The sequence below is a fragment of the Pituophis catenifer genome, unplaced genomic scaffold (genome assembly GCF_029215685.1).
Source record: "Pituophis catenifer annectens isolate HBS135680 unplaced genomic scaffold, rPitCat1.0.hap2 SCAF_9, whole genome shotgun sequence".
In the NCBI taxonomy this organism is placed as follows: domain Eukaryota; kingdom Metazoa; phylum Chordata; class Lepidosauria; order Squamata; family Colubridae; genus Pituophis; species Pituophis catenifer.
The window spans coordinates 19,270,896-19,342,984 of NW_027256889.1; the positions used below are offsets into that span (position 1 = coordinate 19,270,896).

General features: G+C 43.2%; 1 protein-coding gene and 1 pseudogene across 1 annotated transcript; both read right to left on the minus strand.

The window, feature by feature from the left end:
* Positions 1-3,192: 3,192 nt before the first annotated feature.
* On the minus strand, positions 3,193-42,502 carry GRHL3 (grainyhead like transcription factor 3). The gene is made up of 15 exons (XM_070949528.1): positions 42,422-42,502; positions 41,157-41,218; positions 38,237-38,573; positions 35,517-35,590; positions 34,346-34,499; positions 33,439-33,550; positions 32,428-32,522; positions 31,008-31,166; positions 28,891-28,969; positions 23,387-23,520; positions 21,287-21,324; positions 20,470-20,558; positions 19,429-19,514; positions 16,327-16,391; positions 3,193-3,307 (listed from the first exon to the last, which is right to left on the minus strand). The coding sequence occupies exons 1-15, from the start codon at positions 42,485-42,487 to the stop codon at positions 3,193-3,195; spliced, it is 1,665 nt and encodes a 554-aa protein (XP_070805629.1). The 5' UTR covers positions 42,488-42,502.
* LOC139321510 (U1 spliceosomal RNA) lies at positions 31,287-31,436 on the minus strand (annotated as a pseudogene).
* Positions 42,503-72,089: the final 29,587 nt, after the last annotated feature.

Here is a 72,089-nt window from a genome sequence, read left to right on the forward strand (position 1 = left end):
TTTAGGTGTCAATGAAAGCATGTCATATTTAGTTTTTCTTCTGGGCAAGCAGCTCCCGGGAGAACGGTTGAAGGAACGACGGCCATCCTCCTGGGCAAAGTTGCACAACTGTGCGGGAAATCATAACTTCCCTGGTAATAGCAGTCACCACGTTCCTTGAACATGCTAAACCAGAATCAATAAGACTGAAGTGCTGCTTCCCTGTTAGGTGACAGGCAGGTCCACCCAGATCCGTTTCCAGCTTTTGCAAATGCGTGCTTAGATGTTCACTGGTGAACCAACAGGAAAAGGCAAGGGCACTCATAGGTGGCGATTAAAAAAACCAATATCCGACACATAAAATGGGCCAGAGCTTTGATGACACCATTCTGACTGCCATTTTCTTTTGGTTTTTAACCTCAACCTGGAGACCCCTTTGGGAAAAGGGCAAAACGGTCATTTGGGAATGTCTGTGGAGATTCTCAATCCTCCAGGTCAGGAGTCTCCAACCTTGGCAACTTTAAGACTTGTGGACTTCAACTCCCAGAGTTCCTCAGCCAGCAGTCCACAAGTCTTAAAGTTGCCAAGGTTGGAGACCCCTGCTCCAGATCATAGTTGTATCAAAAGTGCTTTTCCAAAAGGCAACTGAGCTTTCTCATTTTTTTATTCCTATGATTCGCCTCTCACCCAAGAAGCTTCTTCACTTCTGAAGGCTTTTTTTTTTCCTTGTCAAACCTGTTCCACTGAATTCTTCCTGACATTTTCCACCCAGAATTCCGAGCTTTTTATTCTTCCCTCTGTTGCTGCTCCTCTTTGCCATCCTTTCCTTTGGCCCTCAAGTTCAGTTGTCAGGGACCATTTTTTATTTGTTTGTTTACCAATCAAATTTACGTAGCTGCCCATCGCCCCCTCTTCGCAAAGAAGACTCTTTATTCATAGCCTCATTAACTGAAGGACAAGGTTGGGATAAAGGTAGTCCTTGGGTTACGACTGTAACGGAACCCACATGTTCAAGAGTTGTGATGGCTGTTAAAGCAGGTTTTTTGCATCAATTAAATCAACCCATGATTTGCTATAAATCAGTTTTGCCACAAAAAAGCAGAAGTCCATGGGCAAAAAAATGTGGTCATGTGACCATTGGTTGCTGCAAATGGCCATAAATACACCTGGTTGCCAAGCAGCCAAAGTTCAGTCACCTGACCACAACGGGGGCCCAACCGTTGGAAATTCGAATCCAGGTTGTAAATAGCCCAGATAGGTCCGCTGGAATGTTAAACGGTCGCCAAGCAACAAGTCAAGGATTACCTGTATTGTGCAGAGGTAAATGTGCTGTTTAACTTCTCTTTTTATTCCAGCCCAGCCGTACCAGTTATGGCCATGAATGGATGAATTAAGATCTGCTCACAGCCCATATTTCTCAAAGTTTTCTTGGAGTCAATTTAGCTTCCTGCAGCAATGTAGCAAATCTGATTTGTGAAGTTCTTGGTGTTCGCTGAGCTTGGTGGTTTGCTTGCAGATGTTTCCTTACCCAACTAGGGGACATTGTCTAGGTAAGATGGTGATGTCACCTGGAACTGATGATATACGACTCAGTTGGGTCATGAAATGTCTGCAAACAACCCAACCCTTGAGCTCTGAGGGCACCAGGAACTCCACAGTTCCATCCCGAGCTACAGATATTCTCTTCTATTGGATTCCTGAATTGTCCCGGAACAAAGAGAGATGGCTTAGGTCCATGATGGTGAATATGCAGAGCCCTCTCTATGGGCACACGGGGCATCGCCAGCTACTCTTATGGTGCACGCATGTGCACCGGCCAGCTGATCTTTGCGTGTGCCGGAGCCCTGGAAACCCGAAGAGCAGCTGGCCAGCTGGTTTTTGAGTTTCTGGTCCTCTGGCCTGTGCATACACTGGTTTGGGCGCTTGGTGCCGAAAAGGTTTGACATTACTGGCTTAGGTCATGTAGGAATGGATTTTAATTGCCTCCAAGCTTCTCCCCCAAGAACAAGAGATGGCGTACCCACAAACACACACACAGGAGAGTGATAAAGGTTGCGATCCATTGCTACACCAGGGGTTCCACGGGAAGAAAAAAAAAAAGTCAAAATGGCTACCACAACCATGCGTTCAAAACTCTACCCCTTTTTACCTCCATGCAAAAAGGATGCGATCGCCTACCATGTTTCCCCGAAAATAAAACCCTGTATTATATATATTTTTTTGGAACCCTGAAATAAGCGCTTGGCCTTATTGCCATTAGCTCAAAAGTCCGACTGGGCTTATTATCAGGGGAATGTCTTATTTTGGGGGAAACAGGGTAGTTGTGGCCGCCATCTTGATTTTTAGGCCTTTTTAATCAGTGTATTTTAATGAATCGTGAAAACTTGCTTCTCTCCTCAGAGCTACATTATGCCAGGCTTCATTTCTTGTCACTGAATCTTTATTACAATAGAATATACAAAAAAAAAAAAAAAAGTTAGAAAAATGAACGAAGAAGGGTGGAAGGGGAAAGACAGCCCGGGGAGTGGGGGAGGGAACTGTGAGGCAGCTGGTTTTGAAATGCTGTACTTTCCTCCATGTCAATATATAAAACAAGATATATTTATACACGTGCACATGTTTGGATATTTATAAAATAACAAAAAGGCATCGGAAATGTATAAAACAGTCACGGTTGCTCTGGATGGGGACATCCAGGCCTCTGAGGCAAGAAGGGACGTAGGATGAGAGGAGCTGCAGGGCTGCGTCTTCGAAGCTAGTTTGAAAATTCACCATGTCTAGAACTTGGTTTTTCCTCCTGGCCCCAAGAGTTGACACTAAACCATTTCCAAAAAAGCAAAACAAAGGAGATTTAGGCACTGCTACCTGACAAGAGCTTTTTTCCCCCTAAGTTTGGAACAGGGAAAAAAGGTTAGAATTCTCGGTCTGGCAGACAACCGGCATCATAATATAGTATAAAATAATAACAATAATAATAACAATAGCAACAGTAGTAACAATAATGGAGAGAAGTTCCACATTCACATTGAGAATGGATCTTCTACACCCTCTTCACATGTAGAGCTCGGCCACCATCTCTGGTTACTTCTCCCCCTTCAAAGGGGGTCGCGGACCAGTCAAATACTCCAAACTGATGGGTTGGGCTTGCGCAGAAGGAGAGTGAAACTCCGCCCCGCTGTCAATCATCCCACAGAAGTGCAGGTTTTGAAGTCTTCAGAGCTCCTTGAGGGTCACCTGGAACTTCTCCTCAGCTTCCACCACATCGAGGAGGAAAGCCATATGGTTGCTGTAATGTTGGATTATGTTGTTGTCCATGTTTACCAAGATGCTGGGAGAGAAGAAAACAACGGAAGGGTTAGTCAGCTGAATGCTATCGTTGGATATCAACAACAATACAAGGTCCAAAGTTAAGGCTGGGCAGAATAGGAGAAGAGAAAACTGCCGGATATCGCTTGATAGTCTTCCATAGAGGGGAGAATCCAGCCATTTCCAGAGGAAGATGGAGATTTGTTCTAAGAGCTCTTCCCACCCAACCTGATGTTCTTGGGATACGTGGGATTTTTGTGAGTGAGCCAGGAGGAACTTTCAGACAGAAAAGCAAGCACTGAGAACATTTTGTACTACTATTCTGTCTTTGACTCCTTCATTAACAGTGTAGTGATTACAATAAAACAAAACAAAGCATGGATATAGTTATGGGATATGGTAGAATAAAATGAGATTTTTTTGGAATTATGTTTCTTGTCATCTGCAGCCAATATACTTGAAGGTAATTCCTGTCACTTGAAGGGAAAAGGCAGACTCTGAAAACAGCCATCTTATGTTTCATGATATAACTCGGCTGCTTGAATGTCATTCATTCATTCCTTCATCCATCCATCCTTTGCTCCATTTGCTCCCAGTGTCATATTTAATATTTGTACAAATTGTCTACTGCAATTAATTAATACCACGTCTTCCAACAATGAATATAAAGGTAAAAGTAAAGGTTCCCCTCGCACATATGTGCTAGTTGTTCCCAACTCTAGGGGGCGGTGCTCATCTCCGTTTCAAAGCCGAAGAGCCAGCGCTGTCCGAAGACATCTCTGTGGTCATGTGGCCGGCATGACTCAACGCCAAAGGTGCACGGAATGCTGTTACCTTCCCACCAAAGGTGGTCCCTATTTTTCTACTTGCATTTTTTACGTGCTTTTGAACTGCTAGGTTGGCAGATTACCCACTGAGCCATCACGTATATATATTTATACATATACGTATATATACATACAGTATATATATATATATATATATATATATATATATATATATATATATATATATCGATAGATATACATATAGATATACATATATAGACATAGATATATGCCATATATCAGCAGCCTGATGTATCAATCGCTAAATGGCAAAAGAATGAAAGCCATCCATAATCATCTTACATGTGAGACAATCATGCAACCCCAAAGCAAACCATCAGAACGAGCTTGGTAGTCTCTTTTTCAACAAATGCATTTTATTAACAAGCAAAATCCTTGGTGAGCTGCACTTTATTAACCCTCTTGCCTCCAGTCTCTTTGCTCCAAACATCCCAACACCTCTACATTTCAGACAGCTTCACACCTCCACATATTGTGCCCAGGAAACTGGTGCCGAGGCTTCAGACCCAGCCGGCAATGGAGTCTGTTCATCTCAACTTGTGGGTTTTTGGAACACAATCCCAGCCAGCCAGTCAACTGGCTTCCAAGTTAGGAGGGAAAATCCCAAAGCCACAAAGCCAGGAACTGGTTGAATTACTATCATATTTTGTATTTCTCAACTGCAGCACTGATTGATAAATTGAATTGTCATCCGAGGTGCAAAGCAGGACATTCATGCAGACAAGTAACCATGACTTGGCAGTATGTAGCTTTTCCTGGTTTTTGCAGAATGGAGCAACTTTTTTTTCCCCTTTTCCTCAAATAGAAATTTGGCACATATACTTTATATCTACACTGCCGTCTCCAGGAGGGGGGGGAAAAAAAGAGAGGTTGCTTTAGGATCAGAGGATCAGAGCTGCATCCATCTAAGGAAGGAACTTCCAGAAGGGACCCAGATGCACAACTGGTGACGTCAACAGCCAGGGGTGGGCTTCAAAAATTTTAGCAAGGGGTTCTCTGCCTGGTTGCTGGGTGGGCGTGGCCATGGTGGGTGTGGCCTAGTCAGCCTCCTGCACCACGACAGCGGGTGTGTGTGTGTGTTTGCCCTCCCCAGGCTTTGGAGGCTTTCCTCACACCTCCAGGAGGGCGGAAACAGCCTCCCCAGGTTCTGGAGGCCCTTTGGAGACCGGAAACAGGCCCGTTTCTGGTCTTCCCGAACTTCCGGTAGGCCTGTTTTTCACCCTCCCTGAGCCTACACACCCTGCACTTGCTTTCATCCAAAACGGGCCATGTGGGGACTCCTGGGAGGGGCAGGATGGGGTGGAGGGGGCCGGTTAGGAGTGGGATATGGGGGTCCTCCGAACTGCACAGAATCTTAGCTAGAGGTTCTCCCGAACCCCCAGCAGCCCACCCCTGTAAACAGCTCTCCTGCCTGCAGAGTTTGGCCAAGGAAGATGGGCATCCTGTCCCTTAGCCCCATACTGGAAAGGATATTTTCTTTGAGGGCTTCCCTGGATTGTTGTTTCACTGGGTCCCTCTTAGGCTAGGAAGATCTTGAGAATGGTTTGAGGCTCCCACTAGGCTGGGCTTAGCTAGGTAGTGCCATGCAACTACCCACCAGCTTGGATAATGTGGTTCCACAAGGGATTCTCCAAGTGGGTGGCATGCTATGAGAAGGTCTACTACTCCAGCCTGCCCAAAATCAATGCCTTCTAAATACAGTGGGACTACAGGTAGTCCTTGACTTGTGTCCATTTTGTTTAGTGACCAACTTACGAAGGCACTGAAAAAAAAAACGACTTACAACCACTTCCACTTACAACTGTTGCAGCGTCTCCCCGCGTTCACATAATCAAAATTCAGGTCCCTTGCAACTAGCATATATTTACAATAGTTGCAGTATCCTAGGATCATTGGTTGGTTATCACCTTTAAAGCGCTCCATGGCATAGGGCCTAGCTATCTTCGAGACCGCCTGCTGCTACCGACAACCTCCCATCGACCTGTGCGCTCCCACAGAGAGGGCCTCCTCGGGGTGCCATCAGCCAAACAATGCAGGCTGGTGACCCCCCAGGGGGAGGGCCTTCTCTGTGGGGGCACCCACCCTCTGGAATCAGTTGCCCCCAGAGATAAGGAGAATCCATGACCTCAGTGCCTTCCGCCGCGCCCTTAAAACCTTCTTTTTCCAACAAGCCGGGCTGGCCTAATTTTTTTTTTAAGTGTTTTTAATTGTTTTGTTTATCGTTTTTAATTAATGGGGCCAAATTTATATATATTTTTTAACTGTATTTTAATATTTGTATTTGATGTTTTTACTTGGCTGTTCACCGCCCTGAGTCCTCAGGGAGAAGGGCGGTATACAAATTCAAAATAAAATAAAATAAAATAAATCACACGCAACCACCGTTTGCGACTTTCCCAGCCACCTTCCAACAAGCAAACTTGAGTGGAAAAAGCCAGATTTGCTTAATTTAACCCCAGCGGTTTGCTTAACGACTGCAGCAACAAATCAGGCACGGCTCCCTTAACGATTCCCTCCCTTAGCAGCAGAAGTTGTGAGCCAAGGACTACCTGCAGAGAAGTCCCAAACCACCCAGCCAGTGGATGGCCATTCTGAGAGCTGTTGTTCTGATGTTTCTGGAAGGTGTCATTCAGTGGTGAGTTCCAATTATTTTTACTACCGGTTCTATGGGGGTGGCTTGGTGGGGGTGGCAGGGGAAGATTACTGCAAAATCCCCATTTCCTCCCGATCAGCTGGGACTCGGGAGGCAGAGAATAGATGGGGGCGGGGCCAACCAGAAGTGGTATTTGCCGGTTCTCCGAACTACTCAAAATTTCCGCTACCGGTTCTCCAGAACTGGTCAGAACCTGCTGAAACCCATCTCTGGTGTCATTCTTGGAGGAGGCTAGGCTATCCTCTTTAAAAAGGGCGTCCATTCCCCCACAGCCAGCCCTCCTTCTCAGCTCTTTTCAAAGCCCCTGCCCCAGGCACACCTTCTCACCATCCTGAACTTGGCTGCCTCTCAGTCTTTTAAGCCCAGGCCTTGGACGTGGGCCAAGGCAAACATGAGCTCATCTGCCAAGCATCGATGGGGAAGGAGCCGGAGAAAAACCTGGGCTGCTTGGCTGCATCTCCTTCCCTGCAAGGACTCCAGGAGAACCGGGGGGGGGGGAGAGAGAGTGCTTGGCGCTTGCAAAGAGACAGGCTGGGGGAGACGAGCTGCGGTTTGCTGGGAGTACCCGAGGCGATTCAGAGGCACAGCGCTTTTCTTTTTTTTTTTCCCTGACGCCACTCTGGAAACCCTTTGCAAGCTGGTTCCCATGGAATGAAACTCGCCCCCCCCTACACCCACCCACCCGCCCCCAAAGCTGGAGGGCTCACAATCAAGGCAATCAAGATGCTTTGCCAGCCTGTCCTCCATGGAGGAGAACCAAAGGATTCCCACCAGGATTGTGCAAGGGTTCGTTTTTCAGCAAACAGGGCAGAGTAGCCGCTTCCTTTCTAGTAGTAAGGCTATCCTTCATGCACCCCTTTGCCAATGGCAGAAATGGGGGTGCAGCAGGGATGAAAAGCTTCTGGTTCAGACCGGTTCGCCCGATCCGGTAGCGATGGTGGTGGGTGGTTCGGAGAACCGGTAGCAAAAATCCCTGCACCACCCCCCATGCCCAGCTGAGCCGCGCGATCATCAGAGGCTTTTTTAAAAAAACTTTTAAAAGCATTTTTTCTACAACCTCGAGGTTGTAGAAAAAGTGCTTTTAAAAGTTAAAAAAAGAGTTGGCCATGCCCACCCAGTTACATTACCCCCCCCACCAAGCCACGCCCACAGAACCGGTAGTAACAAATTTTACATACTGGGGTGCAGATGTGAATAAGGCGAGAGCCAAAAACTGCCTTCCCAGGCAACAGCAAGGCAGAATTCTGGGGAAGCTTCCTGAATTCAAAAGGTTCATTTTAAAAATACTTAGCCAAAAAAAACCCCCACATAGGTTGATATCGGAGGAATACATCAATTTGTGTTGCTGTTACTTATATCACCAGGTTGAAAGATAGAAACCCCACAAAGATCTCTTCAATAATTCACCAATCTTCATTGAAACATATGAAAGCGAGTATTTGATGATGTCACGTGAAGCGCGTACAAAATGTGTTCTTGCAGTGAGGGCGTCGAAGGAATAGGAAGTTAAAAGCAACACCTGTTTTGAATTGGCGGGCTGAGATGCTGCTTATAGCTGGCTCGTTTTGCTTGAATCTGTCACTATCTTCCTCTTTTAAATTTTTTCCCACCTATCTTTTCACTCGCTAAAACCCGCCTCTCTTCTCAATGACGCCTCAGTAGCAGGTTTTCTGGAAAGCACAATTTTTTTAAAAAAAAAAAGAGAGTAAATGTAAGAGCCACATAGGCACGGCTTCTCAGCGACTTCCAGGTACCACCTACGAAATACTTTGCAAGTTAGAGCAAGATCTTTCCAGCTCAGTTTTAGCTACATATGTTTTTTGTGCCACGTTAGCACCTGTTTTACTGGGATTATTAGTGGAGTCTTGTTTAATTAAACCATGAAATCTCCAGTTGTTAAAATAATGCATAAAGTTCTGCAATGACTCTCAGCAAGGGACGTTCAGGCTACCAGAAACTCACTTTCAGATGACATGTTGAAGCGTCATCCGCTTGGTCTCGAGCTGGCAGTTAATTATATAAATTGTGCTGCTCAGTGCCAAGCTATATTCTGCCACAGCAACAAGACTGACAACAGCCCAAGGAACTTCTCCTTGCTTATTTATGGCGGACCAGGTTAAGGAACAGGATTGGCTTTGCTTCCCCTCCCATTGAATGTCACCTCCTGGACATCAATTACTGTCTTTAAGGTGGGGTGAGGCAGGGTGGGGTGAATTTAGACAGATGCTTAGAAAGTCAGGTTCGGCCTTCCTTCAGTCACACAGACACACACTGGGTGGTACTAAAGGGGACATGGGGTGAAGGAGAAAGGAGGTGTCTTCAGGTTTCTTGTCACCTGCCAGGGGTCTAGCATGCTCCTGAAAAAAGCCCTATATTCAGAAATAGCTTGGAGGCATTAAAAGACCCAGAAAGGTGGGTTGAAGTGGGAGGAAGCAATGAAGGGAATGTCCCAAAGGTGTTTTTTCAAAGGTGCTTCTTCAGTTCTCTTCTCGGATAAGAAGCAAAACATGTTCAAAGAAAACAGCAAGAAAGTTCACTTGCCTTTTGGAAAAACACCTTTGGGACAACCATGACCTAAATCAGGGGTCTCCAACTTTGGCAAGACCCAAAGTGACTTGGAAACCCAGCCGGTCTTATTCATCCCAAATGTTCATTTTTCAAATCTCCAAAGATGTGCAATGGTAAGGCTCCTCTGTTGGCCCCACAGTTTACCGCTAAGAACCTCCAGAGTTCTGTTAAGAAAACATGGACTTCGGAATGGATCCATGCTTTGACATGGTTGGGTTGGAAAAAAATCCACCAAGAGTGATCTTCAATGAGGGAGAGGATTGACATCTAGATGTAGTCAAGAGTTTTCCAGAACAGGGGTCTCCAACCTTGGCAACTTTAAGCCTGGAGGACTTCAACTCCCAGAATTCCCCAGCCAGCTTTGACAGTCTTCCACTAACTTTCCAGCCAGGGGTCTTTTAGTGCAGGGGTCTCCAACCTTGGCAACCTTAAGCCTGGAGGACTTCAGCTTCCAGAATTCCCCAGCCAGCAAAGCTGGCTGGGGAATTCTTGAAGTTGAAGTCCTCCAGGCTTAAAGTTGCCAAGGTTGGAGACCCCTGGTCCAGAAGGCAAAGTCTTCATAGGGTTTTAACTAAAGAGCCCATTTTAATGGTTAAAATATCAGGGTAGAAAGCCAGGGACTCTGAGTTCTTAGTTCCATTTTAAGAATGAAAATTGACTTTGTGACTTTGGCCCAATCACCTGGAGACCGTGAATTCTAATCCCACTTTAGGAATGAAAGGTTGACTTGAGTGATTTCTGGGAGCTGAAGTCCTCCAGACTTAAAGTTGCCAAGGTTGGAGACCCCTGGTCCAGAAGGCAAAGTCTTCATAGGGTTTTAACTAAAGAGCCCATTTTAATGGTTAAAATATCAGGGTAGAAAGCCAGGGACTCTGAGTTCTTAGTTCCATTTTAAGAATGAAAATTGACTTTGTGACTTTGGCCCGATCACCTGGAGACCGTGAATTCTAATCCCACTTTAGGAATGAAAGGTTGACTTGAGTGATTTCTGGGAGCTGAAGTCCTCCAGGCTTAAAGTTGCCAAGGTTGGAGACCTCTGTTTTAGTGCTCTCTGAGTTTGGTTGTTTTCTTGCAGGTGTTTCATTACAGTAAATAATAAATAAATAAATAAATAAATAAATAAATAAATAAATAAATAAATAAATTCATTGCCATTGTACGTGTATACACAGTATACCCATACAACGAAATTCACTTAACACCCAAAGACCAGGTCCAACACACATAACAATCCCCAAACACACTTCCACCCACCACAATTCCCCACCCCTAAACCACCCGAACATCCACACAACAGACCAAGTAATGCTGTCCAACAACTCACTGATGGTGGCCCTTTAGTTCGTTCTTGAGTGCAATTATAGCTCTCAATACCCCAGTCAAGGAACTACCAACTCAATACAAACTATTAAACAGGAAACAGTAGCCTAATCAAGGAACTATCAAGAAGAATGCAACACTCCCACCATTACTGGCAATCCACCTGTATATAAACAGAGAGCAAACCAGTGGTGGGTTCCTCCCGGTTCGGTCCGGTTCGGCCGAGCCGGTAGCGGTGACGATATCACGTCACCGAACTGGTTCTCCCCCCCCAGCCCTCCCATGTTATTCTTACCTTTTATTTGGTCCCACCCCCAATCTATTGCTGCCTCCTGAGTCCCAGCTGATGACTAGAGGGAAAAAAACCGGTTTAAACTCTTGCCGCGGGGTTTCAAAGGGCCGTCCTACAGCTGATCAGTGTTAAAAGCAAACAAATGAGTCGGGTCGTAAGCACGAGGACTGGTCATAAGTGCAAGGACCTTCCAGAAATGACTCTGACCAGCTAGCCATGCCCATCTAGTCACATGACCTCCAAGCCACACCCACAAAATAAGCCACGCCCACAGAACCGGTAGTAAAAAAATTTAGAACCCACCCCTGGAGCAAACCCCATTCCTCCTAGCAGCGATGAAGTTACTTGGTTGGGCAATTACTCAGGTACAGGGGCAGGCTTGTGCCATAATAGGAGCCTGGGAGAAAAAGCTCTAAACAGAATGGCCTTTTAAGCTGTCGATTGCTTTTGCTGAAATTCCATTTTGGAATCAAGATATTTGAGGACCAAGCCATCTGGAGCAGCACCATAACTGGAAAACGGAAGCCCTGACTGAGAGGGTCTGGGATTGTATGAGTTGCTAGAAGTAAGAACAAAACCTCCAGTCTCTGTGATGGGGCTACGGATTGCAGTTATCCAGACACAACAAGATTAGCGGAAGGATGGGCGGTCCACCCCCTGCCCAATTATGCTCTTTGTCTGACCAGACTGAGAGGTGGAGGAGAGAAAGGGGGAAACAAAAGATTAGCGGCGATCTACCACCCACCCCTGCTATCCGGCTTATGTATCCTTCAGACTCAGTTGCAAAGTGGAATGCAAAAGATTTTTAAGCGGCTACTCAGTTCTTACGTAAGCGGAAAATATTTGGTGAGAGGTGGCTAGGTCAGTGATGGCTAACCTTTTCTGGACCGAGTGCCCAAAGCGCGTGTGTGCCCGAACCCCCAAAATGCATTGCGTGCGCCCCCCCTGGACATGCGCTCCCCCACATGAATGTGTGTGCGGCCCCCTGCCTGGACCCCCCACACATATGCACGGGGGCCCCCTGCACATGGGGCACAGGGGCCCCCCTCACCCCCCCCTGCACATGTGCCCTCTCCCCCGCACATGTGCACAGCCACCCCACACACCCCACGCGAATGTGCAGCAGAGACCCCGAAGACCAGCTGGCTGGCAGGAGGCATGCACACATGCGCAGCAGAGCTGAACTGCAGCAACAGATCGCGTGCCATTGGAGAGAGCACTGCGTGCCACCTCTGGCACGCATGCCATAGGTTCGCCATCATGGAACTAGGTCCTATGAATTAGCTCAGGTATGAACTAGCAAGGAACTTGTATTTCTAAATTTTATTTGTTGGAGATACCACTCTTGGCTCCAGTGAACTACTGGTACCCTTCCCAAACTTCAATTTCCATCAAACCCAAACCAGATTTATGTTCCATTCCTAAAGGTCCCAGGTGTGAAATTTGCTGCTTATTACAATAATTGTGCCTTGGGGTGGGGTGGGGGTTAGTGTTTTCTGTAAGGATTTTAAGATCCTGTTCCTTATGTATGGGAGTGGAAAAAGTGGAGAGATTATGTGCAGAATAAATATCAAACTAGGAAATATCAGATAGCTTTTAACTGAATGTATTGTATAGGGATAGAATAAATGAATTTTGTCAAGATTTGAATAATATACAGGGGGTGGAGGGGTTCAAGTTTTATAAAATGTGATTTTGATTTGGATTATATTTTGTGGAAATCCTGGGGGGAGGGGAGGGTTAGGGAGGGTTAGGGGGGGGATAGGGAGGGCTGGGGGGGGGAAACTGGGGAGAAAATGTATTTGTAAAACTTTTTCAATAAAAAAAAAAAAAAGATCCTGTTCCTAAATTATCACTTCTAGCCAGTGGTGTGTTTCAAATTTTTTTACTACCGGTTCTGTGGGTGTGGCTTGGTGGGCGTGGCATGGCTTGTTGGGTGTGGCTTTGTGGACATGGCAGGGGAAGGATACTGTAAAATCCCCATTTCCTCCCGATCAGCTGGGACTTGGGAACACAGAATAGATGGGGGCAGAGCCAGTCAGAATTTTTACTACCGGTTCTCTGAACTACTTAAAATTTCCACTACCGGTTCTCCAGAACTGGTCAGAACCTACTGCAACCCACCTCTGCTTCTAGCTCACATCCCTTTGCTGTATAAACGAAACTTGGGTTTTTGTTCCAAGCCTGCATCATTTTGTATAACAACAACCTTCCCCAGAATAGTGTCAATCTTGGGTTCAGAGCAGGGTGTCCAACTTTAGTAAGTTTAAGACTTGTAGACTTCAACTCCCATACTGGCTGGGGAATTCTGGGAGTTGAAGTCAACAAGTCTTAAATTTGTCAAGGTTGGACACCCCTGACTTAGAGAGAAAGGTGCTGTAATATTGAAGCCCTCTGTTCGTTCCAGGGGTGAAATCCAGCAGGTTCTGACAGATTCTGAAGAACCGGTAGTGGAAATTTTGAGTAGTTCAGAGAACCGGCAAATACCACCTCTGGCTGGCCCCAGAGTGGGGTGGGAATGGAGATTTTGCAATATCCTTTCCCCAGGAATGGGGAGGGAATGGGGATTTTGCAGTATCCTTCCCCTGGAGTGGGGAGGGAATGGGGATTTTGCAGTATCCTTCCCCTGGAGTGGGGAGGGAATGGAGATTTTGCAGTATCCTTCCCTTGCCACGCCCACCAAGCCACGCCCAAAGAACCGGTAGTAAAAAAAAATTGGATTTCACCACTGGTTTGTTCTGACTATATAGCCAAGCTGTAGTTGCCCTTGCTGAAATGCTAGCATCCCCAACCAGTAAATGTTATATTTGTAGTTTATAAATTAGCCCAGTTTGTGGAATCCAGTACAGATTTTCCTCCCAAAACTGCTCTATTCCAGCATTATCTGCCACTCTAAGCCTAAGGGTTACTCCAATCCTGCTGGTTTTGAGAAACAAACAAACAATGGTGCCCTGATGATAAAGATAAACCCAAACAGGGTGACCTCGGGCCATTGCCTGGGGAGATAACAACGTATCTGTTAAATTCCCCAGACCACTCCATGCACTATGTACACACACACACACACTTCTTCCTCGGGCTTTTTTTTAAATCCCCCACCGGACAACTTCATATTTTAAAAATAAAAGGCACAGTATGTAGAAGCCAACTGGAACAAGATTGCAAAAGCAGAAATGCAAGCTTTGGCCCTTTCCCAAGGCTTTGACTCTTAATGCCCAATGCCAGCTGTACCCCAAATAGGAGCTGAAGTTCAACCCATGTCCAGGTGGATTGAACTTCAGCTCCTAGTGTGGAAGGGGTTCAAATTTATTAAAATAATCTAAGCTAGAACAAAAATGATTTCCCATCTTAGTTAGGACAATGTGATTCTCTCTCTCCCTTCCTCCCTCCATCTCCGTCTCTCTTTGTCTCTCTCTCCCTCCTTCCCTCTCTCCCCCTCCCTCTCTCCCTCTCTCTCTGTCTCTCTCCCTCTCTATCTCTCTCCCTCCCTCCCTCCCTTCCTCTCTCTCTCTCCCTCCCTCCCTTTCTCTATCCCTCCCTCCATCTCAGTCTCTCTCTCCCTCTCTCCCTCCCTCCCTCTCCGTCTCTTTCTCCCTCTCCCTCTCTCTCTCCCTCCCTCTCCCTCCCTTTCTCCCTCTCTGTCTCTCTCTCTCCCTCCCTCCATCTCCATCTCTGTCTCTCTCTTCCTCTCTCCCTCCCTGTCTCTCTCTCTCTTTCCCCCCTCCCCCCCCAGGTCTCTGTGTGTGTTTATATGATGTTTCTCAACCTTGGAAATTTCAAAATGTGTGGATTTCAACTCCCAGAATCCTCTAGCTAGTAATGGACTCTCCTTCCAATGTTATCTTCACAATATCCCTGTAAATAGACTAGGTCAGGACTGTTTCTCAGTCCTGGCAATTTTAAGATGAAGTTCAACCTCCAGAATTCCCTAGCCACCAATGACTGGGGAATTCTGGGAGCTGAAAAATGCCAAGGTTGAGGATCACTGAGCTAAGATGAGAGAGGGTGGAGGTTCAAAATTGACCAGAGAATTTCAATTTTTGGTGTGGATCTCCCAGGAGCTGTAACCTAAGCTTTATCTTACACGTGGCATGGCTTAATTATGCTTCACTCAATAAGCCAGCCCTGGCTACAGTCACACACCGCCCTAAATTACAACTGCCACACGATGACCTTGCATTCCAATGAACCCAATGCTGGCTGGGGGAATTTTGGGAGTTGGAGTCCACCCATCTAAATTCCTGAGGTTGAGAAACATCTCTATAGGTCATTTCGGCTTCCACCAAAGTAATGACACAGGGGAAGCCCACTGAAACCCAGGCAAGCAGCTTCCATCACTGGGAATAAGGGGTGTGCATAAGTGCACCAGCGTGCCTACCGTCCCTGTCCTAATATTCCTTTTTACTTACTCTTTTCATGTATTCAAATTATGTTTATACTTTTACCTGTTATCTTATATATGCTTGACAAATAAACTTATGATTTTGATTATGACTGTAGCCAAAGAACATGGCTAATCATAGTCCCCATCTCACACTTGATGCTCATACAAAGGTTTCCAGATGGAAAGTTGAGAATATCATTAATTTACAAGACAACAATCTCCTGTGCCAGAGGGCATTTCTAAAGACGACCTGTTGGGCCACAGCAAGGAGGAAAGGGTAGTTGTTTGCATGAAATGCTGAACCAGATAAGTCTTTGGCTGGATCCAGTAAGATTCTGGTTGCTCTTAATCAAGACATGCAGAATTTCTGTCTCTTGATCAGTGGTGGGTTGCTACCAGTTTGCCCCAGATCGAGCGAACAGGTAGCGACGGCGGCGGGTTACATTGTGCATTGCGCATGCATGAGTGCCCACGAGTGAACTGGTAGCGACAGGTTTTGAAATCTGCCCCTGCTCTTGATCATATAATTTTTCATAGTAATTTTGAATCAGTTTCTTTTTATCATAATTTTGATGAAGTGTTCCTTCTTCATCCATTAATTGGTGCATCAGTTTCTTTTCTTTCTCCTTTTTCAATTTATATGCCAACCGTTTCTTCCAAATTAATTTGATACTATTCCTTCCCTAGGCACCTGAAAGCTGGCCAACAGTTATAGAATAGAATAGAATAGAATAGAATAGAATAGAATAGAATAGAATAGAATAGAATAGAATAGAATAGAATAGAATAGAATTCTTTATTGGCCAAGTATGATTGGACACACAAGGAATTTGTCTTAGGTGCATACTAATTGCTAATACATTCTAATTGCTTCCAAACCCTATTTTCCATGTAGACATTTTCTTGCCTACTTGCTAGACCCATTGCATGCCCAAGAACCAGGAATGTCATACAAGGGAATAAGACTATCACTTACCCTCGTTTGCACTTTTTGTAGACTTTATAGATGCTTTCTTCTGGCAGGCCATATTTTTCTGAAATCTGGAAAATGAAAAAAAGAATAGTTTACATTAACCTGCATATTCCGATGAATGGATTCCTGGGCTTATAAAACTCATGGTTGGTATTGCAGTACATATAATACTTCCCCAGTTGTTTCACTCGATTCTGACCATTAACCAGTTGCAATTGCATCATCCCAAAGCGATTCCCATGTCAAAATCAAACAACTGAGAGCTGAAAACTAACCTACTTAGGTGATAAAGAGAATGAGATCCAGGAAAAAAACTGTTCAAATCCTATTCTAGTTATGGAATTATGTTGGCTTAAACTAATCTCTGTTTCTAACATTTATTTCTCCCTTCTGAAACTCTGGTTTAAACCTTCTCTTGCAACACAAGAACAATGCATGGATACCCATGGAGTTGGGAGAGGATCAACAAAAAAAAATCAAGAGGGTGGCCGCAATGTTGTGATTACACAATTTGGCCACAATTGTGACTTCTTCTTTTTTTTTTTTGCTTATTCTTGACCTTCTATGCCTGTAGAACAATAGATTTTGTACCTTAGGAAGACCTTCCTAACATTTGGTGTGAAGTTCTTTCAACACTCAACGATGGTTCACAGGTCATGCTTAGTTTGCTTTAGTCATTATTTGTTGAATAAGCCACAAAGTCAAGATTCACAAATTGTACTAAGCCAAAAGCAAACAAATGGTATTTTAGCATCACACAGTCTGAGGACCAGCCTAAAACATATGATATACAGTATTGGGGCCAATTTTAAACCTGGTCTCCCAATTCCCTTCTCTAGAGGAGAACAATATGTGGGTTTGGCCAGATTCATGTTTCTTACTATTCTCCAAAGCACCTGAGGGCAGGACAAGAAGCAATGGATGGAAACTAATCAAGGAGAGAAGCAACTTAGAACTAAGGAGAAATTTCCTGACAGTTAGAACAATTCATCCGTGGAACAACTTGCCTCCAGAAGCTGTGAATGCTCCAACACTGGAAGTTTTTAAGAAGAGATTGGGCAACCATTTGTCTGAAATGGTATAGGGTTTCCTGCCTAAGCAGGGGTTGGACTAGCAGACCTCCAAGGTCCCTTCCCACTCTGTTATTCTACAGTGTTCTATTCTACTTCTCAGCCATCCCTTTTTGGGGAAAGCTACAGCCTCATTTCTGCAAGCAGAGAAACCATTTTAGTGTGGAAAACTACAGCTCCCAAGGAGGCAATTTCAGAAAAAGACATTTGTTATTTGCTCTTTTCCAATTTGAAAGTGTGCAAAAGCAGGGCACACACATAGAAAGAGACACACACACACGCATAAAGCAAAGCCATAAATATGGCTATCAGATCATTTCAGGAGATTGTTTGCTTTATTCCCCGCCTCAGCAAAGCCAAGCTGAGGGTTATCAGGAACGGTGCTGATAAACATCACAGAAATATGCTCAAGCATTGTGTGCTCTTTAAACATTGAGCAAATGTGCAGGGCGATAGAGAGAAGGGGGAGAACCTTCCAGCCAAGCCAAGCTAAAAGAGGCAAAATCTAGAGAGAAAGAGAGTACAGAATGAACAGGAAAACAGTCTCCAGAAACAGGTCTTAGGAACCAAATTAGACATGGGGAGAATTTGATGGTGAAACACAAATTTTCACAGGAACTGAAAAGTAGGAGCCATTTGTTCTTTAAGCTCTGGTTGTCCCTATGGTTTATATTCATGAGGTTCATACACTATGCTAGTTCTTCATGTGATATGGTTGGCTTCCTGCACCCTCCTGGGAGCAAAAATGGGCCACAGGGAGGCATGGCGGCCCCCCGTACCATGCTTTGGGCCTAGTAGGCTTCCCTGCAGCCTCCTGGGAGTATAAACAGGGTGCGGGGAGGCTGCGCCGTCCCCCCGTGCCCCGTTTTAGGCCTAGTAGGCCTCCCTGCAGCCTCCTGAGAGCAAAAACTGGGTGCGGGGGGGGACGACTCCTGGGAGGGGCGGGGTGGGAAGGGGCAGGGCCAGCCAGCAATTTAACAACTGGTTTCCCCGAACCGGCCTAAACCAGCTGAATCCCACCACTGAATATACTCATTGAAGAATAGAAATCACCATTCATGACCCACCATCTTGTGGAAATACAACCAACAAAATGTGGCTTTTCCTATAAACCATCAGTTAGCAAACTCTAGTTTAATGCAAAATGGACTCCATTTCCCAGGTCAGGCTGCCAATGGGCTAGTTATAATCCCAACCAAACATATCTTTAGGGAAGGCCTTAAAATGCAGCATCCTCAAATTGGTTTTCTATTTTATCAGCACCAGAATCATTGTACAACATTGATTAAGTGGAGCCATCTCTTAATACATCCAGTAGCTGTTTCCTCCCATTATTTAAGCAAACTTGTAGAAATTTTTAAAATTAAAATAGGATAAAGAGATCAATAAAAGTGCGTATAGTCAAGGCTATGGTTTTCCCAGTTGCAATGTATGGCTGTGAAAGTTGAACCATAAGAAAGGCTGAGTGCCAAAGAACTGAGGCCTTTGAACTATGGTGCTGGAGAAGACTCCTGCGAGTCCCTTGGACTGGAGGCGATCAAACCGGTCAGTCCTAGAGGAGATCAACCCTGCCTGCTCTTTAGAAGGCCAGGTTCTGAAGATGAAACTCAAATACTTTGGCCACCTAATGAGAAGGAAGGACTCACTGGAGAAGAGCCTAATGCTGGGAAAGATTGAGGGTAAAAGAAGAACAGGATGATAGAGAATGAGGTTGCTGGATGGAGTCACTGAAGCAGTCGGCGTGAGCTTAAATGGACTCCAGAGGATGGTAGGGGACAGGAAGGTCTGAAGGAACATTGTCCAGGGGGTCGCGATGGGTCGGACACGACTTCACAACTAACAACAACAAAAGAAACCTAGGAAAAGATTAATATCTGGGATGGGAGACAGTCTGACTCAAATTGTCCTTCCTTTTGTGGAGATCTGCTGGTTGCCCTTCTCCAGCTAGTTGCCAAGTTGCCCTTCTCCTTCTTCAGCACTTCATCCCAAAGTAGCAAACTTCCATGCCATAGGATGACCAAGGAGAGAAACTCACCGCATTTCTCAAGCCTTTGAGATCGGGAGTCTTCAGCATGAGAGCGTCAAAAACTTCCTCTGATTCCCGTCGAACATAGAGTAGAACTGAATGACACAAGAGATAATGGTCAAATAAATCTGCCGATGCAGAAAAAGGAACACCCCCCCCCCATTTCTCTCCTTCCATTATAGAATCTCCCAAATCCATTACGTCTTTGTTTTGAGGCCCCACATTCCTGTCCTTAGGAGCTTTTTTGCATTGCTTACATCTTCATTCCACACAGTCCATGTTTCTGTACTCTCTCTGGGCACAGACACCAACATGAATTTCACTGCCCTCAATGCTTGTCCCTGTTCTGCTTCAGAAAAAGGCCAGGTGAATGATGTCATGCTTATTGTCTTTAAAAAGGTAACAGTTCCCCTCGCACATAAGTGCTAGTCATTCCCGACTCTAGGGGGAGGTGCTCATCTCTGTTTCAAAGCCGAAGAGCCAGCGCTATCCAAAGATGTCTCTGTGGTCATGTGGCTGGCATGACTAAATGCCAAAGGCGCACGGAATGCTGTTACCTTCCCACCAAAGGTGGTCCCTATTTTTCTACTTGTGTTTTTTACGTGCTTTCGAACTGCTAGATTGGCAGAAGTAACGGGAGCTCATGCTGTTACGCGACACTAGGGATTCGAACCGCTGAACTACCGACCTTTTCTATCGACAAGCTCAGCATCTTAGCCACTGAGCCACCGTGTCCCATTTACTGTCTTTAGGACAAATTAAGGAAAGTGATTGATGGACTCCCTGAGCTTCATTTCTTTCTCCAGAGTACCACCTTCCAGTGGAAAAGAAACCATCAATTGCTCTCCTTAACTTGTGTTGGGACAATGAAGGACACGGGTGGGCAGGATCCTAGAGAATCAAGTTTAGTTGCCTGTCCATTTGCCAATTTGCCACTCTGGCATGTTAGTATTGTGGTTAATGAACAGAAAGATGCATCTGTGGACCTTGCTTTGTCTTGGGCCATGAGGCCCTTGGGCATGTAGAAGACATCTGCCTCTTCCACCTTACCTCGTTGGGGGTCTTCTTCTTTTGCTTGTTTTGCGGCTATGGGATCAAATTCATCGGGGAAGGAAGGGCAGCTCCGTTTTAAGGGCAAGCTAGGTAGGAAAAAAAAAGGAGCTCAGAACATCTGGTTGTGCCTAATATACAAATCACAAGGGATCTTCCCAAATAGATCAGTTGTCCATAACTGAATCTAGATTGTGCAGCAGTTAAAGAGTGAGTTATAGACCAGAAAGACTCAAATTCAAGGCCCTTCACAGTCCTCAAGTGAATTTAGTCACATTTCTCATCTTAATCCACTTTATGGGTGAATTAGGAGAAACTGCCAAGAACAAACAGAGGATGGATGGGTGGGTGGGTGGACAGACCATCTTCAATGCTTTGTCCTTAATAAAAATGGACAATTCATTTTATTTCATTTGAATGTGGCCATTATGCTGATATACATGTTGATGGAGTGCGCTCTCTATTACTCATAAAAACACCCCAAATGAAGTGTCCCTCCTCATTTGAGACTAGACCCTTAGAGATTCCCAGATGGAAATCATTGACTATTCCCTCCTCCACATGGAAGCTGAACCAAGACAGTGACTTGCTGAAAGTCACCCAATGTGCAGCACTCAAGAGTTTCATGGTCCAGAGCCCTGAAGGCCTGAGTGTAAACCCATGCCTGGATCAAAGACTTAAATATTTGAGTTTCCATGAGCTATAAAGACAACAAGTATGTGGGAAACAAACACATTTTTGGCCTCAAGAGTCCGAAAGCGTTTCAGGTTGTTGACCCCGTCAATGCCTCTACCACCAAAGGAAATGTATTACACACCTGTGGGAATCGTGTGGAGCTCCAGCAGTAGGTAATACCTGTAAAGAGGGAGGGAGATGTTTTAAACAAAGATGAACAGCCATTTTAAAGCCCTCCCCCAATTTGCAATAACATTGCAAAACTTTATTTATTAGATTTAGCTTCTGCCTTTTCTTCAAGGGTTCAAAGGTGGCTTCCATGGAAAGTCCACTCAAAATACCTTGTTTACTAAATAGCTTGCTGGATCAGAGGTTGGCTGTTTCATATCTGTCCACATTCCTCTTGGGATGTATGTCATACTCAACTAATTAGACATTTTTACACACCTTACTGCTCTCCTTCACTCCTCCTTTTCTCTAAGAAAGGTTAGGTAGGGCAGTGGTGAAATCCTCTGCAGATTGCCACCAGTTCACTGCCCACACATGCGCAGTGCGTGCCAAATGCACGCTGCATGTGTGTGCATGCGCATTGTATGCCAAACACACGCTGTACATGCATGCACAGTGCACGCCAAACACACACTTTGCGTGGAAAAAGGAGGCTTGACAAGGTAAGTAGAACAGCGAGGGGGGGGGGAACAGCTGTGCCGCACGATTTAGATTTGCTAGAAAGCAGGATTTCCTGCTTTGTAGCAAATATAAATCGCGCAACACAGCTGATCGTCGGAAATACCTGTTCACCCGAACTGGTAGCTTTTATCACTACCGGTTTGCCCGAACTGGTGTGAACCGGTAGTATTTCACCCCTGAATGTGAAATACCCCTGAGTATTTCATCCCCACAGAATGTGTTTCTTTCTGGAGCAGAGCCTCAAATGATTGCTTTGCTAACCAAATAATTGGATGTTCACACAATAAGCTTAACCTGGTCATGAATCATCCGTTTTCTTGGGTTTGCATGATACATTCAACTTTCTATTAATCAAATGGAATGGGATCATCCATCCAACCAACCCAAACCAAACAGCTGTATGACTTGCCTGGATAAGCATGTCACATGAATACATTGTCCCTAGTTCTACATACCGTGTTTCCCTGAAAATAAGACCCTGTTTTATATTTTTTTGAACCCCGAAATAAGTGCTTGGCCTTATTTTCGGGGAGGTCTTAATATTTTGGGGCGCATGGAGCAAGATGGGGCTCCTCTTGCTGTCTTATCTGATTTCCAGCTCTGCATTTAAATATTTTCAGGGAGGGCTTATTTTCAGGGGGAGGCTTATTTTAGCGCATGCGCTCAAAAGCCCGATTGGGCTTATTATCAGGAGATGTCTTATTTTCAGAAACAGGGTATTTAGTCACCACTGATATAAAAATTAAATGAACCTATGTATCAGATATACAACAAAGTCTACTAACTTTTTAGCTAGAGAGAAAGAAACACTGGTTTATGTTGAGTTGTAATATATTAAGATAATTTATCACTTATATCCTGCCTTCATTATTTTTATAAGTAATTCAAGGCAGTGTACATAACTCATAATCCTTCCTCCTCCTATTTTCCCGACAAGAAAAAGAAGTTGAGCTGGGAGAGAGTTTTTTGACCCAAAGTCAACCCAGTTGGCTTTCATGTCTAAGGCAAAGCTAGAACTCACAGTCTATTGGTGATTGGCCCAAAATCACTCAAGTCAACTTTCATTCCTAAAGTGGGATTAGAATTCACGGTCTCCAGGTGATTGGGTCAAAGTCACAAAGTCAACTTTCATTTTTAAAATGGGACTAAGAACTCAGAGTCCCTAGCTTTCTACCTTGATATTTTAACCATTAAAATGGCTCTATAAAAGACCCTATAAAGACTTTGCCTTCTGGACTAGGGGTCTCCAACCTTGGCAACTTTAAGCCTGGAGGACTTCAACTCCAAGAATTCCCCAGCCAGCAAAGCTGGTCCGCCAGAGTTGAAGTCCTCCAGGCTTAAAGTTGCCAAGGTTGGAGACCCCTGTTCTGGACAACCACTGACTCTTGACTACATCTAGATGTCAATCCTCTCCGTCACTGAGGAGCACTCTTGGTGGATTCTTTCCAACTCAACCATATCAAAGCATGGATCCATTCCGAAGTCCATGTTTTCTTAACAGAACTCTGGAGGTTCTTAGCCATAAACTGTGGGGCCAACAGAGGAGCCTTACCGTTGCACATCTTTGGAGGTTTGAAAAATGAACATTTGGGATGAATAAGACCGGTTGGGTTTCCAAGTCACTTTGGGGCTTGAGGTAAGTGATTTCATTGCTGCGAAAGCTTGAAACTAAACAGCTTTTCAAACCTGAAAGATAGAAGAAAAAGTTATGGTTTATTTTGTTATCACACTTCTTATTCTAAATTAACAGAAGCCTTGTAGTCAACCATCATATTTGTAGGGAAATTTTCTGATGAAAGATGATAGGTATTGTAGTCTAATATATGTGCAGAGTATCCAGTTATATACACCCAAACAAGCACACTTAAGAGGGGAATTTTATATTTAAAAAATAATGTATAAATTATCTGTGCTTTTGGAATCCAGCACACTCATATAGTTAATAAATAAACATTAAAAGTATTAGCTATGTTGTATACTTGTTATATCAGCTGATTAAATCACACCATCAAATGATTAATTGACACCATTTTGAAATATCTGTAGAACTGAAATGGGAATTTGATATTGATACCGTGGCTCTGTTATTTTTAACATCCCTTGTATTATTCTTTTACTGTGGTTTTTATACCTTTTAAAATATATTTATTCACTATTTTTAGCTTTGTTGAACATTGCCCAGAGTCATTTATTTATGAGTTAGGTGCAGGGGTGGGCTTCAAAAATTTTAGCAAGGGGTTCTCTGCCTGGTTGCTGGGTAGGCGTGGCCATGGTGGGTGTGGCCTAGTTGGTCTCCTTCACCGTGGTGACGGGGGGGGGCGATTTTGCCCTCCCCGGGCTCCCGAGGCTTTCATTGAGCCTCTGGGAGAGCGGAAAACGGCCTCTCCAGGCTCTGGAGGCCCTCTGGAGGCCAGAAATGGGTCTGTTTCCGGCCTTCCCTAACTTCCGGTAGGCCCGTTTTTCGCTCTTCCTGAGCCTCCACACACACCCTGCACTTACCTGCATACAAAGCGGGCTGCGTGGAAACTCCTGGGAGGGGTGGGGTGGGTGGTGCCAGCCAGGAGTAGGATTTGGGGGTTCTCTGAACTGCATAGAATCTTAGCTAGAGGTTCTCCTGAACCCCAGCAGCCCACCCCTGGTTAGGTGGCTATATAAATCGGTTTAATAAACAACAAATATTGGCATGATTCTCTTTTCCCTATTATTATATTGTTATCCGTATTCCTTTTGGTTGGGGTTACCGTTTTTAAAATTGTCTTTTATGACACAATCACAGGCTGACTGCATGCAGAATGGCTACTTGAGAAGAGCCCATCAAAAGGGATGCCTTGGCCATCAAGGGACATTACGAATTCACCTGCTATCTCTTATTCCTCCATGAAAAGCTGGAGGACAGTTTCAGAGTTTGTTAATATTAGTTGCCCTCCTGGTTTTCAGCAGGGTTAAACAGACCCACGAGGCATCTTACAAAACCATAGAAATGTATGATTCCGCTTGTAACTTGAAGTTCTTCCTCCCCGTGTGAAACAAGAACCAAAAACATTAAGCAAGAAGAGGTAGAAGACCTGCAAATATCGCCTTGGGGCTGGTAGCAAAGGAGTTACTTCGAAGTGGAAAAATTATTGGGTGCCAAGATCGTTGGTGTCCCTAATCTTCTGGCCCTTAAGACTTTATATCTCAGGAACTATGGGTGCTAATGGTGATGGACTTTCCTTAGAGATAGGCCTGTAATTCTGGTTATATTTGTCCTCTATGGTTGTTTATATATTGGGATTTTTTCCTTTGTGGTGGTGTAAACCATCTTGAATCCCAGGGTGGATAAAAATCAATGATTTTTTTAAAAAAATCAAAAAAATCAGATTTTTTTGATTTAAAACGGATTTTTTTTTATTTTTATCGAATTTATTTTAATAAAAAACTTTTGGGGTAAAAATCTATCGTAAGATAGTTTTCTATTTAAGATACATAAATAATTTAGTTTATTCAGCATGAAATGGAGCTTAGTTATGTAGCATGAGGCTGTATATTCTGCAGCACTGGGACTATCGGTGAGTCAACAGTGGGTCAAAGGAGTAGCAGAGATGACAGTTGCTCTTTAAAAATTATGATTTAAATCGAGTTGATTTAAATCAAGCCTTTTTACTAGTGATTTAAATCATGATTTAAATTGTGATTTAAATCAACTTGATTTAAATCAAATCCACCCTGTTGAATACTGTGAAATATCTGGTGTATACATTTTGGTGTGAAGATAAATAAATCCATCCAAAAAGCAGATATAACTGACAAGCTACTTTAACAAATCCATAAATAAATAGTCTTGAATCTAATACAGTAATGTCTTAACACATCAAAGCCATCCATTTGAAAGCCTTCTGAGACTATTCTAAGAGCCTTAGTGGTGCAGTGGTTAGAATGCAGTATTTCAGGCTAACTCTGCAACTGCCAGGAGTTCGATCCTGACTGGCTCAAGGTTGACTCAGGTTTCCATCCTTCTGAAGATGGTAGAACGGGGAGCCAGATTGTTGGGAGCAATATGCTGACTCCGTAAACCGCTTAGAGAGGGCTGTAAAAGCACTATGAAGCGGTATATAAGTCTAAGCGCTATTGCTATTTCATAGATGGCATCTTGGAGAATCCAAAGTTCATTTGTAATATGTTCAAGCCCATTCAAGATTGGTAAGATGTGCCTTCAGATTGTCCCATGAAAGGCAAGAAAACTTGTAAGTCAATTTTCTGGCAACAATCATTTCAAGAGGTCCTTCAAGAATTCATTACTAAACTGCTATCAAAACCCAAGAAGATGCCTTTGGCAACCTCAAACCCCAGAAAGGTGAACAAAGAAAAGAAGGGCAGAGAAGAGAAGTGAGCAGAAGGTGGAAGTGATGTTGATGGCCCGAAAACTGATTTCTAAGAACCAGAGAAGTGAGCAAAAGGTGGAAGTGATGTTGATGGGCCCAGAACAAATCTCTAAGGACTAGAGAAGGGAAGAGAAGAGGGAGGTCATGTTGATGGTCCCAAAAGAGATCTCTAAGGACCACCTTCTCCCATAGGACCCTCATGGTCAACTCAAATCATCTTACAGGTTCTTTATAGCCTCCCCATTTTTAGAAACCTGACTGGTGGTTACTGGAATGACAAGCCTTCAGGCTGTGGTGTCCATACAACGACGCTCTAACTCCAGGGACTTTCCCCTGGCCCTTTCTTTGCTATCTTGAAGGCCCTCGGCAGAGTGTGCCAAGTCTTCCTTCCTTGGAGCAATCACAAGGCTCTTGAAACTAGTTCCAGCTGCTTTTTTTTTTTTTCCCATCTCAGTGACCGCTTTTTTTGCTTTTCTCCCTTTTGTAGTTTTTATGGCTGTTTTTATTTGACATCTCACTTATTATGTTTTGAATATGGATTTGTTTTGTAAGCTTCCCAGAGGGCATGTGTCAACCTATGGGGTCTATATCTCATAGGTAAATAAATAAAATAGAATAAGCAAAGAGAAAGGATTTAAAAATAGGACTTTAAATCCAGCTGGGGCTGGGCTAACACATGGCCTGGCCTGGATTCTAGGTGGAATGTGCAAACTCTCCAGCGGGACCTGGAGTCTATGGCCAGTCTCTTGGGCAGCTGGGAGTTACCAGAATTGCACTGGTTTATCTAGAGCAGAGGTCAGCAACCCACGGCTCTGGAGCCGCATGTGGCTCTTTCATCCCTCTGCTGTGGCTCCCTGTTGCTGGTCGGCTCCACAATTGATAGGGCTTTCGGTTAGGACAGGTAGAGGAAAAAGGATGCTGCGCTAGGAGGAGACTCTATGGTGGGGGAACTGACTTCCAGTCGGCTCCAGAATTGAATGGGGGGCTTCCGGTTAGGACCTTTGTGGCTCTTTGAGGGTTTAAGGTTGCCGATTCCTGATCTAGAGGGCACCAGATCAGTCAAGCTGGACTAAGAATAGATGCTCTTGTTCATCTGTGCAACTCTTAAAGCAACTGACTGCTGGAGCAGAGTCTTTTTAGACCGCAAATGCTGATGCTGTTTCTACTTCCTGAATCCTTAAAAGCAAGCTGGAAGCCAATCCATGGTCATCTTCATTGCCACTTTTCTCAAAGGTTGAGAACATCGTGAACAACCCATCAAAACTCCACCAGTCGAGCAACAGAAAAATACAAAATACAGGTATCCTTCGACTTGCAACCTTTTGCTTAGTGACCATTTGAAATTACAACCGCCCTGAATAAAGTGACTTACAACCAGTCCTTGCACTTCTAACCATTGGAGCATCCCCAAAGTCACGGTATCAAAATTCAGGTGCTTGACTGCCAACATGGATTTAAAATGGTTACTGCATCCTGGGGTCATATGATTGCCAATGGTGACCTTCCCAGCTGCTTCCGACAAGCAAAGTCAATGGGGAAAGCCAGATTTGCTTAACAACCACACCTGATTTGCTTAACAGTCGCAGTAATTTGCTTAACAACTGTGGCAAAAAAAAAAAAAAATGATCGCAAAGTCAGGCTCGATTCACTTAACAACTGCTTTGCTTACCAACAGAAATTCTGGTTCCAGTTATGGTTGTAAGTCGAGGACCAAATTTGATTGTAACTCAATCAAAGCCCCCATCTGAGCAGTTGCTACAGTGGGGAGCTGTAAAGCCACCAAGAGTTTCCCTTGTTTTTAAAAGACCCATGAAATAAGAGTGTCTCAGTCTGACTATCGTATTGGAGCCTCTAAAGCAGGGGTCCCCAACCTGTAGGCCATGGCCCACTAACGGTCTGTGGCCTATTCACAACTGGGCCGCATGAGTGGCTGGGGTGCACAGCCCCACTCATGTGAGCATGGTGAGCACTTGGGGGCTCACTTGCACGAACATCACGGGCACTCGTGGCCTCACTTGCACGAGTGTCACGGGTGCTCGTGGCCCCACTTGCGCGAGCAACGGCATATGTGCCTGCTCCTCCCACATAAAACCATCCCCTCTTTCCCTCCCTCCCTGTTCTGGGCCACCAACCCGGAAAGGTTGGGGAATGCTACTCTAAAGGGAGGGAAGAAAGGGTGGGTTGCCGGACCGTGGGAACTAATGAGGCAGGGCGAGGCAGATGTTCCCCACCCATGGAGAACTGCTGCGGAGCTTCACTATTTCAAAGAGAAAGTTTGCCTTTCGTGCAATCCGAGGTACATTGTCCCCGAGCTGTCTCAGTTGCTGAAAGAGATGGCAGGGTGAGAGACCGCAAAAGTCCATATCTGATTCTGGAGTTGTGCAAATCAGGAAAGCAGCTCAGAAACATGAAGCAGCAGGATTTTCATTTCCCAGAAACTAGGTTGTCTGCAGAGTGTGGTTAAAAACATCGAGATGGTGGACACGATGGGACAATTGAACCTCTGCCCGTTTTTTTATATGGAACACACAACAGAGATCGATTGACTGCAGTGGCTGCCATATTGACTTTTTTTTTTACCATACCTTGCTCTGATAGTCACCATCCCTGCAGCTTCCTTTCCATGGCCCAGTACCAACCCACGAAGGCCCTTTTCCAAACAGCTTGAAAGAGCTGCTAGTCCACTTCTACTCACCGTTATTATTGGCATCCAAGCATTTTCCTTTCCTCCTGAACTGTTTGCGTTCATCATCCCGCATTTTCCTCTCTGCTCCCTAGAAGAGGAGAGAAGCCACAATCTCACTCTCACATCCATGGCTGCTAAATGTAGACCTATGAACATTTTTTTAAGGTAATGGTGTGTGGGAATGACCTCGGGAGACTGGGTGAAGAGAAGCTGCCAAGAGATACTGCCAAAAGGAATGGTCAGATAAGAGCAGCGGTGGGATCCTCACAGTTTAACAACCGGTTCGGTGATTGTATGATTTGCGCTGCGCACGTGCGCATAGTTTGAAGAAATCTTCGCTTCCTGGTTTCTTCGGAGGAGTAACATAGCTGATTTGTGCAGCAATCCGCTCTACCATGCGAATCAGCTGAGAAGATAAAGGTAGGAAAATAGCGCAGGCAGGCGGATGGACCCATCTGATCGTTGGGATGAACTGGTTCACTCCCAGCTGATCGTCGGAGCTACCAGTTCACCTGAACCGGTCCGAACCGGTAGAATCCCACCCCCGGATAAGAGGGAACATGGCCCAAACTGCACAGAGAGTCAGGAGGGACCCTCCTTAAGTTCTCAGGCTCTAAAAGTGACAGCAAGAGACTTGCACTTTCAGGCTCCGAAGTTCTTTTAATATAGTTTAACAATAAATTAGATTTAGTTATCTGGCTGTGTTTCCTGTGGTCTGCCTAGTAAGACTGAGAAGGCTGTGGCACGTAAAATGATATTTGTCCACCTTGACTGCAAACACCTGGATCTAATAAGTCAGGAATGAGTCCTCCAGTGGTGGGTTTCAAAAATTTTTACTACTGGTTCTGTGGGTGTGGCTTGGTGGGCATGGCATGGCTTGGTGGGCATGGCTTGGTGGGCGTGGCAGGGGAAGGATACTGTAAAACCTCCATTCCCTTCCCAATCCTGGGGAAGGTTACTGCAAAATCCCCATTTCCTCCCGGTCAGCTGGGATTCAGGAGGCAGAGAATAGATGGGGGCGGGGCCAGTCAGAATTTTTACTACCGATTCTCTGAACTACTCAAAATTTCCGCTACCGGTTCTCCAGAACTGGTCAGAACCTGCTGAAATCCACCTCTGGAGTCCTCTGATCATGCATAATCATTGACTAAATGTGCACCCTGCCTCTCTCAATCTTCAGGTGCCACACTCTACCAGTAGACCTATTCCAAGCCATGGGTACCAGCCCTGGACCCATCCATTCATGCATCGTGATCTCTTCACCTTCTTCCTTCTTTCTATTGCTCTTGTTGATTCATCTCTCTCTTCTTCTTCTTCCCACCCCTGCCCCCAGCTGCCTACCAATTAGATTTGAGAATAAGCACAGGGTTTCCCCCACCCCCAAACATAATTGCTGCATGGGGTAAGGGATGGTCTGGATTGTGGTGGTGGGGAAAGGTAGAGAGAAGGGTCTTTATCCTTTGCTCTCAACTATCACCTTCAAACTTAGGACAATGGGGGGGGGGATTCCATTCATGCCAATGAGTCCTTGCTCTCTAGGCTTAATTGGGGGGCTGGAGAGAGGCTGTGGGATATATTCAAATCCACAAGCCAGAAGGTCCTCTTGTTCATCTCTAAGTTTCCTCAAAGCCCGAATTTGACACTTCAGCTCTTGCTTGCAAAGTTTCTCTCCAAAAGACTTTGTGTTCAAGAAACAACAAGGGTGACCTCCTACCATCGTGAAGGAGATGTAGAAGTATAGCCAGCCGCACAAACAGGCTGAAGAACAGTTTTTTATCCGTGAGCTGTCAGACTCCTGAATGAGAAATAACATCGTAACTACATAGTACGATGGACCTGCAGGGCCGGGGCAATGTGTAACATGTTCACACTGGTGCAATAGGACTGAGTGTTTTGTTAATACGATTTATTGGGTTAGAGATTTTTCTGTCTTTGCTGTTGAGTTGTATTGCGTTGGTGCACTGAGGGAGCTCCATCAAACTCATTGTACATATGTTGTGCACTGACAATAAAGATAATTGAAATTGAAATTGACTCCTGGCCAACTCTGAGGCTTTACACACACACAGACACACAGACACACTCAGCCCATGCACAAAATTTGCCAAAGGCTTCCCTTACTCTACCTTATCGCAAAATATTTTGATCTGGCAGACAGCTCGATGGACCAGCCGGTTTGTCCCAGTGCTGTAGTCATAAGTATCGATCTGGAGATTCAGTGGGACACCTTTCACGCCTTTTTGAGAGGAGAAGTCCGTGCTCAGGCAGTTCACGCCGATGAACACCTGCAAAAGCGAACGGAAAGCATTATGGGCCTGGTTCCATTGTAGCCTTGAAAGAGGGGTGTGTGTGTGTCACCTGAAGCTCTAGTGGTGTCCAATGGTAGGTTGGTGTTATTGCAATGGGCCAGACTAACTGCTCAAAGAAGCCACAAATTATGCAGTTGAGTTTCCCGCATTTGGGGAAATCGCAGGGGTCAGCACACCCGGAGTGCAATGGATGAGCCTCACCCTAGGAAAACCTCCTTCATGATCAAGGTTCCTTTCTCTCAGTGCTGGGCAGACAACACTATCAAGAGAGAGGTGGCTAAGAGCAAAGCAATTGGAGGCATTACATAAAGCCAGATTACAGCCGCAAAAAATCTGTAAATGGAAATGAACTTTAGGACAACAGTACCCATGTTCGTTAAGATTGTAAACATGCCTAGCATTTGTAGAACTGATATGAACCGAGCTTATGTTTATACCGGGTTTTGTAGATAATTTATATCGAAGTTATGGCTCTTTTCTCAAATGAACCCAATTTATGGTGTTCAGCAGATTAACACTTATAAATTTTGGAGCTCATTTTGTAACCAAATTAGCAACTATGAAAAATCTGTTTGATATTAAAGATTTACTCAGAGAAGCCACTCCTAAACAAGATGAAAGTCCAAATATCAATGTTAACCAGTGGTGGGTTTCAACATTTCTTACTACCAGTTCAGAGGGTGTAGCTTGGTGGACGTGACATGGCTTAGTGGGCGTGGCTTGGTGGGCATGGCAGGGAAAGGATACTGTAAAGTCTCCATTCCCACGCGACTTCAGGGGAAGGATACTGTAAAGTCTCCATTCCCACCCCACTCCAGAGGAAGGATACTGTAAAGTCTCCATTCCCACCCCACTCCAGGGGAAGGTTACTGCAAAATCCCCATTTCTTCCCAATCAGATGAGACTAGGGAAGCAGTGAATAGATGGGGGCGGGGCCAGGCAAAATTTTTACTACCGGTTCTCCAAACTACTCAAAATTTCCTCTACCGGTTCTTCAGAATTGGTCAGAACCTGCTGAAACCCACCTCTGAATGTAACCCACAAAGGGGAAAGATTATTTAAAATGGGTTATTCAAAGTGATATTTTCCAAAATCTCTACCAAACTTGTGGGTATAAAAATTGGGTGGGCCATTTTTTCCAAATTTCTTCAGGAGAGGGAGAAATTCTCCAACTATTTCTCAAGGGCTTCCATGAGACAGGACTTAGCAGGTAGTCTTGTTGGTATCTCAAGCTTACCTTTGCTTCTTCAGCGATATTCCAGACGAAGGATAAGGCATTGTAAGCGACCTCTTCAATATGCTGCACAGTATTGAAATTCTCTTTACAGTCAGCTAAAAGAGATTTAAAAACAAAACATTTCTTTTATTTCTTTAATTAATCAGGTATAGTTATTTAACTATTGCTATCTTTAAAAAAAAATGTGATAATTCCATATTTACTCCTTGGAACTACTCCTAAACTTTCTTCTGGATTCAGTGGTTAAGATCTAGTTCTACTTCCATCCAACCTTCCACATATCTTAAGAACTATTGTTATTGAGCTGATGTTGCAAGAATGGCCATAGCCTATCCCAGGTGATGAATGAAATTCTTGGCCCTCACCATCATCTCCATAAACAGCTGGAGGAGGAGAAGATCATGGAGATGGGCAATACAAATGAGCAGGAGTGCGCCTCCATCACGGTGGGAAATAATCTGCTTTCCCAGCCCCATGGACCTGAAACAGCTCACATAAAGCCTACGAGATTAGTTGTCCCAAAAGTGCTTTTTTTCAGACTGAAGAAGCTTCTTGGATGAGAAGCGAAATGCCTTCAAGGAAAAACAAAGGCCAATTGCCTTTAGAAAAAGCACCTTTGGGAAAAGCATGACCTCAATGACTGAGAATCTCCACAGATACCAGATTAGTTGTTTGCAGTGGTGAAATCCAATTTTTTTTACTGCCGGTTCTGTGGGCTGGCTCGGTGGGCGTGGCTTGATGGGCGTGGCAGGGGAAGGATATTGCAAAATCCCCATTCCCTCCCCACTCCTGGGGAAAGGATACTGCAAAATCTCCATTCCCACCCCATTCTCGGGCCAGCCAGAGGTGGTATTTGCCGGTTCTCCGAACTGCTCAAAATTTCCACTACCGGTTCTCCAGAACCTGTCAGAACCTGCTGGATTTCCCCCCTGGTTGTTTGGGAGAAAGCCCTCCTATCCATTTTTTTGTTCTGTCTTGGAGAAGAAACCCTGAAGTAGTGACACTCCATACCAACATCGATGACTCGCTGTTTCGCTGTCGGTTGGCGCGAATGCCAGTGTTTCCAGAATTTGAGCTGTTCCATTGGAATCTTCTCATTGTCGAAAACTACCATCACCACACTCTGGAAAAAGGGAAGGAAGCCCACATATAATCTGTTAATGTCTACAAGGTGCTTATTTATAAATCCATTTGCAAAACCAAAATCAACTTTGGAGTAACATTTCAGGATTGATAATGTTTAGAATTCTCTCTTTTTTTTTTTTAAAAAAAAAATTCTTTTAATACAAACATCCCATCATTCATTAAACAGTGTGTCGTCTGGGTACAAATTTTTTGTGCCGTAACAGTTAAAGCTTTTCACCATATTCATTATTTATATCTACTATTATTTTAATACTAATGCTTAATACTTAACATATCTATTGTTGTATCATTTCTCTTCTTAACTTGTTTAATTTTATTATACATTGTTTTCATATTGATTCTCTAACCATTGATAAAATAAATCCCACATATTATAGTAATCAGATTCTTCCTTTCCTTTAATTGCAAGTATTAATCTATTCATTTCTGCATGTTCTACTATTTTCTTAATGACATTTTCATCTGTAAGAATCTTTTCACCTTTCCAATTTTCTGCAAATACAATTCTAGCTGCAGTTATTACATGAATAATCAAATATACATTTTCTTTACATAGTTTTCTGCTAAAATCCCCAACAGAAATATCTTAGGTTTCAAATCAAAGTGCTGCTGTGTCATCTTCTCCAACCACGTATGAATTCTTGCCCAGTATTTTTTTCTTTTGCTCAACGACTTTAGAATTCTCCCGTAGTTATTGGCTGGAATAGCTCTGAAAATGAAACCTGCAAAGGCTATTATGCTTTTGGTGGCCGCTTGGCCACATGTCACTTACCTTCACTTTGTTTGAGGACAGGTGTAAACATTTGGCGTCTCCAACTGTCCTCAGAGTCACCGGGTAGAACTGTCCTTTGTTGAGGTACGCCATGGGTGAGTCGCCTGCCTTGATATGAATAGCTTTGGGAGATCCCAAGGTGTATTCAAAGTCACTGGAATGGAACCATTAAAGAAAGAGAAAGGGATTTTACTTGGTAAAACACAAAAGGAATCATTTCGGAGCCAACTCGCTTTTCTTCAATGTTATAGTTAACACCAATATAACGAGTCTACAAAGCTGGACAGATCCCAGTTCATGTACTAACTAGAGCCCTCTTCCACTAATCAATAGGGGAGATTTTAAAACAGCATCAATCAACAACTCATCTATCTTCAATGATGCTCTGATGTGTTTAATGAGGTTCAAAAACATCCCTGCAATTGAATAACAGAACAGAATAACACAGTTGAAAGGGATCGTGGAAGTCTTCTAATCCAACCCCCTGCTCAAGCAGGAAACCCTATATCATTTTAGATAAGATGGCTGTCCAGTCACTTCTTGAAAATCTCCAGTGATGGAGCACCCACAACCTCTGGAGGCAAGACGTCCCACTGATTCATTGTTCTAACCATCAGGAAATTTCTCCTTAGTTCTAGGTTGGCTCTCTCTTTGATTAGTATCCACCCATTGCTTCTTGTTCTGCTATCAGGTGCTTTGGCGCATATTGGAGAATTGCCACAAGGGTCTCTATGCCTCTTGTGTCTCTGTTTGCTATGTAACTGCAAATTGCGAACTGCTAGTGTTTTGATGACAAAAGTCCAAGGAGAAGGGGCAACCCTGGAAATCCAATGTTCCTGTCACTGGAGTCCAGCTCACCCCTAATCTCTGCAAAGCTCTAAGGATTCCAATTGGAAAAGTGGGTTGGAGAAATTTTGGATACACAACAGCTGAGCTGAAAATAAATTAGCTCCATTGATGAATGAAGCTATCATTGTAGGTTTATGGAAATGCAGCACCGATTCAGGAGAAACTCCAACTGTTGTTAAGTTAGTCCAATTTATAGGAAAGAGGTATAATCCAGTGCAGCAGCGTAGGAAGTTCTTGTTTTTTTTTTTTTTTTAAAAAAAGATAGCTTATTTTTTTCCTCTATTGAAGATTAAATAGTTCAGGAGAAAACCTTCACACTTACGTCTTGCCATCACTGATGGAATAACCTTCTGAACACGGAGCTTCTGCCTTCAAAATATCATTGAAGATCAAGGACTGCAGAGAACAAAACCAGAACAGTTTGCTGTGATTTGATTTGATTTGATTTGAGTTTATTTTGTTTGTTTGTATGTATGTATTACGTATGTATGTATTATGTATGTATCGGGGTGAAATTCAGCAGGTTCTGACAGGTTCTGGAGAACCGGTAGTGGAAATTTGGAGTAGTTCGGAGAACCGGCAAATTCCACCTCTGGCTGGCCTCAGAGTGGGGTGGGAATGGGGATTTTGCAATATCCTTCCCCTGGAGTGGGGTGGGAATGGAGTTTTTGAAGTATCCTTCCCCTGCCAAGCCCACCAAGCCATGCCCACCAAGCCACACCATGCCCACCAAGCCATGCCCAGAGAATCGGTAGTAAAAAAATTTGAATTCCACCACTGGTATGTATGTATGTATGTATGTATGTATGTATGTATGTATGTATGTATGTATTTTGAAGCCTCCCCTTGCGACTGTAAGACTTGTGGACTTCAACTCCCAGAATTCCTCAGCCAGCATGGGTAATTCTGGAGGTTGAGGTCCACAAGTCTTAAAGTTTGGAGACCCCTGCCTTCGATCCAAGGCAAATTGGGTAGACAGATATCTAGCAGATTAACCTTTCCGTGGGGGGAGCAAAATATCAAGGAAAAAAGCACCATCTCCTCAACTGTCTCAGACAGCTGCTAAACAAGTAGGACAGCAAAGCAGACCAAGCGGGAACCTCCCTGTACTCAGAACCACACAATCAGCCCTTGAATACCAGAGTGCTATTTATTTATTTTTTTGCAATTTCCAGAACACGTTTTTAGGAACAGAGGGAGTTGAAGTGGCTATGGATTCGACCAGTGTTTGTCGAACTTGGCAACTTGAAGAGGTGTAGATGTCAACTCCCAGAATTCTCCAGCCAGCTATGCTGCCTATGGAATGATTGGAGTTGAAGTTCACACCTCTTCAAGTTGCCAAGGTTGAAAAACTCTGCATTACATGCAGAAGGAGGACATTTTTGCCAGAAAAAGACTTTCCGGACCCATTCTAATCCAAAGCACATCCTAGCTAGCAACCTGCTTATGAACTTGGAACAAATACAGAAACATCCTGGGTTTAGATGGGAAGTGGTTGCGCAACCGTAAGAACAGTCGATATTTCTCCCTAGATATCCCTACTACAGCTTTCCCATGTCTTGTGTAGTCTAAAGCAGTGGTGGGTTTCAAAAATTTTTATTACTGGTTCTGTGGGTGTGGCTTGGTGGGCATGGCATGGCTTGGTGGGCGTGGCTTGGTGGGCATGACAGGGGAAGGATACTGTAAAGATCTCCATTCCCACCCTACTCCAGGGGAAGGATACTGCAAAATCCCCATTTCCTCCCGATCAACTGTGACTCAGGAGGCAGGGTATAGATGGGGGCAGGACCAGTCAGAAGTTTTACTATCGGTTCTCTGAACTACTCAAAATTTCCGCTATCGGTTCTCCAGAACTGGTCAGAACCTGCTGAAACCCACCTCTGGTCTAAAGGTGTTGGAATAGAAGTTCCATCCAACCAGACCCCAAAAAGGGATTTCTGAGAGCTGTTGTCCAATACAACTGGAGAACCAGGTTGGGATAGTTGTGCTAAAGTTTGAAGTGGGAGAGCTTCCTTTGATCTCCAGGAACCTTCCTTCGGTTCCCAGCTACATTTGCAAAGATGTTGCTAAGATATATTTTTTTTAATTACACTTGGTCCTTCAAAGGTGGTGTCCCAATGGAAGAGCACCAAAAAGAGCTTGGTGTAGATTGTTTTGCCTTCTGAGATCTACCCAGCTTACTTTAGGTCCAGGACAAACTGGATGAAGGTAACGAGAAGAGCAAGCAAGGCAAGAGAAAGCTCATGTAGAACGTTAAGCCATTAACCATGGTTTACAAACATCTCCTTTGAGAGTTCCATTCCATTTTATTTCACGGCCCATAAAGTCCATAAAGGTAGTCTATGCTTGAACCAGGATGAAAGGAAACAAATCCCATCAGGATTCTAAGTCAGTAATTACTAAAGGTGGAGCGAGCCTCTATAATTTCCTGTTTCTCAACTCTTTCACACTGGCAAACTCTTAATGGGAAAGAGTGATTTGGAAATAAGCTGTAACCATTGAACAATATGGATAACTATAGGGAAGAAGTCTATTTAAGGAACAGCTGACATCACCATCATCCCCCCCCCAAACTCTGCTCCATCCTGCTGAACCTTTGTGACAGCTGACTTTGTATGAAAGGGACACTCCTTCGCACGCCTAATTACCACAATCTGTGCTACTCCCATTTATACCATGCATGTCACATCCTGCACAGAAGTGGGCAGAACCACACAGCTTGGCTCCAAGCCAGGTGGCTGACCAAGCTGAGATGGCCCTCCCTCGGAGTCACCAAACGTTCTGGATTTCAAAACAAGCTGGATTTTATGCCATCTATTAATATATAGTTTCCCCAACTTTCCCAAACCTGGTGCCTTCCAGATGTGCTGGATTATAATTTGCATAACCACCAGCTGTGATGATTGGAGATGTTGGGAATTGTGCTCCAGTACATCTGGATGCCACATGGTTAGAGAAGCCTGACTTCTGGGTGTCACCTTTATACCCTGCAGACCACCATTGACTGATAACATCAAACAAGGATTTTGCATAAATTCTGACCTCCTCAGGGTCCTCTTTGAAGGTGCTATCTGGCTGCCATCTCTGTTGGGGTGGAGCCACGTGGATGGAGTCAAAGAGGGAATTAAGCGAGCCGTTGTCATACATGTCTCCTGAAGTAATCATATAATTTTCAGGATTGCTCTCTAGTTTGCTGGGACCTGGAGGCAAAGCTGGTGGCTTGTGAGGAGATGAGATGCCCTCAAAGGCTAAACCGTTCTTCTTGGGCAAGTCCAGATATTCTTGGTTCACCGAAACGTTTTCAGCCAGAAGCTTCATGAGCTGAGCAGAACCTTCAAAGGAAGAAATCTCTGGTTCGTATTCCATCCCATGGCAATGCCTAAAAGAGAAAGAAGGACCAGGCAAAAGGATTTAGCAACACAAGGCCAACAGAAGGAGATTTAATACAGGAATCTACAGAGCGGGAATTTACCAGGACTAACCATATCTCCATTTGGTAACTATAATCAGAACTTGATCAAATTATTCTTTCGTTTTCATGCTGCTAAATGGAAAGCTTACATCATTTGCATTGCTACCCAACCTCTTTCCCAAAACTCTCTGCAAGGGAAGGATGGAGAACCCATGGCTTTCCAGAGACACCTCAGCTACAACTCTCGGAATCCTGAGTGGAGCTGCTACGAGTTGTAGTCCAGCAACATTTGGAAGACTGTAGGCTAGGGATCTCCAACCTTGGCAACTTTAAGACTTGTGAACTTCAACTCCCAGAATGCCTCAGCCAGCATATGAAGTTCACAAGTCTTAAAGTTGCCAAGGTTGGAGACCTTTGCTGTAGGATATTCAGAAGGTCCCTGCTTTTCCTGCTGCGGAAGATTCAAAAGATTTTGCTGTCCACCATCTTGTTAATAATAATTATTTCAGTGCCACGCCAATTCTACCTTCTTCCACAGTTCAGTTCTTTCTCCAGCCAAACCGCTCCAGCTGCGGTTTAGTCCTCCAGCTTGACCCAGCAAATAACTCACCTCCCAACTGCTTATCTTCAGTTCCCATGCAGTTGTTCAGAAGCACATTATAAAGCACAAAGCTGAAGGGCACTCAGAGTCCAAAGCGATACTTACAGCCTATTGAAACTCTCCAGGAGAAATTTTCTGGAAAGCATGGGTGCCCAGAAGGATGAAAGGATGGATATAAATTGTTTTTAAAGTGGTTGAAAAAGAAATCTTACACTCCATGCTGCTGTTCCTAGTTCTCGTTGTCCTTAGCTATCTAGGGGCGCCCAATTAAAACTCTAGCCTTGGGCCAGAATAAAAAAAATAGCATTGCAAATTCATCAAAAGTGACACTCTAAAGTCTGCCTCTGTAATGGTGTGGGAGAATGATCTTGGGAATGCGGGGAGAAGGGATGCTGCCTAAGGGATGATCAGATAAGAGAGGCTGTAGCCTGCAGCTATATAATAGGCAGAGAAAAAAAACACAGAAAAGAACCTCGCTAATTTCTCAGGCTATAATAGTAACGTCGGGAAATTTATACTATCAGACTGCAAAATTCTGTTATCCAATCTTCCAATAAAGTGGAATTGGCTTATCGGGTTCTGCTTCCTGTTTGGTCTACCTGGAAAGGCTGAACACATACTTGTTCCTATTGTGTAAACTCATTTCAGAAGAACTAATTTATTTATTTATTTATTTATTTCGTCAGGCATGTATTTTATGATAGATACAAATGTAAACATAATTATAAATACATGAAAAGGATACGAATAAAAGAAAACATTAGGACAGGGACGGTAGGCACGCTGGTGTGCTTATGCACGCCCCTTGCAGACCTCTTAGGAATGGGGTGAGGTCTACAGTAGACAGTCTAAGGTTAAAGTTTTGGGGATTTGGGGAAGAAACCACAGAATCAGGTAGTGCATTCCAGGTGTTGACAACTCTGTTACTGAAGTCCTATTTTCTGCAGTCTAGTTTGGACCTAAAACCTCTTCTGTCTTCCCCAACCATCATGGATCTGTCTCCGTCTCCTTTAAGGATAACTTGAGATAAGTCCTTCTAAGCCCATCACCTCTGTCCCATATCTGAGCAGAGATTGCCTCTTCTATAACTTTACAGTGGATGCCAATGGTTTCAGAATCCTCTTTCTCTATTAGGAATAGCAAATGGTGTCCCATCAGTGTTGTTGAACTATAGTATCCAAGATCTTTTGCAATTAGGTATGCATGGTAGGACTGCTGGGCATTCAAATTTAGCAGCATCTGGCAAGCCAAAGTAGTTGCTGGTATACATCTTCTGAAAGCTTAGTAAAGCTTTTCAAAACAACTTATTGGGTGCATAACCAGCAAGTTTGATCTGATCCTAATTTTTTTTATTTTTTTATTAATCATATTTCTATGCCGCCCACTCTCCAAGGACTCTGGGCGGCTTACAACAATCGACAGTATACTAAATAGCATATTGCCCCCAACAATCTGGGTCCTCATTTTACCCACTTCGGAAGGATGGAAGGCTGAGTCAACCTTGAGCCGGTGGGATTTGATCCGCTGGTCTGCTGAATGAGCAGTCAGCTGAAGTAGCTGCAGAACAGCATTCTAACCACTGCGCCACCTCGGCTTGCTCCCAGAGATGGGAGCAAGGTAGGAAGAAGCCGCCCTACAACCTCAGCTTTCTGCTGCATAGGACCATCATGTTGGAGGCAACCACAGACCCCAAAGGCATGTGAATAGTTTTTTTCTTCAGTTCTGTTTTGTTCACCCCCAAATCTGTCATGACTTGTAATCTAACAAGACAATGTGGAGTCCAGCCCTCCCATTGTCTTCACCTACTGACACACCTTTCAATTATTTTTTGAACTAAAGAAACAGATGTTTTGTAGCGTGGATTTATGAAGTCCTCATCTGCTAGAAATAATAAGGATTCCCTCCCCCCATGAAGCAGTTTAGAAAAAGGGGGCAGAGATTTTTCTTACCTCTTCCCTACTTCACTGCGCCCTGGTGTTCCAGATGGAAGGATTCGCTTTTCTTTTGGAACCTAGTAAGGAGGAAAAACAATGAAAAATAAACATGATCTGCAGATCAGGATGATGTTTCCGGTTGAATCTCTATTGTCTAATCCAGGGGTGTCAAACCCAATTTCATTGAGGGCCACATCAGGGTTGCGTTCAACCTCAGAGGGCCAGGGTGGGTGTGGCCAGGGTGGGCATGGCCAGTCGACATCACTCCTGTCGGGGGCACCTGTGGTAGCCCTAGCGCTCTGCCAGCGGAAATGGGTTCCCGAGCTCTGTTTTCAGCTGCCACGGGCTCCTGCAACCCTCTGCCATGTGGCCCTCCCAAGCTCCGTTTTCACTGGCAGAGGGTTGCAGGAGAAGCCATTGGCTGAAAACGGAGCTCGGGGGCCCATTTTCACTGGCAGAAGCACCGCGTGCCGGTCCTTCGCTGTTTCCAGGACAGCTCCGCGGGGCCAGATCTAAGTACCCCACAGGCCGGATCCAGCCCCCGGGCCTTGAGTTTGACACCCCTGGTTTAATCACCATGGTTGACAAAAATGCTTTTAACCTGGTGACCAAATTAACCATATTTTCTAGTTTGCGCAACATCCTCAGCTGCAAATACAAGTCAGATGGTCTGGATTTGCATAACACTCTAAGGCAGTGTTTCTCACATGACAACTTGAAGATGTGTGGATTTCAGTTCCCAGAATTCCCCAGCCAGCATTCCCCATTCCCTTGAAGTTACCAAGGTTGAGAAACGCTCTCGAGGTTGAGAAACACTGCTTTAGCATCATGTTTATTTGCAGCAATAGAAATGACTTTTGCTCATTGGGCATTTGGGGACTTGACAGGCTTGCTGGGGCAGCCATTTTGTGAGTGCACCAGTGGTGGGTTTCAAAATTTTTTACTACCAGTTCTGTGGGTGTGGCTCGGTGGGTGTGGCATGGCTTGGTGGGCGTCGCTTGGTGGCCGTGACAGGGGAAGAATACTGTAAAAGCCCCATTCCCACCCCACTCCAGGGGAAGGTTACTGCAAAATCCCCATTTCCTCCCGATCAGCTGGGACTTGGGAGGCAGAGAATAGATCGGGGTGGGGCCAGGCAAAATTTTTACTACCGGTTCTCCGAACTACTCAAAATTTCCGCTACCGGTTCTCCAGAACTGGTCAGAACCTGCTGAAACCCACCTCTGGAGTGCACCCACCAGATTCTCCTAACCCCTGCCTGTACCGATTGCTTTTCATACCATATAATAGTCGTAGAGGAGACTCAGGGCTGCTACGCTGTCATCATCCCCATTTACTCTCATCATGGCCTTGGTGGCCGCTGTTAGTGGATTCTCCAGATAACTCTTCCAAGCTTCGTCTTCGTTCATATAGGAGTACTTCTGCAAGCCCATCCCATCGTTTTTCAGAAGACGCACAGACATGAAGCTGAATGGGAATACAAAGAGGCACATTGTATTTGAGACATTTCTTTGCAACCATCGGTTTTAGCAAAATACGTAGAAAATTACAGCACTCATATCAATTCAATGCACCCTCTCTAATATGAGCAGCATTATTTGTCAGGTTGTGCTTTCATATTTTCCTTGCATGCTGTCTTGTTCAATTGTTTCGTTTTACATGTTTGTCTTCATCGGGCAACGAAAAATAGATTTTATCTTCTAAATTAGACTGATTCAGTTGGATTAACAAGGGCGTAATGAATCTAGCTCTAATTTGAAGCTCTAAGTGAAATGTTAGTACCACTTTAATAATGCCTATAATATTCCACACTTGGAATATTGCATCCAGTTTTGTTCTCCACAATATATAAAAAAAGATGTGGAGACTCTAGAAAGAGTGCAGAGAAGAGCAACAAAGATGATTAGGGGACTGGAGGCTACAACATATGAAGAACGGTTGCAGGAATCGGGTATGTCTAGTTTGATGAAAAGAAGGGTGACATGCTAGCAGGGTTCCAATATCTAAGGGGCTGCCATAAAGAAGAGGGGGTCAGCTTAATCTCCGAAGCACCTGAATAAGAAGCAATGGATGAAAAGTAATCAAGGACAGATCCAAGCTAGATTTAAGGAGAAATTTCCTGATCACAAAAACAATTAGTCAGTGGAACAGCTCGCCTGAAGAAGTTGTGGTGCTCCATCACTTTAAAAAGAGATTGGACAGCTGTCTGTCTGAAATGGTATAGGATCTCCTGCTTGAACAAAGGATTGGATTAAAAGATCTCCAAGGTCCCTCCCAACTCTGTTATTCTGTTAAATTTCTGATGAAGTTTGCAATATAATATGTAATAATGGGTCAAATCTCGCACCAAGAGTCACATCAGCCTCTAGGATGTTTCCAAGGGGAAGCTGAACCAGAGACATGATTTTGGGTGGCTCTTTACATGAAAGTCCTTAGGATCTTGTGGTGAGATACCAAGAGCTGAATAGGTGAATAAAATGAGTAACCCTATTCTCAATCTGTTCTCATCCCTTTCTTTGCTTGCCCGTTCCTGCACTTTCTCACAGTCATAGATTATGCAATTTGTTGTGTTTTTATTGTTTTATCTTGTAATGGTGAGGTGCCCTAGGAGTTCTAGATGGGTGGGATTTTATGATTGGTTAAAAACAAACAAGCTATTAGCGAAAGTTAAGATTTCGTCCTGAAAGACAGTCTGGATCCCAAATTGGGTGGCTGTGGCTCCCTTTTGGAAAAGCGTCTTTACTGAACTAGTGGTAAATCTGTTTAGCAACAATGACAAACCGAAGACATTTCTGTCATGTCTTTCAGTAAAAGAACTTTCAAAGATGTGTAGGCTAAAACAAACTACAGCAACAAAAGAAGTGATTAACGACTCCACCAGCAGCCAGAGGAGACAAACAATAAAATTTATCTGCCCCAAATCCACGCAAGAGACCACAATTAAAGTAGTACTCAAGGGTTATTCACGGAAACCTTACAGAATAAAGCTGGGCTTTGCAAGAGAGTTGGAAAAAATAAATAAGCTAGTATAAAATACAAGCCATTCTTGAAGAATAAAACATTATAGATAAGGCGCCAAACTTAAGAAGGCTCTGTCTCTGTTAAGCCCAATTCTCTAATGACAATTAAAATAGTAGACATGTTTTTATATACTGCATAATGTTTTAGAAAGGGACACGGTGGCTCAGTGGCTAAGACGCTGAGCTTGTCAATCGAAAGGTCGGCAAGTTCAGCGGTTCGAATCCTGAGTGCCGTGTAATTGGGTGAGCTCCTGTGACTTGTCCCAGCTTCTGCCAACCTAGCCGTTTGAAAGCACGTAAGAAATGCAAGTAGAAAAATAGGGACCACCTTTGGTGGGAAGGTAACAGCGTTCCGTGCGCCTTTGGCGTTTAGTCATGCCGGCCACATGACCATGGAGATGTTTTTGGACAGCGCTGGCTCTTCGGCTTTGAATCGGAGATGAGCACCGCCCCCTAGAGTCGGGAACGACTAGCACATATGTGCGAGGGGAACCTTTACCTTTTAAATGTTTTAGATCAAAGCCAAGTTGAATTGTGCTCAGGAAGAAATTTGATACCCTTATTGACAAAATACAAGAGGAATGTCCCTTTTTTCTTCATGTTTTCTTTCTTTTTTTAAATCATCCCATCCCCAAAAAACTCAAATCACAACGCATTTTTGGCAGCCTTAATCTGAGCACTTCCAAGGACCACAGTTTTTCAATCTTGTTCTAGAGTGGGTCTTCTTCTCCCCTGAGATGACTACTGGTTCTCATCTCACCCTTGCTGTTCAGGTGAAGCTTGCGTTTGGACACTGATACCCTCCATAAATTCTTTAGATGTTCTCAAGATCCAACCTCCTGGGTTTTTTTTTTTTTTTGTCTTCTCTCCTTCGGGAAGCTGTGGCTCAGTTTCTCTCTTTCACACCCTCTTTTGAGTTAATTGCATCGTAATGTGATTACACGGAGAGCAGACTATGACATTCCCATGATGCAATTATTAATCTGAACAAAGACCTGGAACAATTCCTACAAAATGTTTTGAAATGCAAAAGAGAGGGGGAAAAGGGATGTGCTCCGAATGGCCTAACACCCTTGTTTTTGCTTTGCCAAGTCTCCAGATGATTATTCAGTTTCTAGGATTTGCATTTCTCCCCAAAGGCATGGGATGATCCTGCAGCATAAAAAAAAAAGGCTAGCAGCTATGAAATACACAAAGGCTCTGAATGAGACTCCCGTCCCGTCTTCTAAAAAACCTCCAAGTGGAAGATGATTAAAATGTTCGTATCTCTGGCACGATCCAGTACAGGTAGCTCTCGACGTACGGCTACAATTCAGCCTAAACTTTTCTGTTGTTAAGCAAGACAGCTGTTAAGTGAATTTTGCCCCATTTTTCTTGCCACAGTTATTAAGTGAATCACTTCCAGTTGTTAAATGAGTGGCTGAGTGAATCTGGTTTCCCCATTGACGATCAGGTGATGGATGGCCCCCCGCAGGACTCTGCAACCGTCATAAATATGAGTCCTTTGCCAAGCGCCTGAATTTTGATCATGTGACCACTTTCTTCAGTGCCGCTATAACTTTGAACGGTCACTAAATGAACTGTTGTAAGTCAAAGACTACCTTACTTTATTATTTCCTTGGGTCCTTGGATGGCTAGGGGTTGTGTGCAAGAGTTTTTGACTGGCTGAGCATCTCAGAAGATGAAGCAATGACTCTAATAGGTGTACCATCTCAGGTCCATGGACACTTCTTAGACAGGGTTGTGATTCTCATTCCTTCTCTCTCTCTCTCTCTCTCTCTTTCTCATTCCTTCTCTTTTTCTCATTCCTCTTCTCTCTCTCTCTCTCTCTTTCTCTCTCTGTTTCTCTCTCTCTCTCTCATTCCTTCTCTCTCTCATTCTCTCTCTCATTCTCTCTCTCATTCCTTCTCTCTCTCATTCCTTCTCATTCCTTTTCTCTCTCTCATTCTCTCATTCTCTCTCTCTCATTCCTTCTCTCTCTTATTCCTTCTCTCTCTCTCTCTTATTCCTTCTCTCTCTCTCTCATTCTCTATCTCTCATTCCTTCTCTCTCTCTCTCTCTCTCATTCTCTCTCTCTCATTCCTTCTCTCTCTCTCATTCTCTCTCTCTCATTCCTTCTCTCTCTCTCTCTCATTCTCTCTCTCTCATTCCTTCTCTCTCTCTCTTATTCCTTCTCTCTCTCTCATTCCTCTTCTTTCTCTCTCTCTTTCTCTCTCTCTCATTCCTTCTCTCTTTCTCATTCCTCTTCTCTCTCTCTTTCTCTCTCTTTTTCTCTCTCTCTCTCATTCCTTCTCTCTCTCATTCCTTCTCTCTCTCTCATTCCTCTTCTTTCTCTCTCTCTCTCTCTCTCATTCTCTCTCTCATTCCTTCTCTCTCTCATTCCTCTTCTCTCTCTTTCTCTCTCTCTCATTCCTTCTCTCTCTCATTCCCTCTCTCTCATTCCTTCTCTCATTCCTTCTCTCTCTCTCTCTTTCTCTCATTCTCTCTCTCTCATTCTTTCTCTCTCTCATTCCTCTTCTCTCTCTCTTTCTCTTTCTCTCATTCTCTCTCATTCTCTCTCTCTCATTCTCTCTCTCATTTCTTTTCTCATTCCTCTCTCTCTCTCTCTCTCTCTCTCTCTCTCTCTCTCTCTCTCTCTCTCATTCCTTCTCTCTCTCTTTTTCCTGGTTTTTTAAGGTCTCAGTATTTTCTGGCAAAACCCTCCATGTTTGCACACTTCGTTTCTCCAAATAGCCAGAATCCAGCAAGACTTTGAGCCACAGCAGTTATAAAGGGATAGGTGGGGACCCTGGAAAAGGAGATTCCGCATGCAGCCTTGGGGCTGCAGTTTGCCCATCCCTGGATTACTGCGAACTGCTAATTAATGGGGCCACCCTTGAAGAAGGTGCAGACACACTGGCAGGTGCAGAAGATGGCAACATTCAATTTTATGTGGAACCACCCAGGATCCTCCCTTGTTCTCACTAAATTGAGCTTCATTTCTGGAGTCAGTTCAAAACTGCTGGTTTGGGGTTACAAAGGTCCATCTGGAATCTCTGAATCACAATTTACCCTCTCCAACCCAATGTTCTCCATCTATTTCAGATCATGATAGCTAGAACTGCAATACCCACACATCTGGAGGGCAACGGATAACCGAAACCTGACCTACAGAGTAGCCTGTGATTTAATTTACTATATTATCAGATCTTCAATGGAAGCTTTTCACTGAAGTCATTCTCTATTTAATATACATTAATATTAATTAATATTAATATACAGTCCTTGGGAGATGGTTCCTGATCTTCTAAGATGTGTTCTAGACAGGACTGCCTGACACTCACATGCATGGGAAATACTTTCCTACTTGACCCTTTAAATATTTCGAACATGATGCCCAGATGTTTTGATCTACAATCTTTATCTTAGCATGGAAGCTAATACAATTTGTCTGAAGAACAGCACATTGGGGAAAGTTGGTTACAAGTTCTTCATGGCAGGAAGTTGGTTTCCTTCCTTCCTTCCTTCCTTCCTTCCTTCCTTCCTTCCTTCCTTCCTTCCTTCCTTCCTTCCTTCCTTTCTTTCTTCTTTCCTTTTCTTTCCTTTTTTCCTTTTCTTTCTTTCTTTCTTTTTTCTTTCTTTCTTTCTTTTTCTTTCTTTCCTTCCTTCCTTCCTTCCTTCCTTCCTTCCTTCCTTCCTTCCTGGTCAGGCTAACATTGGCAGGACAGAAGCTGTCATGCTAAGATTGATAATGTTATTATGACCAAGATGGGGCAATTATCAGGGAAATGTGCTTGTTCAGGAAAACAGTTGTCATGTAGCCAAAACTTATCATGTACGAAAATAAGGGGCGTTAAGGGGGAGCGGGTTTTTACTCTGAAACTGTGTATAAACTTGTAATCATATGTATTCTTTGCTCTCGTCTGTGGCTCCCACATGAGCACAGGGGTGGCCCACTTTTGCAAAAGCTGAATAAAAGCTCTTTTTATTATTCATGGAGTCTCCTGAATAGTTCATCTGGGAATTTTAAATCACAGACTTCCTTCCTTCCTTCCTTCCTTCCTTCCTTCCTTCCTTCCTTTCCTTCCTTTCTATTTCCCGGTTCCAGGGAAGTCATGGAATTATATTTCCCTCACCTATATGTCCATTCCTGTAGGACCCTTTTAGGACACTGCCATAGAAGACAGAAGAATAAATCCATTAGGGAATCCTTGAGGATTAACCTTTGAGGATTAATTAATGGAATCAATTAGACTGCTCTTCTTTGTACTGTTTATTGCTCTTCACTTCGATATATCTACAGTGTTTCCCCGAAAATAAGATCCTGTCTTATATTTTTTTGAACCCCGAAATAAGCACTTGGCCTTATTTTCGGGGAGGTATTATTTTGGGGCGCATGGAGCAAGATGGGGCTCCTCTTGCCATCTTACCTGATTTCCAACTCTGCATTTAAATATTTTTGGATAGGGCTTATTTTCGGGGGGAGGCTTATTTTAGCGCATGCGCTCAAAAGCCCGACTGGCCTTATTATCAGGGGATGTCTTATTTTTGGGGAAACAGGGTAATGCCTGGAGTACTCTAAAGGTTCTTTACTTCAAATGTCCAGATTGTGAGGGGCATTGCTTATGTTCACAAGAGTATTAGAAACATGAACTCGCAGAACTGGGAACTGTCCAATACTTTGTAGAAGTGGAAATACAAAAAGTGTGTGAATAAAACCTCACCCAACAAAGATTGTGGCTTTGGGGGGATTGGGATTAATTGAGACATAAGAATGGGGTGGGGGGAGAGGGGAAGCAGAGAGAACCCTAAAGAGGAGCAGAATACTTCTTACTGCAAATTTGATTGCAGGTTCCATTTTTATTAAAAAAAAAAAGATACACAACAATTAAAGGCATAAGATTCCTGTTTCTCTTATTTTGGTTCACTCAGGGTTCATTAACTAAATCACAGCTGGACATACCTGGTAAACTTTAAACCAGGGGTCCCCAAACTTGGCAGCTTTAAGACTTGTGGACTTCAACTCCCAGAATTCTAGGAGTTGAAGTCCACAAGTCTTAAAGCTGCCAAGTTTGAAGACCTCTGCTTTAAACCATGGTAAGTTTACTCTAAGCCAGGGGTCTCCAAACTTTGCAACTTTAAAGCATGGCTGGCTGAGGAATTCTGGGAACTGGAGTCCATAAGGCTTAAAGTCGCCAAGTTTGGAACTCCTGCTCTAACCTGTGGTTTTATTAAGTACGGATGATTGAATCAAGCCACCATTAGATGCTTACCAGAGGGCCCCCCGAAGAGAGGTCAAAAAAGTCAGATTGGCAGTCACAACTATGCAATCAAAATCCCTCTGCTTTTTATTTGGCATCAATGCACACACCAAAAATGGAATGGGGTTTGATTCCATGGTTACAGCTGCTGTCTTGACTTGTGCCGCATTGCAATAAAACGCACCTTACAAATCAGAATAATGACGCTTGGGCAACAGGTTATGTGTCCAGCCAAACATATTACATTTCTGCCCTGCAGGATGTACAAAGCAGGCCCGTTGCTTATGTCAACCAAGGCCCACGAAGAGAGCTGAGCGTTTCCTTCTCTCCTCCTTTAAAGGCCTGATCTGAACTCACACAACTACAAACTATGATTGGAACAGTGAAAGCAATGTCAGATTTGGCATAACCCCAACATTGACTGCAGGATCTCTCAACTTTGACAGCTTGAAGATGCATGGATTTAAACCCCCAGAATTCTGGAAGCTGAAATTCGTAACATCTTCAAGTTGCCAAAATTGAGAAACATACATTGATCTACGCAGGGAGTTTGTTCTTAATTCAGTCACAATCTCCGGGCACAGCGCACCTCCTGCTTTGTTTGCAAGGAGAGAAAGGATTGGAGGCGGGGCCAAGAACCTCCCGGCTGCTTTGATTTTCCACAAATGGAAAAGAGGACAGACTGCAGATCAAACAGAGTCCCACTGCCAGGGGGGGAGAGCGAGAAAGGCATCGTTGCCAATCCCCACCCTTGGGTGCTTTTCCAGTTAAAGAGGCCCTGTGGCTCACGGGCAAGACTTTTACTTAGATCACTCTCCACTCCGCCATCCTGGAGTCAACCAGCAGCTATTATGTGTTGCTAATAACAGTTATGTATCCAAGGTAGATACTTGGATAAAAGGTAAAGGTTCCCCTCGCAGATATGTGCCAGTCGTTCCCAACTCTAGGGGGCGGTGCTCATCTCCGTTTTAAAGCCGAAGAGCCAGTGCTGTCCGAAGACGTCTCCGTGGTCATGTGGCCGGCATGACTCAACGCCAAAGTCGCACGGAACGCTGTTACCTTCCCACCAAAGGTGGTCCCTGTTTTTCTATTTGCATTTTTTACGTGCTTTCAAACTAGGTTGGCAGAAGCTGGGACAAGTAACGGGAACTCACCCCGTTACGCGGCGCTAGGGATTCGAATCGCTGAACTGCCGACCTTTCGATCAACAAGCTCAGCGTCTTCGCCACTGAGCCACCATGTCCCTTACTTGGATAGGTCTCGCTTAACTCAGGGTGGTGAAATAGGATGGGCCCCCAACCTCCATCCAGTTCATTGTTACATAGGCTCCAAAAATTTAGATGACCACCAGATAACAAGAAAGGGATTTCCATCCACCCCTTTCTGCTCATCTGGATTTTTCCAGTCCAGATGCAGCAGTATCAATAATCAGCCTTCTCAAGATTCTAAATAAACTAAAGCCAAATTATTCCTTTGGACTCATCCCTTCCTTCCAGAACATTTCATTATTTCAATGTCACCCTATCCCATCCCTAATGTTCTTTGTCCATTGGGACCGGTGGCTGAGCAAATGGGAAATCCACAATCTTGGAAAAATGCTTTGGCTTCTATGTTAAGGATCCAGATGGGCTGCCAAAGACCACAAGTGTCCAGATCAACATTTTTGATAGCTCCTCTCTCTCCCACTCCCCAAACTATATCCTTCAATTCTTCCATCCATTTTCTTTTGTTCCTGAAGATATTTCATGCTATTGGAGAAGGGGTTGGCAATTTCAGGTGGAAAATAAGCCATTTAATGTTGGCTATTCTGGAATAGAGTGGTTCATCTTAGAGACTAAGAATCAAACTGCAACCTTCCAACACTAGGAATGAAGATGTCTCAAGTTGAGTATCTTTATGTAAAGAACTGATGCTGGCTCAACCCGGGAAGAGATTCAGAGATTCATAGTCCAGGCTGGATAAGGGATAGAGGCCACCTTAGTAATAATGCCAAACAAGTGTTTTAGCTTGCCAAAGCAGAAATAACCAGGGAGCATCCAGTTGACCTAAGCATCATCTTCTTCCCTAAAGCAAATGGCTTTTGAAATAGCGAGCCAGCTTGCTATTTCATTCCACTCTAGAATACACCCATGTCTGCAGTTCTGGAAGTTTTCAGAATAGTGTATTTTAGAAAGCGTCTCATTTGCCAGAGTTTAGTTATTTGTTTATCCAATTGATACAGCCGCCCATCTCACCAGATGTGACTCAGGGCAGCGTACAACAATCAAAGTTAACAACCGGTCAAGAAAAACAACAGCCAATCATGACAGCAACTCAATCCGCAGAAAGCATCAAGAACTTTCTTTGTAGCTGAGTCACAGGTAAGCCCTTGGTTCAAAGTAGGGCTAAAAGCCCAGGAAGCTTGTTTAAAGCCACAAAAAAAAACTTAAAATCTAAACGTTGTGTCCCTTTCTCTCCCACCACTCCCTGGCAAATTATACACCGAGGCTTAGCTATGTCCGTTGCGTATTAAAATAAACTGAATTTGCTCTTTTGCCAAATGGAAGCCTTTTAAGGCTTCTAAAACTTTCAGGATGGTTCCCCAGAAGCAGCCATCAGAGGAAAGCCAGAAACACTCAACCCTCAAACTGTTTTAAGACAGGGGTCCCCAAATTTGGCAGCATCCATCTTTTGTCTTCAGAACAAATTATTAATCCCTTCCCCCTCCACAGGTAGGCCTTTAAATGCGCGTTTCGAGTTCTCTAAGTTTTAAAAGAAAATAAACTTAGCCACATAGTTTTCTATTTCTGACAATGGTTCCGAAAATTAAAACATTCAAAACGGGGCATTCCTTAGACATCTGTTTGTTGGTTTATTTCCATTTAAAAATTAGACATCTTGCTTTCCTTCCGTAGGATTCCCAGAGCAATTTTCATCTGCTAGACTTCTAGGTAGTTTACCTAGATACAGCTAGGGACCAGGCCATGCTGTGAACATCATGTGACTCTAGATCAGGGGTCCCCAAACTTGGCAGCTTTAAAACTTATGGATTTCAACTCCCAGAATTCTGGGAGTTGAAATCCACAAGTTTTAAAGCTGCCAAGTTTGGGGACCCACAGGTCTTAAAGCTGCCAAGTTTGAAGACCTCTGGTCTAAGAGGAAAAAGTTTCCAAAGTTTGATTTTTCCCTTTATCTCCCCCTCACCCATCACCGTCCCTCCCAACCAGACATGGGACTAATGCTAGTTAGTTTCACTCCCTGCATAAAAACTCTTTTAACAGGTGGGTTTTGGTGAAATTTTTTTTTTTTGAGTGCGAGTTTCGTTGTCTTTAAAATTTTCTCACGCAGCCGTTCCTCCTTTTCAGTGCCGCCCCGACTGTCTCCAACGGAGCACCCCATGGAATGACTCAGGTTTCACCACTGTTGACTCTGTTTAATCCTGTTCAGACAAGAATCTTCAGCCAGACTAAATATTCACCTGACAAGCAGCAGAGAGAAAGGCAAAGGGGATTCAGAAAGCTGGCGGTTTCCCTCCTGGCCTTGGCGTGGGGCTATTCTTGTACTTTTTGACATTTATTGCTTTTAACGATCACAGGGGTCCTTTTTAAGTGGACAAAGTTAAGAGGATATACAAGGAATCTGTCAAAAGTCACAGAACGAATCTGCAGAAAATCATCAAAAGATGGGAAATGAATGTATGGAAACTAATCAAGGAGAGAAGCAACCTGGAATTAAGGAGAAACTTCCTAACAGTGAGAACAATTAACCAGTGGAACAGCTTGCCACCAGAAGTTGTGGTTGCCCCATCACTGGAGGTTTTTAAGAAGAGACTGGCCAGCCACCTGTCTGAAATGGTATAGGGTCTCCTGCTTGAGCAGGGGGTTGGACTATAAGACCTCCAAGGCCCCTTCCAGCTCTATTCTGACTGAAAGTGACAAAATCCAAAATTCTTGCTTTAGGGTGGGTTCACACAGGTTGTGCTTTGTTTGATGTGAATTTAGTGTGTGCAAATCAGCCCACCGGATTCAGTAAACAACGGCTTTCTGGCTAAGCAAGTTGGGTGAAGCCCAGCAAACATGGTTTGTTCAAGAAATCATAACATAGCTTAGCACCCCATGTTGTTGTTATTCACTGGATGAATCCAGGAACTGACTCAGTGGCTTACATACCCTTCTGCAAAATAAGCTCAAACACAAACTTAGAAATCAAAACAAGCAACAAAGAACTTACAATTCTATGTCAGGGACAGCAAACAACCTCAGTTGTAACAGAACGCTCTATTCCGAGAACGAAACACTTTATGATATATCTGCCCCAAGGCTTGCTGGAAAAGCCAGCGTTTAATTGTCTACGCTATTTATAATTTCACTTCAGAATGTAGCATGTTAGTTTGACTGTTCATTCTACACTAAATGTGTATCCCAGTTTTGCTTTGTTGGCATCTCTGCTTCGGGATAGCAGCTCTGGACAATGATGATGATGATGATGATAACGATGATGTTTTGGGGTGCAATTCCAAAACAACTGGAGCACCACTTGAACACCATAGGCCTGTGATGGTGAACCTATGGCACAGATGCCAGAGGTGGCATGCAAAGCCCTCTCTGTGGGCATGCGCACTGTCGTCAGCTGCTCTTCTGGTTTCCAGTGTGCACATGCACGCTGGCCAGTTAATCTTTGCACGTGCAGGAGGCCCGGAAACCCAAAGACCACATGGCCAGCGCGCAGCTGCTTCAGGTTTCCGGGGCTCCGGCGCATGCAAAGACCAGCTGGGCGGCGTGCATGCACATGCCAGAAGTCGGAAGATCAGGTGGCTGGTGCATGCATGCGCACTGGCCAGCTGGCTTCCGAGTTTCCGGGGCTCTGGTGCGCGCATGAACACATGCACACGTGTGCGTTCCAGTTTGGGCCCTTGGTGCCAAAAAGGTTTGCCATCCCTGCCATAGGCATTGACACATTTGCCATCAGTCAATTGCAAAAGGCAGCTTTACTTGGAACAAAAATGCCAAACCCAGTCTGAACATCTGACTGATTGTGGGATGAGTAGTAGCAGTAATAGTAGTAGTAGTAGTAGTAGTAGTAGTAGTAGTAGTAGTAATAATAATAATAATAATAATAATAATAATAATATTTACCTTAACATTTACCTTAACAGTTCCTAGATCCTTGGTTAGGACTCGAGCTGCTGAGCTATTAACCAGCCTCAAAGGCTGTGAATCTCACTAAAGATTAAATAATAATAATAATAATAATAATAATAATAATAATAATAATAAGTTGATACCTAGGGCGCTGGCAGCAACCTGTATCAACCATTAGCACCAGTCAATGGTATTTGTGATGCATTTTTAAATGTTCAGTTGACTGAGTTTCATGTTTAATGAATAAGAGAGCTAATAAATAAATAAATAAATAAATAAATAAATAAATAAATAAATAAATAAATAAATAAATAAATAAATAAATAAGGAGGAGGAGGAGGAGGAACAGGAAGAGGAGGAGGAGGCAACCAAAAATTAGGGCTTGGGGTATTTCCTTGTCACCACCTAGTGGTTGTTTGAGGTTTGGTAGCTGAAGAAGATACAGGTACGCCTCAACTTACAACTATTTGTTTAATGACTTTTTGAAATTACAATGGCCTTGAAAAAAACGACTTATGACTGGACCTCACACTTAGGGGCATTACAGCACCTCCATCATGTGACCAAAATTCAGGCTCTTGGCAATTGGCCTGTATTTACAATGGTTGCAATGTCCCAGGGTCATGTGATCGCCATTTGTGACCTTCCCAGCTGGCTTCCGACAAGCAAAGTCAATGGGGGAGGGGGAACCAGATTTGCTTAATAACCGCACGACCTGCTTAACAATGGCAGCGCTTCGCTTAACAACTATGGCAAAAAGAGGTCGTAAAATCAGGTGTGACTTACTTAACAACTGCCTTGCTGAGCAACAGAAATTCTGGACCCAAGTTTGGTTATAAGTAGAGAACTACCTGTATGCATATGCTATATTCATGGGCCATATTTAATATTGCCATATTCTTAGGCTGTTAAACTTTATTTGTAGGCTAATTGCCATACTTGTAGGCTATTAAACTTTGTAAATATAAAAATACTTTATTGCTGGTACCTACACACACACACCTTGCCCATTTAAGTTCTCTCTTTAAATTTGAAACAGGGCAGGAATAAGTCTGAGGTAATGCCCTCAATCTTCTTGAGAAGTCTTTCCATTCCCACCTCACTTATTTCTACCTCCCAAAGTTTGTCATGTTAACGTCAGTCTTTGGGCAATTCGGTTTGGTAAAACAAACTTTCCTTTTTTTACAAGCTTGTTCTCTTTTGTGTAGCTGTCAGGCAGAGAAGGGTGAGTAAAAGGGGGTGTAGGAAATCCACCTTGTCAACAAAGATAGAGACCAGGTGGCTGTCTTCTTACCGGGTCAAAAAGAAGAGAACAGAATTATCTAAATCAATGTTTCTCAACCTTGGCAACTTTAAAATGTATGAACTTCAACTCTCAGGATTCCCCAGCCAGCGATCCTGGGAACTGAAGTCCACACATCTTAAATTTGCGAAGTTTAAGAAACACTGATCTAGGTCAACCATCTAAGTCAAACAGAAAGCAATGGGACGAGGTCTAGAAAAGGTAACCCACATTAAGAAGTAGAGCTCCAAGCTCATTGTTGTGGCTGCCATTTTGACTTTTTTTAAAAACCATTTCCTGTATGATTAAATCAACCTGATCGATTATTGAAGTAGTCTACTTCCTACATTTGTGAAGTGCAGTGAATGATTAACTAAGAGCCATCCAGTGTCACTTTGGATAATAAGATAGGTGGTATATAAATTTAATTAATTGATTAAAAGAGGTTTGGATTCACAGAGAACAATAATTTCCCTCACCTGCCATATGTTTCACCAAGGTTAAAACTAACTAAGCAGTTAAGTTAGCAGACTTCCAATATTTGAGGGGCTGCCACAAAGATGAGGGGTCAACCTGTTCTCCAAAGCACCTGAAGGCGGGAAAAGAAGCAACGGATGGAAACTTATCAAGGAGAGAAGCAACCTAGAACTAAGGAGAAGTTTCCTGACAGAACAATTAATCAGTGGAATAACTTGCCTCTAGAAGTTGTGAATGCTCTAATACTGGAGGTTTTTAAGAAGAGGTTGGATAACCATTTGTCTGAAAGGATATAGGGTTTCTTGCTTGAGCAGGGGGTGGGACTAGAAGACCTCCAGGGCCCCTTCCAACTCTGTCATTTTGCTTTTCTGTTAAACTGAACATGTTGTATGAATGCACCTGCTGGATTATAACTGATCCAGATCATTATGTTGGGTGCACCTAGTCATTTTCTTCTTACCATCCACTGAACCTCACCCTTAATTAACCACATTCTAGACCTGTGAAGTTAGTGGACGATTCACTGCATTGTGCAAACGGAGACAACAAGATTCAATGAACCATGGTTCATTTAATCATAGCAACAGCAATAGTACTTAGACTTATATACCACTTCACAGTGCTTTCACAGCCCTCTCTAAGCGGTTTACAGAGTCAGCATATTGCCTCCCAACAATCTGGCTCCTCATTTTACTAATCTCGGAAGGATGGAAGGCTGAGCCAACCTTGAGCTGGTGAGGATCAAACTGCTGGCAGTGGGCAGAGTTAGCCTGCAATACTGCATTGTGACCACTGCGCCACCATAGGCAAGTGTATATTATAAATGCTACCTTTTTTGTGCTCAATATCGTGAACGGAATCTAATACAGTGTAAACCTAGGAGAAACAAGCCCCACAGAGGGGAACGGTATGAAACTTTATGTGAAACAAGGTGTGGAGTGTGAGTGTGTGGGCAGAGATGAATCTTCCACTGATATGCAATCTGGGACAATCATTTTTGTGAAAGCTTTCACAATAAGGAAAACTTTAATTGTGCCCCTTCTCTACTTTGGAAACTGTGATTTGCTATGTTCGTTTCAAGACCTGGTGAGAATAAGAGAACTCTTCATTTTCACATTCCCAAATATTTTTTTTCCCTTGCTTTCAACTCCTGGAGGGGTGGAAACCCTATACAGATAGTCCTCAATTTACGATCATAAATGAACCATCAATTTTGGTTGTAAATCATCCCAATTGTTGATTTGTTATCTCGCAACCACGCCCAATCTTATGACCCTTTTTGCAGTGGTCGTTAAGCAAACGCAGAGATTGTTAAATAAACTTCATTGTTTGCTACAAGGTGAGGTTGTTGGGTTATTTTTTGCCAAAAACGAAAGTAAAAATCAGTTTCCAGCAAAAATCAGTCATCTGATCACGGATTACTGCAAACAGGTATACTGTAAATGTGGGCCGAGCACCCAAAATGCAGTCATGTGACCACAGGAGGGGGCGGGGTGTCAGCCATTGAAACTTTGAATTCAGATCCTAAGTAGCTTTTTCAGGATCTGTTGTAACTTCAAATGATTGCTAAGTGCCCAGTCATAAATCAAGGATCGACTGTAATCCTGACACATCCATGCCTGTTGGCCATGCCTTTTGAGGTTGATGGGAATGGGAGTTCCAATAACATTTGAAACATCAGTTGCCTGGCCAAGGAATTATAGGAGTTGGATGCTGCACATTTTTTTTTTTTAAAAAAAACATTTTATTAGATTATAGAATAAAATTCAAAAATACAAAAGCAAACAGTAGGACACAGTGGGGAAGAGAAGGGGAAAGAAAAGTGAGGAAGGGAGGGAGAAAAAGGGAGAAAAAGGCATTGACCTCTGACTCCCTCTGTTGAAGTAAAATAAAACATTAACGTCGAACCTCACATTTTTACTTTTCCATAATAATATAAACCAACTATTTCTATTACAACAAATGATCTAATCAGTAACACCCAAGATTCCGCAGATCTTCAAATTGACCAGGTTAGGAAACACAGGTCTTCTACTACAAAATGTTTGATTGATTAGAGACAAAAACGGACGCGGTGGCTCAGTGGCTAAGACGCTGAGCTTGTCGATCAAAAGGTTGGCAGTTCAGCAGTTCGAATCCCTAGTGCTGCGTAATGGGATGAGCTCCCGTTCCTTGTCCCAGCTTCTGCCAACCTAGCAGTTCGAAAGCATGTAAAAAATGCAAGTAGAAAAATAGGGACCACCTTGGGTGGGAAGGTAACAGCGTTCCGTGCGCCTTTGGCATTGAGTCATGCCGGCCACAGGACCACGGAGACGTCTTCGGACAGCGTTGGCTCTTCAGCTTTGAAACGGAGATGAGCACCGCCCCCTAGAGTTGGGAACAAATAGCACATATGTGCGAGGGGAACCTTTTACCTTTATCATTATTATACAATGCGGTGGGGTGGGAAGGCTGGAGGAGAGAAGCCCAGGTTTAAATCCCCACTTAGCTAGGAAGTTGAAAATGAGTCTGCTGCTATTGCTCAACCTACTCTACCTTTTATGAAGATCAACGTGGAGGGGAGAAGAGCATGAGAGGCTGCCTTGAGCCCTGGAGAAAATGTAGGCTAGAGATGTAACACATTCTCACCAGTGGTGGGTTTCAAAATTTTTTACTCCCGGTTCTGTGGGTGTGGCTTGGTGGGCATGGCATGGCTTGGTGGGCGTCGCTCCGTGGGTGTGGCAGGGGAAGAATACTGTAAAATCTCCATTCCCACCCCTCTCCAGGGGAAGGATACTGCAAAATCCCCATTTCCTCCCTATCAGCTGGGACTTGGGAGGCAGAGAATAGATGGGGGCGGGGCCAGTCAGAATTTTTACTACTGGTTCTCTGAACTACTCAAAATTTCCGCTACCGGTTCTCCAGAACTGGTCAGAACCTGCTGAAACCCACCTCTGGTCGTCACACATACACATGCTCTCTTCTCCATGCCACCTTGGGAAGTGAGAATCTTCCAATTCTCTTCAACGGAGACATGTTACAGTATTCAGTCTCAGGTTATGCAAATGTGGAGATGAAGTCAGAAGACACATCTGTGGATTTGCTGAATCAAATCCCTACACACTCATCTGTTTTTGCACGAGCAAAAGAACCACCAATGAAGAACCCAAAGATCATTTGCACAACCACATGAATTACAGAAGGTTCCAGTGATTCTTGTGTGCACACACACGCAAGCACAAAATCTCCAGGTGCGTATCTGATTACTAGCAAGGTGCGTATAACCAGGCTATCCAACTGGACTGCAAGGAAGCATCTGCCTGTACAAAGGTGCTTTTTCAAAAGGCAACTGGACTTCGTTTTTCCTTGAAGACATTTTGCTTCTCATCCTAGAAGCTTCTTCTGTTCTTCTGACTTCTGAAGTCGCAAGTCGTACATGATGATCGCAAGATGCCCGGGATGCTATAACGTTTGTAAATACATGTCGGTTGCCAGGTGTCCACATTTTGATCACGTGACCACGGGGATGGTGCAACAGTCGTAAGGACTGATTATAAGTTCAGTGCTGTTGTAACTTCACACAGTCACTAAACCAGGGGTTGTAAATCAAGGGCTACAAGTATATAAGAAGTCACCTAAGAAAGTCTACCAACAACCAATATCCTTTTCAAAATCTTGCAACTCTCAAGTAGAGAGGTTCTATGGAAGCCAAACAGCTATCTCTGGTACTAGCAAACGGCATGAGCACCAGATGCCCACAGCCACCAAGAGTTGTGCAGGATAGAAACGAAAGGCACACCAGTTGCAGTTGAAATGTCTAGTTTCTTGGCGGAGGCAAGTTCATCTACAAACTTTTCCCTAACTTTAGAGGACTTTCCTAACTTCCCCCCCCACACACACACCCTGAAATGAAGAAAGAAAAAAAAAAGGGAAAGAAAAGAAAAGAATGCTCAGGAAGATAAATCTATCTCAGCATCTATTTCTGTCCTACTATTGCAGCACCATTGAGAGTGTCCTGACATACTGCATTCTTGCATGGTATGGGAGCATCTCTGTAGAGGACAAAAAGGCTCTATAGAGAATCATTAAAACTGCTCAGAATATCATCGGACTTCAGCTACCAGCCCTGGACGACATCTTCGAATCTCGCTGTTTGAGAAAGTTGCATAACATTTTCAGAGACTCTTCCCATCCTGCTTACAATCTTTTTGGACTGTTGCCTTCTGGCAAAAGAATACAGAACAATTAAAACTCAGACCACACGTTTTCTGAATAGTTTTTATCCCAGAGCTATAATTGTACCCAACACTGAACTAAAGGGCCACCATCAGTGAGCTGTTGGACAGTATTACTTGATCTGTTGTGTGGATGTTTGGGTGGTTTAGGAATGGGGAATTTGTGGTGGGTGGGAGTGTGTTTGGGGATTATTGTGTGTGTTGGACCTGGTCTTTGGGTGTTAAGTGAATTTCGTTGTATGGGTATCCTGTGTATACATGTACAATGACAATAACATTTTTTTAAAAAAAGACATCCATGCATGCAGTCTGTCTCAGCCTCTGTGTCATACAATAACTTACTTATACAGAGAGAGAGAGAGAGAGAGAAAGAGAGAGAGAGAGAGAGAGAGAGAGAGGATGAGAGGATCCAGGAGGAGCCCTCCTGCACGTTAATAAAAGGCTTTAACCTTTTCATTCACCAAAAGTATAACTCAACATTTCAAGAGCACGCCTTGCTGCATGACAAAAATTTGCTCCTGGCAATCATGGTTTCGACCACAAACCACAGCGGGGTTAACTCCTTCGAAGCCAGCACTTTTCCTGGCGCATGGCAGGGCTTTCCCTCACCCCCTTGCCCTGCGCCCTTCAGAAGGGGGCGGCTGGATGGCGGAACCTCATCCCTGGGAGATTAGAGTAGAGGGGGGGATATGGGCAAAGGTTGGGTGGAGGGGAATTCTGGGAAATAAAATCCATTTCCCTCCCACCTCCGAGTCAGCACACAGGGATAAAACCTGCAGTAGGCGTGTGCCTGCATAACCACCCCTTATTTTGGAGCTCACATAGTTGAAGAGCAGAGACAGTGAAAAATGCCTAAAGTGCAGAATCGTAAATGAATAAATAAAAAGATAAAGAGAAGTACTACAGACATGAATTTCTTAAGAGTCCTTTTTTTCCTGCCTCCGTTTTCCAAAAGGTAGAATGTTTTAATTTCTTTTTCTTTTCTTTTCTTTTTTTAAAAAAATCTAAATCTATTCCATGGCTGGTACAACACCTGGTTTTCGAAACTGCATGGCTGATGCAAACCAGCACACCATTTCTGGAGCGACAAGGTGAGAAAAGGCTTGATGTTAGATTGATATCTCATTTTTTCCTTCAGGAGCTCATAGCCATAGCATTTTAGGCCCCGAAGTGCACTCTCTGGAGTGGTTTACAATGTAAGCATGATTTGCATACGGCCCCCAACAATCTGGGTCCTCGTTTTTCCAACCACAGAAGGAAGGCTGAGTCAACCTTGAGCCCTTTCAGGATCGAACTCTAGACTGTCGGCAGAGTTAGCCTGCAAGACTGTAGTTCAACCACTGCACCACCAGGGCTCCTGGAGGCATCTGTAGTGTCTTCTCACAACTTTTCCCTACAACAACATCCTGGTGAGGTAGGTCAAGCAGAGGGGGTCGTCCAGCCCAAAAGCAGCTTGGAAATATCTGGGGGACACCCCTAACCCAGATTTTCAACATTACATTAGACTGGATCAGAGGTGGGTTTCAGCAGGTTCTGACCAGTTCTGGAGAACCGGTAGCGGAAATTTTGAATAGTTCAGAGAACCGGTAAATACCACCTCTGGCTGGTCCCATCCCCATCTATTCTCTGCCTCCCGAGTCCCAGCTGATCGGGAGGAAATGGGGATTTTGCAGTAACCTTCCCTTGGAGTGGGGAGGGAATGGAGATTTTACAGAAGAGCCTTGGTAGTGCAGTGGTCTAGGGCACCCTGTTATTAAGCTGGTTATTAAGACCAGCTGCCTGCAATTACTGCAGGTTCGAGTCTCGCCAAGGCTCAAGGTTGACTCAGCCTTCCATCCTTTCTAAGGTAGGTAAATTGAGGACCCAGTTGTGGGGGCAATAAGCTGACTTTGTATAAAATATACAAAAAGATGAAGGCTATTGCTGAGCACATTGTAAGCTGCCCTGAGTCTCTGGAGAAGGGCGGCATATAAATCAATTTTTTTTAAAAAAAACAGTATCTTTCCCCTGCCACGCCCACCAAGCTATCTTTTCTTTTATCTTTTATTTGATTTGTATACCGCCCTACTCCCGAAGGACTCAGGGCGGTGAACAGCCAACAATAAAATACATAAATACACAAAATTTAAAAACCCGATAAAATCAAATTAAACTTTTTGGCCCAGACAAATTAAAATACCCCAATAATTTAAAAACAGATTAAAATTTACATATTTAAAAAGGGAAGAGATCAGGCCAAGCCCGCTTGATGGAATAAAAAGGTCTTCACAGCACGGCGGAAGGAGCGCAGATCCGGGATCCTCCGTATCTCCGGTATCTTTCCCCTGCCACGCCCACCAAGCCACACCCACAGAACCGGTAGTAAAAAAATTTGAAACCCACCACTGGGCTGGATGTTGCCCATGCTGGTCCAGAAACGGGGATATTGACAGGGAAAGAATCCAAAAAGTCAAGAAAGGGGGCGGGGCTTTGATTGTATGGATGTGGCTGTGATTTTAGCTTTTTTGTGACCCTGACCCTGTGAAACCCACCTTTATTTGTGTCAGATGTAAATGCCTTATTCTCTATTGTGTAAATAATGTATATATGGAACATCAGGGGTTAACTTATTACTTGAGCTTTAATGTATTCATATTTTACCACTCCCATTCCTGGCTCCGCCCCTTGTATATAAAAGGAGCCATCCTCCCCATTTTCCTTGCTTCTATCTTGAATATTCAGCGAATATAGAATGCCTATTATGAATAAAGAGAATTATATTTAAACCTATAACTTCTATTATCTTTATTGAGTCTGATCCTGAAAATATTGCAACAAGCTGGTAGCAGAGGATGGTTAATTGACTCAATAAGTAATTAAAAATGTCCAAGAAAGATAGGCCCAACACCAGGGCCTACAGCAAAGAAATAGAAACTGATCAAGAGATGATCAACGAATCCACTAATGCGATTTCGAGAGAATCCGAAGAATACACCACTGAAGAAGAAGAACTGATGAGTGAAAATAACGACCAGGAAGAAATCGAGATAGAAAATAACGAACTCAGATCAGAAATATTAAAAATACTAAAAAGCCAAAAGAATGATGAAAGCCTCATCGCGGACCTCCAGGAGATGCTGAGGAACAGCGGAGCAGCGAGAGAGAAAAACATCATTAAAGAAAAACCCAAAGATCAAAAAACTGTGAGTGAAATGACTACTGAGAAAATAGTTGTAAAAAAGAAAAGATGTGACCCCGCGCGAAATTTTGAACGGCAGCCATCTTGGTTTCAACGAACTTCAAAAGAGAGTGAAGCAGAGCCAATCAAAACGCTCAGTTCAAAATTTCTGGCGCGAAAAACGCTATCAGACGAAGAAAGTGAAAAAGAAGTCTCAAACTCTTCAGATGAACCAAAATCAGAAAGTGAAGACGATTTAACAAAGTCTCAAGTAGAGTCAGCAATGAAAACACTTTTTGCTGCTTTTGGGCCAAGATTGAAAATTTCTAAGACATCAACGAAGAAGCAAGCAATCAAACCGACAACTCAAGACCTGCACGCTCCCATCCTGACTTCGAAAACGACGACACCCGAGCCCAGAGAGCCATGCCGATTCCGCCCTACACCGCAGACAGAATCGAGTGCCAGCACACACAAGAGAAAGAGAAGAACCGCCGCCATCACCAAAGCCCCAAAAACCGAGCCAGAGACCGACTCATCTGAAGAGGAGCGGATCGAGAGAGCTGAAATGGAGAGAACCTTCCACAACGGCGCCAAAGAAGAAATGAGCAACGCGCATGTGCAAAACTACGTAGACGGCCCCGAAAGACTTGAACTGGCCAGAGAACCGCGCAGACTCGTTACAAGCATCCCAATGCCGTTCTGTAATTTCCTGCACTTGAGAGACCACGGACTGCCTCAGGTTGTAAGTAATGGACAAAATAATGTGGGGAACTTACCCAGTGACTTCCCAAAACTTAGAGTTGATGGCATTAATTTACAAGAGTGGTACCAACAGCTTCAGGTTATTTTTATGAAAGAAAATTTACTATTCTTTATAACTAGTCCTCCAAGAAGACCTTGGACTTTAAAAATAGACTGTTTACATCATAGAGCATTTTTCATAATAATTTCTAGCGTGTCTCCTGCAATGTATCATAGCATCAAACCAAACCTAACTGTATCAGAAATAATTCAATGCATGTTTAATCTATTTCACAGCGATAGCGTAGCCACAACCACAAGAATGTCTAAGGATTTCTTTTCTTCTAGAGTGAAACCAGGGGTTTCTATAAGTGAACATTTGATAAATCTAAACAAAATAAGAGCTGAGCTGCAATTGAGGGGGGAAGTGATTTCAGATCAAACTATGAAAAGTGTTATTATCAATTCACTTGATCCATCATGGGATAGCTTTATGTCACACTTAGATACCATTAATTTGGGATATTTATCAATAGAAAGTCTATCTAACAAATTGATAGCAGAAGACAATTCAAGAAAAAATCGTTCCAGTAACCAAACAGAACACAAATCTTTTAGGAAAGTAGTCTTTCAAGATAAATATAATGAAGCCTTTAGATGCCACAATTGTGGATCCAGGGAACACAGTAGAAGAGACTGTCCCAAAGTCCCAAGGGAGAGACATAGGCCAGAATATAGGAGCAAATACAATTACAGACAATCTTCCACAGATAGACACAAATATAGAAGTCCACCAAACTACAGAGAAAGTAGAGGGGGTAGAGAAAATTCAAAAGAGAGAAAATCTGGGTCACTAAATGGGCTAAATAAACAAGACAGCACCAAAACACAACAAGATGAGAACAATAATTGGCTTATTGATTCTGGTGCAACAAATCACACCACTAATAACAAAAGTATATTATCTTCATTTACAGAAGATAAGTTTGTGATAAAGGTAGCTAATCAAGAAAAGGTTCAAGTATTAGGCAGAGGAAATGTGACCTTGCCTGGTTTAGGGAAAATAGAGGGGGTATTATTAATCCCAGAAATACCTCACAACATACTAAGTGCTATAAAACTAAGCAGAGAATCTGACATCAATATAGTTTTCTCAAAGGGGAAAGCAACTATAGAAAAGAACAAAACAAATGTAGGCACTGTGATGATAAAAGGGGGTCTACCCTATCTGATAACCAAAGAAAGATGGTTACATAACATTGATTCAAATATGGAAGATTGTATTGAAGCAGATGATGAAAATGTCAGTAACAGTGACAATGATGAATGTAAAATAACTCATGATAACAAAAATACACACAATGAGAAGAAACCAAAAATAGGTAAACCAATTCATGATGAGTGTGCTCATATCTTACATAGGAAGTTAGGACATGCTAGCTTTCCTGTAGTACAAAAAATGACTGAACACGCAGAAGGTGTAAAAATAAAAAATTGTGAAAATTATTTAGAATGCTCAGTATGTAAATCCACCAAACTAAAAACCAGTCCTAGACCAAAAAAATCTAACAGATCAACTAACAATATTTTTGATTTGGTACATATGGACTTAGTTGGTCCATTAACTCCATCAATTACCTATAGAAAACGTTACTTCCTAACAATAGTGGATGATTACAGTCGCTATGGTTTTGTTTACACATTAAAGCACAAGGATGAAACCTTTCAGAAATTTAAGGAATTCTACAAACGCGTAGAAACACAACATAATATCAGAATAAAACAAATTATGACAGATAGGGGATGTGAATTCATGTCTAAAGAATTCTCCCAATGGTTAAAGGATAGAGGGATGCTACATTTCACGTCCAATCCATTTTCTGCCTTTCAAAATGGGATTGCAGAGAGAAAGAACTCCACACTACAAACCATGATTAGATGCACATTAGAGGATGCTGGTTTAGGCAAACAATTTTGGTCAGAAGCCTTACATTATTCAAATTACACTCAAAATAGAACATGGTCCAGTATTGTGAATAAGACACCATATGAGGTGATGTACAATAGAAAACCTAAATTAGCACACATGCACATATTTGGAGTTACTGCAGACGTGCACATACCTAAACAATTGAGGAGAAAGGGAGAAAACGTATCCAGGAGATTAAGATTCATGGGATACGAAACTGGAACCAAAGGGTACAGATTCATCGATAATAATAACAAATTTATAGTATCCAGAACAGCTGTGTTTCATGAGCAGGCCAATTGGTCTAAGTTGCACCTTAATGAAATTTTTCCTAATAAAAGCAAAGATAATATATCTTGCGAGGAAGGAACAACAGAAAATCAAAATATTAACAAAAGTAAGAACAAAACCAAAACTTGGACAAATAGTCAGCATAAAATAAAGACAGACACATTAACAAAAAAGGAAGCCAGATATTTGCATGACAACCATAGCAAACCTGAAAGAAATATTAGAAATAATAGAAACCAAATACCAAATAAATACAAAGATTATATTATGCATATGGATGGAGAACAAATAACACCTAATACATATGAGGAAGTATTGAAACTTCCCCGTGAAGAAAGAGAAAAATGGGAACTAGCTATGGAAAAAGAAATGAAAAGTTTACAAGGATTAAATGTATTCACACCTGCGATCGCACCTAAGGATAAAACAATTATAGGTACCAGGTGGATTTATAAAATTAAGAATTTAGAAGGAGGTAATACCTTATACAAGGCCAGACTAGTTGCACAAGGTTATGCACAAAAATATCCAGAAGACTATACTGACACATATTCACCCACTGTGAGAACAGAGAGTGTCAAAACAGCTCTTGTAGTAGCATCTGCACTCAATCTAGACGTGTTTCAATATGACATACAGACTGCATACTTACATGCAAAATTAGATAAGGAAATATATGTAAGAGCACCACACAGTCAATACACTAATAAGAACGAAATTTGGTTACTAAATAAGAGTCTGTACGGATTGAAGCAATCTGGCAAAAGATGGTACGATTGTTTGGTAAAGGTACTAAAGACCATGGATTTCAACGCCACCACTGCTGATAACTGTTTCTTTGTAAAAAAGAGTAATGATCATATTGAATTTGTATTAATTTATGTGGATGATATTTTATATATTGGAAAGCATAAAGAGAGCAGGGAAATCTTTGTAAATAAGTTAAACGAACACTTCTCATTGAAATCACTAGGTAGAGTGAATAAATACCTTGGTGTACAAATTAACAAAACAAAAAGGGGATTCAAACTTACTCAAAAAGATAAAATCATTGAACTCCTAAACAAATGTAACTTAAATAATGCCAAAACATGTGACACACCTATGCAAACTGATTTTCTTAGAAACAATGGTGAATCTTCCCCTGAGTTTAAAGACAACACATTTTACAGATCAGTTATAGGTTCACTCCTTTATATATCTAATTGGACTAGGCCAGATATTGCATTACCTCTCAATTTATTGTCAAGATATGTTAGCAAACCAACCTTGTATCATTGGGAAGCTGTCAAAAGAATTTTAAGATATCTGAAAAGTACATTAGATTTTTGTTTAATATTGGAACCCAATAATGACAAAGAACCAAAAATTACTTGTTATGCTGATGCAGATTGGGCTGGTGATACATCATGCAGAAAGAGTACCTCTGGTTATGTTTTTCTATTGAACGATTGTCCAGTTTACTGGTATACTGGTAAACAAGAACTGGTAGCCACCTCTACCACAGAAGCAGAATATGTTTGCTTGTCTAAAGCTGCAAATAACCTTGTATGGTTCAATGATTTGATCACAGATGTTTGGAAGAAACCTACTTTACCATTTATTATGCATGAAGATAATAAAGCGGCCATTGAAATTTCTAGATCCGATGCAATTGGACAAAGGTCCAGGCATATTGATATAAAATTTAAGCACGTGAGACAACTATCTCAAGACGGATTCATCAAAGCAATACATTGTGATACTTCTGAACAATTAGCTGACATATTAACAAAACCCTTACCTTCTAAACAACACAAATATTTAACTTCTAAATTATATGTATTATATTGTCCTGAATCTGAATGTAATTGGTGTTGTATAACGAACCGGCATTTAGAGGGGGATTTGTCAGATGTAAATGCCTTATTCTCTATTGTGTAAATAATGTATATATGGAACATCAGGGGTTAACTTATTACTTGAGCTTTAATGTATTCATATTTTACCACTCCCATTCCTGGCTCCGCCCCTTGTATATAAAAGGAGCCATCCTCCCCATTTTCCTTGCTTCTATCTTGAATATTCAGCGAATATAGAATGCCTATTATGAATAAAGAGAATTATATTTAAACCTATAACTTCTATTATCTTTATTGAGTCTGATCCTGAAAATATTGCAACAATTTGGGTCTGAAAAGGCCACTATGTACAAGATTTCAAGGACAGCCATAGCCAACGTTCCTCTTGATCAAACAAGGAGGAGAATCAAACTATCATGTGTTTGATGTATCCCTACAATAGGGCAAAAGCTCCATTCAAACAACCATGCAATTCTGTCCCACAGGGAGTTCTGGGCAAGAAGAGGATCAGAGTCCCTCCTCCTTAACAGGAAAACAATTGTCAGCTGTCAGGTAAAGGTTCCCCTCACACATATGTGCTAGTCGTTCCCGACTCTAGGGGGCGGTGCTCATCTCCATTTCAAGGCCGAAGAGCCAGTGCTGTCCGAAGACGTCTCCATGGTCATGTGGCCGGCATGACTCAATGCCAAAGGCGCACGGAACACTGTTACCTTCCCACCAAAGGTGGTCCCTATTTTTCTACTTGCATTTTTTACGTGCTTTCGAACTGCTAGGTTGGCAGAAGCTGGGACAAGTAACCGGAGCTCACCCAGTTACGCAGCACTAGGGATTCGAACCGCTGCACTGCTGAACCTTTCGATCGACAAGCTCAGCCTCTTAGCCACCGCATCCTTCTTGACATAATACAAAATGTATTTCCATTTCAAATATCATAACTGATGTTTGAAGGACGAGAAGCAAAGGACTGAAACTAATCAAAGAGAGAAGCAACTTAGAACTAAGGAGACATTTCCTGACAAATGGGAACAATTAATCAGTGGAACAACTTGCCTCCAGAAGTTGTGAATGCTCCAACACTGGACGTTTTAAAGAAGAGATTGGACAACTATTTGTGTGAAAGGGCATATAGGGGTTCCTGCCTGAGCAGGGAGTTGGACTAGATGACCTCCAAAGTCCTTTCCAATCCTGTTATCCTATTATTTTGTTAACTGTAGTCCCAAGACTTCCAAGGGCACCAGTTTGTGAAAAAGTGAAGACAAGAGTTTTTTCCTCATCTGGGCTGAGAAAAAGCCTTCCCAGGAAGATCTTCTTATGGACTTGTGATGTTCTCCAAAGCTTTGCATTTTTCAACGGAGCCCCTCAGCTGCCCCCAGTTTGACCCTAAAGATAACTGTCACTAATTGCAGATTGTCTCTGCATTCGGTGCCTTCAGGTGGAACCCATCAGCATCTCTGTGGATGGTCCCCTTGATCAATCCTTTGAAAGAGATATCCTGCATATTCAAGAGGTCTAAAGAGACAGTTGGGGCATCAGGACAGAGACCCCAGAGAAGAGGCATCACAATGTGGGGGCTCTTTTATCGGGCTCCGGAATTCAACATCACAATAGAGGAGACACCGCAACTATCCCAGTCAACTATCTTTTCAAACGGATGGGTGGAAAAATCAAGACCTTTTCTTACTCGCTGTGTAAACAACCTGATACACATTTATTATTGTCAGGAAGATTTCAAAGGAAAGCCGTGGAATGCAGATTCTTCAAAAGGATGGGTTTTTGGGGGCAGTTGGTGGGGGTGGGGGAGAGAACCAAATGTAAATCTCTCTCTTTTCGAAGACTCTGAACTCTTCGGGATCGTAGTGGTGATGGTTTATGTGAGGTCATTCTTTTCTCCAAAGGGGTTTCCTTTAAAAATGGAACAATTGCCTTAGGAAAGGCATCATTTGAAAGACACAGGCTCTTCCATATGGATAAGCAAGTGTGTGTGTGAATATGTGTACATGCACACATCTTATAGCTTGCAGACAACAGAGCCAGGTAATTGCAGTCTCATGTCATAAAGAAGCCAAAGTTAGTCAAAGTCTGATCTAAAACTGGCTGCAGATTCCACAGAGCACATAAATAGGCCATTGGTCCCCACCCCTCAATCAGCCCCAGGCCTTAGAAGCAAAGGTAAAGGATGCTGCCAAGGACAGTTATGCAAACTTGGAAGAGATCGAACAAGAGTGGGATCCAGCAGAAAGGACACCTGAAAAGATCCTAGGATCCATTCTGAAGATTTGGAAATATATATTTTTTTTAAAAAAGTTTTTTTTATTTTTATTTCTCCTAAACATGTCTTAAATGTACAGTCTCTTATCCGTTGTTGATCATACATATTCTCTTTTAACTCTCATGTTAGTTCATTCTTCATCCTATAGAGTATACTCAGGATTGCTCTTCTACCATTCCATCTCCCTTATTTTACAACAATCCTTCTTCTCTTTTTCCTCTTTCCCTTCCCTCCCTTCTTCTATCCTCTTCTACTTTCTTCTTTCCTCCTCTCCTTCCTTCGCTCCTTCCCCCCACTCCTCCCTTTTTCCTCCCTTTCTGACCTTCTCTCTTACTCTTGTTTCCCCTCCCTTCTTCCTCTCCTTTTCCCTTTCTTCTGTTCCTCTCTCTCCTTCCTCTCTTCTCCCCTCCTATCTGTCCCTCTACTCCTCTTTCTGTTCTCTCTCCATTGTTGTATTCATTTTCAATTCAATATTTTCCAAAATGGTATCTGAGCAACCCCAATATTCTATTTATATACACTTTATTTTCGGTTTCTTTTCTATTTTACTGATTTCACACATATCATTGAAGATTTGGAAATATCAGGAGCGTCTCCATGGGGAGAAGGTGTCCAGAACCCCAAGGAGACAGCTGCAAGTGTGTTGTTAAAGTTTTATTCCTCATTTACATACAATGCACATGTATGTGAGGGTTTTTTTTTTAACGACTCTTGCAGATAAAGAAAAAGATACTGTAGCTTATGATACCAGCTATCCACGTAAACAGGAAGCAGTTTTCCTTTCAAAGCACATCTGGAAAGGCCCAGGCTGCATACCCACAAGTGAGGAGAGCAAGCACAATCTTAAATATTTCCCTGGAACGTGTCCAAATAGACCTATGCTGAATGCTTGGAGCAACCGGGGGGGGGGAAAAAATGCTACACAGAGATATGTAAGAGCTGTTGGACATCTTAGAGCTGAGCTGTTGGGTAGGAAGAAGTATCTGTAATTTATGGCCATTTCCCTGGTGGAAAAAAAGGGCATAAATCAAGACAAAAAGAGTGTCTCTAAAACAAGCGTATCAATTTGCTCCTCAGCCCCACCATTGCACCATTAATGGCAGGCTGAAGCAAGAAAATTCCATAAATGCAGATTTTCCTGTTTCCATCTTCATGCAATGAAAAGTATTACTTGCTTAAAGCAGGTTGCAATTGCAATAGAAAAGCTGACCTCAAACCTGGATATATATATATAAAATAACTCACATGCAGTGGTTGTTCTGAAGCCAAGGGATAAACTAATTCAAGGATCTCTCTCCATCTCTCTCCATGAGAAAACACTGCC

What these genes read in the sequence shown, in the direction of transcription:
- GRHL3 (XM_070949528.1), bottom strand. Translation starts at nt 42,487, where the DNA reads ATGATGAGAGTAAATGGGGATGATGACAGCGTAGCAGCCCTGAGTCTC. An exon ending in TCAAAGAGGACCCTGAGGAG is followed by an intron (nt 35,591 to 38,236) that starts GTCAGAATTTAT and finishes TGTTCTCTGCAG; the next exon opens with TCCTTGATCTTCAATGATAT. An exon ending in TACAAAAAGTGCAAACGAGG is followed by an intron (nt 3,308 to 16,326) that starts GTAAGTGATAGT and finishes CTTCTCTCCCAG; the next exon opens with CATCTTGGTAAACATGGACA.